We start from the raw sequence: 61372 nt of genomic DNA on the forward strand, positions 1-61372 counted from the left end.
AGCCTTGTGAGTGTCTATCCAGTGCATGCACACCCACCCACACCCATGGAGTTCTGGGCCCCTTCCAGAACTCTCCATATTGCTGCCATCCTCCCAAACCTGAGGGCTGGCCCAAGAAATTTTGCTGCCTTAGGCAAAGAATAAGATGATGTCTCTCCCACTCGATGTACAAAAGCTGATTGCCTGGCAAATGAATTTGTCTTTATCACTGGTCAGCATCTTCCACTGCACCTGAAGGAGACAGGCTAACTTAGCGGACACAGGGCAGGCCTCATGGCATACATATTTCTCCTTCATCACTTTGCTGATGCCTCCCAACATGTGCCACCTGACATGAATGCTTCATTTTGCCTAATGGCAGGGCTGGCCTGTCACAACCACACTGCTCCTTCCACCATAGGAAAATGCAGGCCTTGAGCTTGGATCCACCCCACCCATCCCCAGTCATGTGAATCCTGTCATTTGAAAACTAACAGTATAAATCCTTGTGCAGCAAGGCCTAAAAATATACAACCCTCTTATCAATATTTGCTCGTACGTGCCTCCTTGTCCTATCCAAACCACAGGATGAAAGTCACACACCATTTTCTCCTGTGATGGTTCTACCTCAACCATTTTAAATCTGTGAAATAATCATCTTAGAATGCAGTCCATAGAAGCTAAGATGCCTCCTGTTAGAAGCCAATCTGAATGTCCTCTGTTTTCCTGGCTGCTGTTAGCAGGGCAGGAGGAAGAGCAATAGCAGAGATTTCTGTCCCCCTGTCCTTCTTTTTTATTTTATCAGAGTCCCAAGATCATGGCAGTGTCTGTGGTAGTGGTGGTGGAACTCTGGAAAAACCCTATGGTCCCTGGGATGCTTTCCCAGGGACCATAGGATTGCTGTGTTAGGAATTCAATTTCCCAGAAAATGATGTTATTGCTGCTTTTGTCAGGACAGCAGTAACAACTAGTTCCATAGCATTCCTTAATAGCCCAACTAATTTCAGCTAGGTTTATCTTGCTGATAAAATTCTTCCTTCCACTATTTTATCACTGTTACCTTGCTTGGGGAAACTATGACCGACTCTAAAGAAAATTTCCTCCGTGACTGACTTCCCTCAAGCCTAGAGCAAAAATTGCTCAGTGGGGATATCACAGAGGGTTGCTATGTGTCCATGACCCTGTGTCATCAAGGGTAGGCAATGGTAGGCTTGGTCAGGCATCTGCTGAGGGGCCACACAAGAGCCCCCTGAAGTTGCTCCTTCAATTCCCTGCTTGTTCGCATGCCTCTTACTTTGGTTCATAAAATGTTAGTGGTGAGAAGGTGGAACAGTAGAGGTCATTGCCCGCTGCTTCCCTGTCAAGTAAACAAGTGCTAGCAACAGTGGGAAAGAGAAGGAGGAGCATAAGTGCTGGTGACAATGGGGAGATGCGAAGGTAGACTCACTGGGCATGTCTACACCATAAGGTGTAGACGGAAGGGAGGTGGGACGATCCTGAACTTGCATGCTTCCAGGATCATCACAGGGCGTCGAGACGCGGTGCACAACGTCCAGGAGGAAGAGGAACTTGCGCCCACCATTTTGCGTGTTTTTTTATCGGAAAAGAGTGCAGGAACACTCCACTGAAAAAGTAAGTTTTTTTTTTAAAAAAACCCAATTATTCCCACTCCCCCCCATTCCACCCTTGATGGTCCTGGCTCCTCACAGTTACTCGCAAGGAGTCAGGACAAAAACGGGATGCCCGGCCACACGTCCCGCAGTCTCAGGACCATCTCAGGACCACAGGAAAAGTCAGGATAGAAGGGTTGGGTGATATCCCGGGGCAAGAAAGGGATCAGCCCTACCTGCCCCCGGAACCCCCTGTGCGTCATGTGGACACAGGGATGATCCCGGGGCGATCCCTGGGATATCGCCCCATCTAGCCATGCCCACTGAGGGAAAGGACCTATTCAGTCTGTCTTTACCCAAGTGACCTCAAAACCATGGAGCTAGTGCTGACCACAACCATTTAATGAACCCTCTGCTATACCAAACCCAATTTGTACTTCAATGCACAAATGAAGCTCTTGCATGAATATTTTTTTGTGTATTCCATTTTATGCTGAGGGCTCTCTGAGGGCATGCTGTTGTAAATATGAAAATTTGTACACATTTTTCTGGGCATTTCTTCTAACACATGCATTTTCTATGCAATTTTCCTAATCCTTGTTTTGCTAGACATGTTCTAAATAATGCTGTATTTTGACATCATTTTCATGAATATACAGTTTCATGTCCACTTTCCCCTAATATACATATTTATGTTTTCTATTTATTTTTTATATTGGAGAACTCCATTTCAGGAGGCGGGAGTGCACATTTTGAAGGATAACTGAATTTGAGTTCTCATATTGGTTCAAAAGTACATGATTAGGTAAGTTCACATTAAAATGCAAACCAAATGAATCCCCCCATCCGTATTCTGTGCACTTAGATGTTTGCTTCGGGACTCTGTCTAGGGGCTCTAATGAATGCACATAGCTCATTCCATAGATTGACTGAGAACCACAACTACCAACTACCAGAACTGTACTGTGAGAATGAAGAGAATAAGGCCATGGCTAGACCAGGAGGTCAGAGGGTGACGATCACGCAATTTTATGATCGCAAGATCATCACCCTGGTTTACACATGGCATGCGACATTGCGGCTGCCATTTTTTTTATTATTTTATTTTATTTTGTTAAAGGAGAAGGAGTGCATGAGCGCTCATCAGAAAACAGGTGAGCTTTTTTTAAAACAACCTTCCCCTCCCTCCGCCCCACCCCCAATGGGCACAGAGCTCTGTGCCCATCAGAGGTGGGGTGAGGGTTTTTAAAAAAACAATACTGATTTTCTGACGAGTGCCCAGGTCCCAGCTCCTTGCAGTTACTCATGAGGAGCTGGGACAAACCGCGATGCCCGCCCACACTTTCTGCGGTCTCGGGATCATCAGAAAAAGCGAGATTAAAGGGTAGGGTGAAATCCTGGACCATCACTCCCTGCTCCCGGGATCCCCTGTGCGTTAGGTGGATGCACAGGGATGATCCTGGGGTGATCCTGGGATATAGGCCTGGTCTTGCCATGGCCTAAGTCCTCATTGGATTCTACTTTGCCATTGGCACCCTTTCTTCTTTTTAGAAGCATAGGAGTCCTATTGCTGCAAACAGTAAACCGCATGAATGACAATTAAAGTAATAAAATGCATTTGCTTGCTCTTCTTCCTTAAAACCCTCACACACACTTGCTGTGCGTGAACAGTGACATCCAGTGACTGGTGGAAGAAATGCCTCTGAGTGAAATGTAGCCAAAGCTTTCGGGAAATGCCATTCTATCCATGTAACTAATATGTAGAATAACAAAGCAAGTAAGAGACCACAACATAGAAACAAGTACTTTTTATTAGATCAATGTGTGCTTAAGCTTGTGTTTGTAAGTCTGTAGCATGTGGTTCACATGCATATTGCTTTATCATAAAAGTTGTGTGTAAACAGCCGTTTGAAATTCTCTACTCTCTTTCCCCAAATTTCTCCTGAGGGAGGAGAAATTCTCTAACAATTTCACACAGGGGAGGCTCACCATTGGCAGAGGCTGTAGCACAGCTATCTTTGTTTTCCTGAAGGGTTTTTGTTCATGTTACCGCTGCATGTGGAGGAAATTCTGCAAATAGGCCTTTTATTTCTAGTGTGGGGTAAGGAAATAACTTTTTTGGGGGGGGGGATTTTGAGATTTTGACACAGCACCAGTTTTTCTGCAAAAAAATCCTATTTAGTTATTGTTTATTGTTATGTATGTAGTGGTGCCATGAATTATTCTGTCACCTTGCAGAATATGGTAAAAGATAGGTTCCTGCCTACAAAGTGTACCAGGTCTGCCTGAATCAATTGATGACTCACATCTGAATGTATTGTATTACTGACTCCATTGAAAAGCCTCGTGCTGCTTGGGCCAACCAGGCTGAGGCAAACTGAATGTTGTCCCCACACATCCCAGAATAATGGCATGAGACAAAATTATTTATTTATTTATTTATTTATTTACAATATTTATATACCACTCCCCATTGAAAATTTCAGAGCGGTGTACAAGATAAAATGAAAATAAAAACAGAATAAAACACTTAAAACAGATCTTAAAAGAAGCAAATACAGTGACTCCTGGCTGGACATTAAGGAAAAGCTTCCTGGAATAATGATGTTTTCAGGAGGCGCCAAAAGTAGTACAAAGTTGGCGCCTGCCTGACCTCCAGAGGCAGGGAATTCCATAGGAGGGGAGCCACCAAGCTGAAGGCTCTTCCCCTGGTGGACTCCAATTGGAGGATGGATCTATGTGGGACCACCAGGAGCAGACCCTCAGATGACCTGAGTGACTGAGCAGGTTGGTAGGGGAGAAGGCGCTCTCTCAGGTATCTTGGTCCCAAGTTAAATAATTAGGGTCAACTATGGGTGCAAGTCTGGTTCACGCCCATCCGGAACAGTTTGGGCATGAGGCGGCTGTTGCCGGGGGGGGGGAGGAGGCGGCAGAAATAAATTAAGGGGACTACTCATATGCCGGGCACGCGTACAGTCCACATGAGGCGGGGGTGGAGCCGGCCTATAAAGGCTCACCCCCACGCGGCTACGGGCTCTTTCGATTTCGGCCCCCACCCTCCCTCCCTTTAACCAGTGTGGGACAAAAACAGTTGCTTCCTTTGCAGGAAGGGCTGAGTAGGAATTTCCCCTGGCATCTAGTGATGACCAGGTTTTTGCCTACTCCATACTGGACTCAATCTTTAGAAAGGGTGGTTAAATAGGTCAATCTAATGCTAGGGTTTGTGCGGGAATCAGGGGAAGGCAGAATTGGGATGGTGAGCACTATGGCACCTTTATGATGATTGGCAGATCAGAGGTCCTGCTCCTCGCGAGCTTTGCAGCTTGCGTGCCAGGATATGGTTTGCCTTTGGAGACCCTCCGGCACCATCTACTCGACTATGCAGTCAGAGTGGGGATGATGCAGAGAAGTCTCACCAAACACTCAGTGTAGTTGAAAGTGGGGCCGGGTTACCCGACTCCGGGGGGGGGGATCTACACTATTGCTTTAAAGTGCTTTAAAGCGCTTTGTAACAGTTTTGACAACTGTTGGGGCCCAGGACACACTGCATATACAGTTTTCAAAACGTTTTCAAAGTGCTTTAAAGCGCTTTAAAAGCAGTAGTGTAGATCCCCCCTGTTTTCAACTGAGTGCTTGCCCTGAGGGGCAGGCTAGAGCCTGTAGAAAAACTATTAGATTCCCGCACGTTCACACACAGGTCCATGGAGTGAGCATCTCCATGTGTAAATAAAGAGGCCCTAATTTTACCCCAATGCTATGGTGTCTGTGTCTTTATTTCTGGGAACTTCCTGCTACCCTCGCAACTTCATTTACTTAAAGGTCTGACCTGCAGCTCAAGGCCAACTTCACTTCCTGAAGGTCGGCATCCTTTCCACCTAGGTCAGAGCTAGGAAGCCATATTCCCAGCAGCTCATCTTGAGCAGGAAGCCCTCCAAGTGCCAGATTGATAATATGGTTGGTCTTTGCCTTCATGGTCTCCACAGGTTAATTGTGTGTGCTGAGGAGGCTTCTGAAGCATCATTGCCCTGATGCCTCAATGGGCTCCCATGGGCAGTGGAGTTGCCCAAGAATGGTGCAGCTCTTGGTTTTTAAAAGGTTAAAGGAAGAACACCCTACAGCCCCTTCGTAGAGTTATTAACATCTGTATTGACATGCACACCCATTCACCCATCTCCCCACAAATTCACCAGAATTCTCCTACCCCTTCCCAATTTTCAGGACTGTTTTCTGTTTTGCCCCTCCAACTCCATCAATGGCCAACAATAACATAGCCAAAAATATCAGCTGAGGACTAATTCGAGGAGTAAATGGCTGGGTCTGAATGTAATCAATCAAGAGAATGTAATCAATCAATCAAGTCCTCCCCAGGACTTGACAAAACAGAGTAGCCCAAAAACAAAAGGCTTCTGTTACTTAAGGCACTTGCTAGCTGAGATGATGAAAATTGTAGCCCAACACATCAGCAGGCATCTGGTTGGGGAAGGCTGCTTTAAGAGGTCTAAGGACACCCCCTCCCCCAATTCCCTCTGCACAAGCCGTAATTCTGTCTATGGCTTTAGATCTGTGATGCCTCATTCATGCATCCAAACTGCAACGATGTTGTGGTCATTAAGTGATGAACACCCTTCCTGAGAAGTTAGTCCCACAGGAATCAATGATCTTACTATTACTCCAACATGGTCATGGCTGAGGTATGCATACGTAGTTTTTTTTCTCTCTCTTCGGGAAAACTTTACCTTCAAGTTCATACTTGCAAGAGCTGCAAATATATTTCCATATCCAATAAACCTTTACCCAGGATGTTTACTATGTTTACTAATACAGAAACATTAAACATAAAGGTAAAACACCATGAATATTTGGCCTTTAAAGAGGACTCATCTGCTTAATTGCTTCCATTTTGGTGCCAGCTCTAGGAACATTCTTTGACGTAAATGGAGTGATTTTAAGCAGCCATTAAGAAAATGGGTCATTTTAAAAAAGCTATTCCATGGAATGAGGCAATTTAGATAAAGCGCTAGGGAGAGCCAAATTACATAAATAATTGTATACACTGTACTCCTTTTTAGTGTTGTAATGATGCTCTTAGATAGAAATACAGGATCCATTAAAATGCCTAGCTCCAGGGACTGGCAAGTTCAGGCATTTACCGGAGCTCCGAAACCAAAACTGGATCCCCAAAGAAATTCACCTTGAAAAGTATGCTTAAAAATTAATACCTAAAAAAAGCATACCGTCAAACGCATTAAATTATCACAACCCTCCTTTTATACATTGTAGAATTTGTATTTTTACTCTCATTAGGTATTGAGCTCCTAACAGCCCCTTTGAATGTAGGTATTCCATAAGTTTATCAGTTATAGCCTAGAATTTATAATTTGTGAATTCCTTTGTTTCTTTAGTGGTTTTGATTTATTATTATGAATGTTCTTTTTGCGTTCTTTATTTTTTAAGCTGATTTTGAAATAAAGTAGAATTTCATGATTAGAAAAAGAAAACCACACAAAGATAATAAATAATGGACTTCACAAAAGATAAATCACTGAAAATACAAATATTCCAAGAATACATGGAATATATAACTAGAAAAGTCAAGGTCTACAAGTTAATCTGGGTATAGTTTAGAATCCGGGTGTGGATTTCTGTAGCGTTTAAACATTGGGGAAATGCTCAGGGCATCAACAGCACCACCATTTTGGTTTTAAAGGGAGCGTGGAGGGAGCTCAGGGTGAGAGGATCCTCAAGTTCCATGCTTTACCTCTTCCAAGTTCAGGAGCCCCAATGAAGGAGTTCCTTGGAAGGTTCTTCAAAGTCCTGGTGTCGGTACTGTTGATTAATGATACTGAATGGGACCTGTAGGAATCTGTACGTGAAAGAGCCAACTAGGATTGGGACCACTGGGCACTGAGAGGGGAGGATTTAACCTCCCCCCCCCCACAACATTTCCCCTTGAATCCATATCCCACAATATGGTTAAAAAAAGTCACGAAAAGACTTTCCCCCCATTTTTCAACTGTCCTCCCTAATGGAGGGGGATTTGGGGAGGAAAATTATGTGGGGTGGCAAGTTTTATTCCTCTCTTCTCAGTGTATAGTGGTCCCAATCCAAATCAGGGCCTCAAGTGCTTACATTTAAGTAAATAGAATGGTAGCTTGCAGCTACACGATTAGCATAACGGGTAGTTTACTTCTAAGTGGATGAAACATGCTGTTCCTGGTTTTTTAATTATTCCTATGCAGGCTGTAACTGTGTTCTTTCTCTCTCAGATTATTCTTTCTGGCATCATGGAGGGGACCCAATTTGCCTGAGGTGAGCTAGGGCTGGGCAAAATACCCCTGTTACCTTGGTTAGACATTTCTTTCCCATGAAGGCGGAGGGTGGAAATTCAGGGCCCTTCTTGAAGGGAGGGGGAGATTTACCAGACTTTCAGTTATGGAGGGAGAAAAATTGCATTATGAAGTGATTTGCGGAACTTCTTTATTTCTTTCCTTTTTTCCTCTCCCTTAAAAACACTGCAATAGCATTCTTTGTCTTCATGCAATGCTGTAGAAATGATGCAACATCATCAGAGAGCATTTTCACCGGGGCGTCTGCAGTCCTTTTCCCAAAGCCTGAAAATCCATAGGCATTCTTCCTAATATAAGCATTGTGATTAAATGGCTGTCTACATGGATTTTCTACCTATTGGTGGAGGTTTTTTTACATTTTCTTGGCTGCTATTCTGATCTTGTGCTATCCTAAGTCAAGTCTGTCCTTTCTTTCTTCCCTTTCTCCCCCAACCTTTACAATTAATGGCACAAAAGTCTCCGAGCGGCTGGGGTGATGCCATTTTAAACTGTTCAAACCACATGGTTACGGATGTTATGGAGTATTACCTCATTCAATTACTCTGATTTAACACCCAATCTGATGGATTAAATTTTTTGGCAAGTGTACTAATTAAATTTATATGTGGTGTGCTGAGAAACCAGCTGCCTCTGGCTCTTTTTCCACTGTCAGATAGTAGCAGCCATTCCATCAACCTGCAGCAGAGGGTGAAATGAGAAGCAAAGCACTCTAACAGCTCTGCTGAGTGATTGGCTCCATTTGGCTTGTTCTCTCCCTAGATTGTTTCCGTTCATGCTGGTCATTATAAGAACTTCATAAGATTTAGTAGTGGTCCCTAACTTTTCTCATTTTCCTTTTCCCTCCTCCTCCCTTTTTCCTTTTATGTCCTGTCTTTTAGAGAGTATACCTGAAGGCTGTGTTTGTATTTATCTCCTGTTACCTGCTTGGGGAGCCCTTTCTGCTGAAAACAACAACAAAGGGTCTTGTGGCACTTTAAGGACTAACCAATTAATTATGGTATTTATTGTGGCATTCTGGCTTAAGCTTTTGTGGACTATGATCCTTTTTCACAAAACAGTTGATAGGCCCATTCTACATAGGGCAGCCAGACCTGTCTCTATGCAAAAGAATAAATGCAAAAGAATAAATGGACACAAATCTGTCATCAGAGTCTCCCAGGATACTCTGTCACTGATCTCAAGGTGGCCATTGTTGAAGAAAGGGACTTCCATGACAGATGGCAGTATGAAGAAGCTGAGCAAAAGGCTACTAGCTCTGACAGTTGTGTGCTACCTCCAGTATTTGAGGCAGTAAGCCTGTGTGCACCAGTTGTTGTGGAACATGGGTGGAAGGGTGCTGTTGCACCTTGTCCTGATTTGTTGGTCCCTGGCCAACAACTGGTTGACCTCTGTGTGAACAGATTGCTGGACTAGATGGACCCTTGGTCTGATCCACCATGGCTCTTCTTATGTTCAATAACTCATCATGTAGTTCAACTATGTCTCCTGTGGCTTGAACTGGGTCAAGGGCTTTTTATCAGACTACATCTGTTGATCAGCTCACCAATACAAGGATATCTGTGTTGTCACCTGTAAGTTACAGAATGACACTTCATCCATCAGATGAAAAGGGCTGTGCTCCATGAACGCTTATGCTATAGACACTTTGTTGATTTTTCTGCAATAGACCAACATGGCTGCCACTCTGGAAATGAAAAAAATGGGAGGGGGGAGCAAATAAATAAATAAAATCCATGAATTAAAAGTATGCACCATTATATATGGCACTAAATTAAAAAAAAGTACTAGAAATTATTCAGAATTATGGCAGTATGCTGTTGTTTGAAATTATGATGTAACTCACCGTTGTTAGGATTAAGTTTGCACATAGTAGAAAGTGACAAGGGGTAGAAATCTCGACTCTTGAAATTAATGAAAGAACTGTGATGTTAAAAGCTACCAGCAGAGGGACACAAAAGACAACAAATGTATTAAGACAGAGAAACTTACAGAGAGACCCAAGCTACCAGTGACACTAACTACATGTAGCCAAGGCTAGGGATGAATGAGAACTTCGTTTGCTTGCAAAACGTGTGAGCATAACCGATTTGGAGCTCAAAACATGAGCTGCCAAAAATTTCATAATTGGTCAAAGAAATGTTTGCATTCGTCTCATTCTCACATTCATCTCATTCCCAGTTCCATTTGTGCAAATTTTCTCCATAGACTGAATCAGCCCTGTTTACTCTATGGAGTAAATGTGCACACATTTGGGGGAAATTTACATATTTGGGGGGGGAGCTCTCTGAGAGCTCTCTGTCTGGAAGCGCCCTACGTTAGAAGCAAACTACAGCTTGTACTGCAAATTTATGTAACAAAGCCCCGATTGCAGAAGGGAAGGGGGAAGGTTTGCTTTTCAATATGAGCTTACCAAACTTGTACTTCATAAATCAATATCCTAATTGGAACAAAGCTACCCTTTAGAATTTGTCCATCTCAAAATTTGGCAATGCAGTTGTCCGAACTCTCCAAAAATGTATTAGAAGTTGGCATATTAGGGCATCATGCACAAAATGATGAATATATTAGCTTGGGAAATGTAATGCATGAAAAAGTATTATACTAAGGGAAACTGCTTGCAAAAGATGTGTATACTAGGCAAGCATACACACAAATATGCTTTTATTAGGAATAATGCATATGTATTTTCAGGCTGATTTCTCCCCCCCCCCCTTTTTTTTTTAAATGAAAGTCACAAGCTGATGGGGAAACAGGATGGATGAGAAAACGAGTCCCCAAAATTGATTTTTGAATCATGATTTTCCAAGGTTCTAAATTCTCAGGGAGACCCTCCAGAAATAGATGAGGCTTTCCTTTGTGAACAGTTACCCTCCGCGTATAGAGGATGACAGGAACAGCAAGGGAGGGGTGGAGATAGCAGGCTCATTCCCCCCTCCTCCTCCCCACATGTAGGACGTACACATGAGGGATTAAGATACTGCGCTGTTATTCAAGAAGTCCCTGCCGGAATCTTGCCTCTGCCATGAACAGGGTGGCCTTTGGCAAGCCAATTGAGCCTACAGTGGGCTCTCAACATAGTGCTGCCAATGGGCCCTCCATTTATGCACCACCTGAGCTGCCACTGCTACCGACCATCTTTCCTTCCCTCCTATTTTGGAAACCAAAAAGGAGGACAACATGGCTGCCCCAAGGGGGCGTGCCCACCAACATGCCTAGCTGCCCGGGATGGGGAGCAGAAATGCCCGAGGCAGGCAGCGAAAACTGAGCCACCTAGTTCAGCGCTGGGGGCGAGGGCTGAGAGACGTGTTCCTGGAAGTCCGGAACGCATCTTCCAGCTCCTCCCCCCAGTGCCAATGCAGGCCTTCTCCTGTGCGCTGGGGGGAGGAACTGGAAGACGCGTTCCAGACTTCAGGAATGTGTCTCTCCCAGCCTTTTCCCTGGTGAATTGGGGCCCAACCCCGTTGCCCCTGAGACCTCCATTTTTCATGGAGGTCTCCAGGGTTTCCAGGTGCATCTGGTCACCTCCTCCTCCTCCCTTAACAGTGGCAGCTCCACCTCCTGCTCCTGCTCCAACTGGCCTCACTGGCAAGGGGAAGTGCAGGAGCACCCAGCCTGTGCCGCCTGTGCCACCCCGTTCCAAAATTAAACTTTTTTTTTTTAAAAAAAACACCTTACATTTTGAGTAGCACTGATCTGAGCCCATCAGATGCTGCCTTTGGGGGTGGGTGGGCAGGCAGCCAATCAGGGCACAGGAAGGGGGAACAGGAAGTCTAGGTGCATATTTTTTCAAAAGTGTGCACTTCCCCCACACACACACCGACTACACTGGGAAAATGCACACACACACACACACACACACACATTTTTTAAAAAATCAAATGCAATTGCAAGTTTGGCAAAGTGCTAACATATTTGGGGGGGCAATGCACTCCCATTCACATTTGGGGTTGCGAATGGGGCAAGTGTGGGTGATTTGCAAACTGAAACAAAATTCTCATATGTGCCTACTGAGTAAATGGACCTGTGTATTAGTTGTGTGCCTGCCAACACACACATTCCTTCATCAGAAAGGGAAGGGTGGCTTTTTGACCTGCTTGTTATTAACACTGCAGTAACTATGCTGAGAAATGAAAAAGTAACCGCAACAAATATGGGTGCTTTCTCCCCTAATTAATCTTTAGATATCCCAACAGCAAGGCTTTGAACCATAATGAGAAACTTTCCACCTCCTACTGATATATGAAATGGTGCCTCAGCCTCTGCCCTTCATTTTGCACTTGATGTCCACAAATAGGAATTTGCACGCTGCCTTCCCCCCAACCTGAAGGTCAGTATATAGTCAAAATAAATATTTCCCTCACTGCTATGACCATGTGTGTGTGTGTGTGTGTTTGTAAAATTATGTGAGGCAGAAAATATTTCAAGATCACAGGGTTTCTGCTTATTACAGCAGGTTTTGTACATTTAACTATCTCATCGAGTTTTTCTGTTTCAGTCTTGGGCCTTATATACACAACTCATTCCCCTGCCCCCCATGAGGGAAAAGTGCCTCATAGAACCCCTATCAGGGGGAAATGTTCATGTGTGGACAAATAAACCAACCTTGTTGATTCTGGTGGAATCATGCTGTCATTTTGAACATTCCTTCTACCTCAGATAACTGGGAGTGAGGAGGGAATTATTACTTAAAATTTGACCTCATATTGTTCAGTTTTCAGTTCATCACGGTTCTAGCCAGGTTTAATGAGTAACTGCATTTATTCACATGCAATTCTGGCTTTCCTGTCCGCCATTTCTTCCTATTGTCTATTTTAGATAGTAAGCTGTTTGGGGTGGGTGGGGGTCTGCCACACAATGCTCTGTGTGTGTGTGTGTGTGTTAGGACACATGATGCAGCCATCCATTTGCCACAGTGCAAGGTTTCTAATGCGATAATGCACATATTTGCATTTCCAATTTACCACGACTTTTGATCAATGTCCGAATTTGCACCGCATCTCAGTTATGTGTCCTTGGGGATGTTAAATTGCATTTTGACATGTGGGCGTAATTTTGAGGGCAGGACAAAGTGATTGGCTGATTTCCCGCCTTCCCACTTATCGTGTCTTCTGGCTGCCTCGTTCCTTCCTGCTGTTTTCATGTTGAATTAAGTTGGAACTTTAAAAATGAAAACAAGGAGCGGGGAATGGGCAGCGAGAGAGAGGAGACCTGTCAGTCCCCCGCTCGCATCCTCCTCTGCTGCCTCATTCCTTTTCCCACTCGCTTTTCCTCTTCTATGAATGTGCGGAGCTCCGCAGATAGAAATTATAGCTTGCCTCATCTATAAACCATAGCCGCGTATGTGCGAATGTGCGTATGTGCGCATTAATAACTGCAGTATAAAAAAAATGAGATAAATTGCTGTTGCTGCTGCAGTGTGACGCTCTTTACCTAGATTTGAATCAATGAAAATTTGGGTTTATATTTAATGAGGAGCAATCCCGTTGTTGTATTGACAGGGGCCAAGATTTCCATGGGGAGGGAAGTTAAATCCTTTCCCTTGCACACTGTGGCTATGATCCTGATCTTTCCCCTCCCCTCTCTCTCTCTCTCTCTCTCACAGGTTAAATCTACATTCATGCCATAATGTCAAGAGGCATCCATATTAGAGATGGGTGATTCTGTCAATTTTGCTTTCTCCCACATTCAGACTTTTTAAATCTCAAGTTCTGTCTCTCCCAAACATGAAGAATTTGGTAAATTCTTCTCAAAAACGGACTGAAAAAAAATATCTCACCCACCTGCACCAGCCAGCAGGCACAGCTATTTCCAGCATGGAGAGGACTGTGACGTGCCTGTCTGCTCCTTAGCTGTTACAGATGAGGAGCCTGCCCAAAAGAAGGAAGTGGCAACTCTAATTAAGCACTATCATACACAGGGTTTGAAACCCAGACTTCTAAGAGCAAATCACTGCAAACTGGATAGACAAATCTGTCTATTTCGGTTTCTCCCACATTCAAATTTGTTTAATCTCAAGTTCTTTTTGCCGTGAGCATGGAAATTTGTGCAAATCTTGGCCAGGATTTATCAAATCCAAACTGAAATGAAATTCTCACTCTTTCCTCATTCACCCCCTGTGGATCAGGAGCAGAGGGCCAAAACCAGAAGAGTTCCAAGTGCTTGGTTGTCCAAGCTCTGCCTTAAAAAAATTTTTAAAAGACAACCGACCGTTCTTTCAAAGGGCAAAACAGGCACGGCATTTTGCCACGGACAGCTACATGAAAATACAGGCAGCTCCCTGATAAACAGGGAGAGCTGGAATTTACGGAATCCAGTACCATGCAACCCAAGTCTGAACATGCTCTAAATGTACCCTTTAGCCTGGGACTAGAGATATTTGGGAAACAAAACAAAAAAAACCAAAGAGTGGTATCTGTGAATGCAGCCTGAATTATGTATGGTCTTTGTTCATCCTGTTTCCCATACATTGAAGAGCATGTTTTACAGAGAGACAGAGAAGGAGGGGAGGGGGGAGTTTATTCCAGAGGCCGGGTCACTGTGTTCTGAACAGGAAGTTGTCATGTTTCCTTGTTGTAGCTGATCCTTTGGAATCCCAGCGCCTCTCCAGAACAAAAAGGGGCAACTTCAGAGCTGCGCAGCCACATCAGGCTCTTGCAGCTGTACTAACAGCTCAAGCAGGAAGATCAGATTACATTTCTCCCATTATCTTCTCCCTCTCCCCTTCCTTTCTCAGTTCTCCTCTCCCCCCGCCCCACCCCAAGGTCTTCTTTCTGAAGCTGAAAGAAGCAAGCACAACACTCCTCCTGGAATTCTCCTGTCCCCCTTGGAAAGTCTTGGGCACTGCAGATTGTATGGTGAGTAGCTGGTGATATATTTTTTTTCCATTTTGAACTGTTTATTTTAACAGATAAACATCTCTTTTTCCCCATGTGGATTGTCAGATATGTGGATGTAGGTGTCTTAATCTGCTTGCTGTGTATTAGGTGCAGCAATTAAAGATGTAATCATGTCTATTTACCTGGGAGTAAGTCCCACTGAGCACAGTGGGACATACTTATGAGTAAACAAAGCTAAGAGAGATTTGGCTAATAGGTGGTATAGACAAGTAATAAATAAAATGAACAAATATATTAAATAAATCAACAGCTTAGGATGCAAGACATGAGCAGTGCTAAAAGGCCAACTGAAATCTCTACTTCTTGGGGGAGAATGGACAACTACCTGCATATTTTGAAGGAATACTAAATAGAAAGGACTGAACTGGACTTCTAGGGAGAAAGCAGTCATTCATTATATATACTTATGGACAACAACTGCAACTATATAGATGAGAATTGCTTTATTTAGCTGGAGATAGGTTAGTAGGATTCCGTTTTTACCTCCGGGGTAAATCCCATTGAATTCAATGGAGCTAGGCACCTTTAAAAAATTATCTTTTAAAAAAGCAAATTGCCAGGATCTCTTTTATTTTTTGGCAGAATTCGATGAAATTTGCAGGCATAATTGCCCCTTTTGAGGCGAATGTGGCTTCAAAGATGCAAATGAATAAATGCAGGGATTTATTTATTTTCCAAGAATAGCATGTACAGATTGATGGTTACCAAAAGGTAATGCACTTACCCCCTATGTTCCTTGTGGGCAATTGTTATGAAAATGAAATACAGCATAGAGGTGGCCTTAGTTAAGAAACCTGCAAAATTTCAGGATAGGTGCAATGTTTCTTGTGGAAGGGAAGTCTTGACATTGGGGTGGGAGGGTAAGTCTTTCCCCCTTCCCCTACTCCATGCTGTTCCCCCACACACACATATCTATGAACATTGTTTATTTGAAAAAGGTGTCACTAGGAAAAAAATGAGCAGAATTTCAGAAGGTTAGATTCAGAAATTAGGGAGTTATGATTAAGAAACAGTGTTTGCTGCTCAGTTGACACAAAGTTAACAGAAAGTGCAATAGGACAGACGTGGATGATGGGTCTGGAGTATGCAGGAGCAGAAGGATGCCTTCCAAGGGCCCATAGAATTGTACCCTGACACTCATAGGGTGCAATCCTATGCATGTTTAGACAGAAAAAAGGCCTACAACTTCCAGCATGCCCCAGCCAGCTTTTTTCTATCTAAACACACATAGGATTGTGTCTTTACTTGTGGAAATAAGAAAAGTATGAAGACCATATTCTGTACTATCATTCAGCAAGAATTAATCCTGCCTTCCAATATCTTAGCCAATGAGCGCAATTTCACGGGAATAATTGACAAGTGCTATGCATTTGATTGAGAATGTTATACAATCATATTTAATTGCATTAACTATGAATGCAATATTTTTTATAGATATTGTTATTAGGCTACCTGTACATAGGCTCTGGCTGATGTGCCTTGATTCCCACCCCTGCCACCCATGTGTCATTAGCCAACCACACATCAACATTTCTGACTATGAGCTGCATTAACAGGGAAGTGTGTCAAAGTCTAAATGACTCATCGGCCTTGTCATGTACCGGAAATAATTCATAATAGGAGTAGACAACATTAACAACGTAAATGAATATGACACAGAAGAACACAGTTAATCCAAAAGGAAATAGGACATAAAAGGTTTAGCAATATGATTCAGTTCCCTGGAAATTGGTCATGAACTTCCACCTGGAAGATATGTCAAGATATAAACTCTATTCCCATATTTTACGGACTGAGGTGGATGGAGAAAAGTTCATATATGGGAAGGGGTTTGATCACTGCCAATAATATCTCAAATGATGATGTAATAGCACAGAGATCGGGTATTAAAAATGTCAATTTTAATGTGCTTGAACTATTGGCAGGAGCTCTTACAACTTTATAAAAGACTTTTATATATATATAATCACGAGCGCCAATCCAGAGAACAATGTTTTTTTGCTTAAATCCCAAGGAAAGAAATGAGACAAATTAGTGGACACTTGCTGTCACTAGCCAAACATAAAGCCATGGGATATTACATACTAGGAGAGGAAAAAGAGAAGGTAATGATTTCCAAATCCTGCCTGGGAAAGAACATAATTTCAGAGGGCAGGATCCAATGGTGTCATTCCTCAAACTCAAATAGTGCTACCAGATCTTCTCATTACACAAGCACTTGCACAACCGCTTGCACGTCAGTGGTTTTAGTTCAGATCTCCTCTTGCGCATAGTTCAAAATCTGGTTTTTGCTAGCACAACATCATTTCGATACTGCCCAGAGTACCATTTCTGTGACTGGTTATGTAGCTGGGCCTGGTTACGTAGCACTAGTATGGCCATCCTGTCGGTTCAATTCAAAGATTACTCTCTGTGCCTTCAGGATAGAATGCTTTGTTTTCTAGCAGTTGTCTTGCCTTAATAATGATTAGGGATGTATTAATTTTTGATCAGTGCTTCCCAGTGTGCAGCTCCTGGACTGAACACAATCTCCATTCCATGTCTATACATTTCCAAGCTTGCAATATAATTTGCAGACCTCCTCACCAAAAATGCATTCAACAGTGTGCTTTTGAAAACTGTGGACAAACACACTTGGGCTCATCTACACCAAGCAGGATATTCCACTATAAAAACAGTATGAAAGTGGTATATAAAAGGCAGGAGCCACACTACTGCTTTATAGCGGTATTGAAGTGCACTGACAACTGTTGGGGCCCATTGACACATATCATATATCACTTTCATACTGCTTTCAGAGTGCTATATCCTGCTTGGTGTAGATGTATCATGAGCCCCAACAGTTGTCAGTGCTCTTCAGTACTACTATAAAGCAGTAGTGTAGATCCTTCAGTGCACTTCAATACCAATATAAAGTGGTAGTGTGGCTCCTGTCTTTTATATACCGCTTTTATGGTGGAATATCCTGCTTGGTGTAGATGTACCCTTTAATCAATATTAGTTCCATGTACAAAGGACACACACAAACCGGTGTGGGTGTGGGGGAGGATGCTGCTAAAGCTTTTTAGGTCAATCTAAGTTCAGTCTAATATTTAACTAATGCTAAATGGTGACTAACCAAAAAACACAGCCTGTTTAAAAACAAAGACTTCCTTTTCTCCTTCTTTATTTTCCGGTGAATCTTTCCCATTGCAAGTTGAACTGTCTGCATGAATGGGCCACCACAGATGAATCCCACACATTAATAAAAGAAGTGCTATCTCTTCTCTACATCACTTCAAACACAATCTTTTTCAATAGATTCACTTCACACACACACACACACACACACACACACACACACACACATCCGTCCACACCATTCTGGAGGTGCACAGTACTCAAGGGTAGGGAAATCAAGGGATATAAATGCATGTGTGAACTGGTTTTATCCATTTCAGTTCAGGATTTAGCCAGTTCACACCTCCCGGACTGAGCATGGACTTGAACACAATCTGCAGTCCATATCTGTACATTTCTGAGCTTGCAGATCACCACCCGCACCCCAAAATGGATTCAACAGCGTACTTTTGAAAAATGTGGGCAAACACTCTTTAGCCCAAGGGAGAAAATGTGGAGAAGATGCACACGGCTGATGTTTACAATTGAGCAGAGCCTACATGTGCAAGCTGTCTACAGGGCATGAACAGGACCAACGGGCCTAGGTGGTATGCATTTCACTTCCGTTCTGAAGCTATGATGAATGTGCATGGAGAGATAGGGCCAGGAGGCATCATCCACACACCCCATTCCAAGTCTGAATTCTGGATGCTTCCAGGTGAGGCTCCCCCTTTTTGAGTGCTTCTCTTTAGTGGAGGCTGGAGGCTGTTATTTCAGTGTGGCAGTGAATCTGCTTTGGGTTTCAGTCAGAACTCTAAAGCAGCTATCCAAGGCGCTGAACCCATTTTGGGACCAGGGTTCAGCACCTTAGATAGCTCCTTTAAAGTTCTGACTGAAAATCAGGATGGATTCACAGCCCCACTGAAATAGAGGCCACCAGCCTCTAGTTCCTCACTCACAACGTTTTCCAGAGGGTCCAAATATCATTGTCTTCCATTTATAACCCTGCCATGTTTTCCCACTGATTTTTACTCACTTTTTTCTTATTGCAGAAATTACACGGGGGGGTGGGGCGGAGGAAGGAACTACTGTACAATTCGTACTGGCACTATGATTCCTCCATCTGGAAGGGCCCTCAGTCTACATGTATGTGATGTCTCAAAAGGGTTGCAGCTTGTTGTGATTAGGGACCTGAACCATGGAGTGAGCCTCAACAAAATGCATGGGGTTTTAGCAAGAACACAGCGGCACTGCTGGTTTAATGATAAAGAGTTTCCCCTTTTTTAAAGATGAGAGAAGTCGCAGTTGCTGTCTGCACAGACCTAATAAAAACTTTAAGTTTTCTTTGTTGTGACTTCAGACTTCGGTCATGAAATTCCATCTCTTATCTTTTTGTTTCTGTTTGTCCTTTTACCATATCCTTTCCTCTGCGCCTTGGCCACAAAAGTGACTCACTCGAAGTGACAGTACAGGAAATGGAAAAGTAAAAGATCAACACAACCCAGTATCATCGAATAACATTTGCTAAGGCTGTCTGTTGTTGGCACATGTTGTTCCCCGCCTCGATCCAAAGGGAGAGGCGGGTAAGAAATAAATAAATAAATAATAATAATAATAATAATAATAATAACAATAATTATCAATGTGGGATCCTTTCTTTTGCTTTCCATTCTATCCAACAGGAAATACACACACACACACACACACACAATGTCTATTAATGTCTACTTACCATGGAAATGAGATCTGAACAAAGCTGTCTAAAAGAAGAACATTTTAAAGGCTTGGCATCACAAGACACCAAAGAAACATTCTCAATGCATGCTGCTAAGGCATGCACCAAAATGTTCATGTATTTCCCTTAAGAAAACATCTGTAAACATTTTCTACAAATGGAGATGTGGAAGTCATACAGTAAGGCTTGGCTTGCGTTAGATTTCCACAGTGTTTCATCTGAAAGGAGACGGATAGCTGGGGATGCATTCGCCTTATGTTGGTGTTCAGCCTGCTCACAGAAGGGCCAAAAGTATAATGGGAGCAAGGGGTATTTATGCAACCCCACCACCAAGGCCCGTGCACACCGAATTCTTCTTTTGACCTCTGCATATTTAGACCCAAGGTCTGAAGGGGGGGTGTAGGCATGTTCAACGGAGTGCAGGTACAGTCTCCCTTCAGACTTTATTGCTAAAAGCATCACAGTCTAATGAAGAGCCATGTGTGCTTGGAGCCAAGGTGTGCTTAACCTGTCCACGCACCTTTAGCCCTCATATGAACAGGCTGGGTACCTGACCAGGGCTTTTAGCATCTGGGTGTCCAGGGATGAGCGAATATGCGATGTTTGAGCTTTGTGTAGTTCTTCAAATTCCTCTTCAGACCTTAGCTCACCTTGTTCATGTTCCCGCATGTGAGCATGTCAGGGAAAAATATCCATTTTTTATCAAGGAAAAGGCACTTTAAAAAAAAGTGTGTTTTTCACAGCTGAAAAAGAAATGCACACATTTTGAAATGCACTTTTTTTTCTGATGTACATTTCCCTGCATAGGCTGAAGTATGAAAATGTGGATTTGAGGGATAATGCAGCATTTGCACATGTGTGCAAGTGGTCGTTTTCACAAGTGCGCACTTCTGAACATGAATGCACAGTTTGGAAATTGCAAAATTTTCCTGAGAAATGTATTCCTGGGACTGTAAGCAGGACATGTTAGTATGATTTGCAAATAAGAATGAAATTCTTGTACAACCTTATGGCAGACCCAGAATTTACCTGGGTAATCAGTATACAGAGTGAAATACAGTATGTCATACTTGAGCATTACAGTCTGAATGGCTCCATTCTGGCTCTCACGATATTGTGATACAAATCCATGCAGTCTTAGACCTTATCTGCCATTGTTTTTATAGGAGAGATAAAAATATATATGCTAAAACTTCATTACTAAGAAACAGACATCCATCTGGAAGTCTACTGCTTGTATTCAGTAGGATGTGCTTCCAGGAAAAAAATGTTCCGGATTAAGGCCTAAGTCAACACAAATAAATATTCCCAAAGAGCGCCTGCAGAGACTTGTTTCATTGACACTTTTGAATACTGCCTCAAGATTTACAATTCAAGTTCTTTGCCTTATTTGGCTTATCATTTATTCAGAGTCCAACCTTTGACAATATTCATAGGAAACTAGGAAGCTGCCTTATACTGAATGAGACCGTTCATCCATCTTGCCCCGTATTGCCAACACTGACTGGCAATGGCTCTCCCGGATTTCAGGCAGGAGTTAAAACTATTTGAGAAAAGACAATATGATGAGTTTGCTTGGATGTAACATCAACTATGGTTTGGCATTATGTCCCTCCCTCCCTCTGCCATTGTGGCAAATTTTTCATGCAAACTTGACAAACTATGGTTTGACCAAAGTATAGTTTACCTGTGAATGCACACATCTTTGAAGTATACGGCTTTTCTCTCATTGTTTAAAGTGTTCTGTGTACTTTTTTAAGAAGTATGCATATTCCAAGTGCATTTTTTTCCAAATCTACGCATGCTGTTGAATGTAGTTGTTTTGATCCATGAATCCCATGGCAAGCACCGAAATATACAGACTTTGGCCACAGATTGCTTCTGAATCCATCTTCGATCTGGAAGGTGCAGACTGAGAAAATTCTGATCAAAAATAAACTGAAATGAATTTCTCATACATCCCTAATTATTACTAAGTTTTGCAGAACTCCTTCATCTCCTTAAGCAGGGGACATGTGTGTGCAGCAGTAGGCTTCCATTCTTAGCTAGATGTGGCACCCATGCACAATTTAGGGCTTCATGAGCAATTCCTTGCCTGATCTAGCGACAAGGGCTACCTGTACATAATCAGAAAATTACAGTGCTGCGCTCTCCTCCTGGACAAGCTAATCTGTGCTCTCACCAGAGCCATGGGCATCTGCAGCTCAGGGCCAGCCCTGCCATTAGACAGAGTGAGGTGGCCATCTGAGGCAGCAGAATCTGAGGCCACAGCTAGACCTAAGATTCATCCTGGGATCATCCAGGGTTCACCCCTGCCTGAGCACTGTATCCCCTGTGTGTCACCTAGATGAACAGGTTTGACCCCTGGACGATCTAGGGATAAACCTTAGGTCTAGCTGTGGCCTGGGTGTCATGAAAAAGCAGCAAATTCTTAGTCATTTAATTTAATGGGGTTGTATTTTTACTGCCAGAAAGAGGGAGAGGCTCTTTTGAGATTTTCCGCCTCCGGTCTCAAAATAAGTTGATTGGTTTAGCATACGATGCACCTTGACTTGCGAGAACGGGGTCAGCTCCATTTGCTGCTCTGTCTCAGGAAGCAAAATATCTTGGGCTGGCTGTGATTCAGCTGGACTGGGATGATTGAATATACAGGACAATGTCTGGATATATATTCAATATAGCGCTTCATGCGTCCCATCTTTGCTTCCCCTAACCCAGCAACCTGATTGTGCTGAAGTAGATAATTTTTAAACTCACACTTTGTCCAATTATGTAAATGCAGGTATTAGTTTCAACAGTGCCTTACAGTTTCTTACAGTGTCAACAATAAACAGTGACTAGAAGAAAGCCCACAGTGATTAATCTCTGGATTCTTCTTCACCTCCTTGATCTTTTTCTCTCCAAAGTGGTGCAGTAGTTCAGGACTCAGAGATGGGGGCGGGGAGAGAGAGTAAGAAAGATAAATGAAGTTTAGGTATCAACTTGTGCAGTGCTATCGGTACCAATTTCCAAGAATTTCTTCTCTCTCCCCACCCACATCCTCCTCTTCCCCCACTTCCCCAACAAAGAGCACAAATACTGCGCAACTTTTACAGGAACAAATGAGGAAATTCCTTCATGAAATCCAGCTACTTGTCATTGGCACTGGATCTATTCCATGAACGTTGTGCAAATTTATTTGTCTATTTAAAACCTTTTTGGCCACTTTCCAGAGCAGAAATTTATCCTGTTCCTGCTTGCAAATGTCTTTTTCATATGCTACGGTTGTTTTAAGCTGCTGTACTAAGAATGATCTCTGTAATCCTTCTGCTATGGACAATCCAAAATCTCCCAAGGAGTAGTTTACATTATGTCTTGTATCCACGGGGGTATTTGGATACCACTGGCAGATCAAATTTCCTTTCCCACTGCAAGCCCCCCTCCCCTGTGAACCTTCAAATCTGTTCCAAAGGATTGTGGAACCCTCCCGGAGCAGATCTGGTGGGCATCCGGGGCCTTCAAAGGGGAGGTGAGGAAGAGAAATTCCAAATGTACAAGTGTAAGTCCACTTGTGTAACATTAGCTTTAGTCCAATATTTTTAATATATAATTTAATATTAATCAGTCATTAACAATAATATGTTACCTTTGTAGCTGGGTCAAGCTAATTTTGCTTCTCAGTACATTTTTACGAATATTCCTTCCCAGATTATTTATTTTGAAATCACAGCTGCCTCAGTAACATCTTGAAACCACATCTTGGACTTCTATAGAATAGGAGATAATCTTAGCATTATAGTAGCTCAGTATGGTTGGTCTCATACTGTTCACCCTTATTAAGTCCAATGTTTTTTTTATACTCGGAATTACTGCTCTCTCCTGCTGTGTGCAGGAGAGGCAGCGCCATTAGAACAGTGGACTCAGTGGGCCTCGTGGTCGTTGTGTACTTCCTCTTCTTGAAAAGCGGAAGTAACTGAGGAATTAAAACATAGGCGGAGAAGTGAAGGTAGGGAGCGTGTTAACTCCTGGTGTGATGGAGCTTTAAGCTTCAGCTATGATCCAGCCTTTGCACTGAATGACAGGGCACTTTCCAAGCATTGCTTGGAACGTGCATCTAATTTTAGTTTTAATTCTGTATCTATGACACAGAAATGTCATTGAGCAGTGACTTCTATAGTCCAGTGGTCCTTGTCAATAGCAGTACTCACTGAGCATCTGGAGAAGCTGTGTACTTGACAACAATGCCTGGAAAGGAAGAGGAGAAGTAATGTTTGTAAAGTTTACCTACTTCCTCTTTAAAAAATAAAAAATCATCATGATGATCGGGAACTGCCATTCCAACAGCTTTGCCTTGGCATCATTCCCTTTCAGGGCTTGCTATTTATAAGTTTAAAGTATTGTTCCAGAAAAGATGCAGGCGGATACAAGGAACAGCCCTGAAGTACTTCTCAAAGTAATTTTAGAAACAAGACAATGGACTGGGGCAATAAACTTTGTCATAATAAGTGGATGCAGGACAGTGCTGGAAATTGCTAGGTGTGATCATCGCATGGCTTCCATGAATTCAATTAAACTGATCTATTTAAGGTAACTTTGTGGTGAAGTGACCTAGGTTAGCAAGCAAGAAAACAACCCACTTTGGCTCATTTTCAGTGTGGCTTATCATGACATGTAAATTGGTCCTCTGCATCAACGTCTGATTGGCACACGGACAAGCCAGCTTTTTTTGAAACAATCCTGCCAAAAGGGTTGTGTGAATCAGTTGTCAATACTGGGGCAGAATACATTATGTATGATCAATCCTTTGTTGAAATGTAAATCTCTCATTAAACAAGTGGAAACTGCAACAAAATGGTGCAACGTGGAATGGGCCTCCAGCTCTTCCATTCTTCCTCCCTTACAGCCACTCAGCCTTCTCACGCCGCTAAGCAACCACAATTCCATTTTCTTTCTAAAGATTATTTTTGGGCTCGCTCCAAGCCTTGCTGATGCCTCCTTCTTGTGCATTGCCATTTTGGCTACCTAAGCAACGGCCCTTAAACCCTGTACATTGGAATTAGTCAAAACATTGTGGTTAACCAAAAGATTAACAGCCAGGTTATGGTGCAGCTGGCATTGTTCAGAAAATGCAACCTAAGCGTCCACTGAATTTTCTTCAGAAGAATTCGATGACTAAGCTGTGCTATTACCTGATGCCGTGCACATATAAAATCAGTGAAAGAAAGTGGGTTCTTTCAATGACTTTGGAAAAATCAACAAGTGGATGTCCATAGCGTTGTTGCTCTTTCGTTACAACAACAGTTCTTTCGAATTCCAGATCTCATTTTTGGTAGAAATACATATCAACAAAATACTTCAGTATTGCCAGGTGCATAAAATATTCAACAAACCTAGTTGTACTAATAATTATTATTTTTACTTGAATCTTTAGTAACTGATGATTGTGCATTAATTATCTGACTGTATTTCTTTTATGTTAAAGAGTTTGTTACTGCTTTCATTTAAGCCCAATCGATGAGTGAGTTGCATAGTCTCAGTGTGACTTAAGGGTACTAAGAGAGCAATTCTATGGTCCCTGGGCAAGCATCTCAGGGACTATAGGGTGGCTCAGGAAGTCCCTTATGACATCAGAGATAGTGCTTCAATCTGGGAAGGGTGAGTTGGGTGGCCCTTTGCACCCAGCGTGGAGAGAACTGCACCAGCTGCCTCTCCAAGGTCAGAAAGTAGACCTTGGAGAGGGGGAAAAAGTGTGATGTTCTAGTGGGCAGGGAGGGGAGGGGAGGAGATCGGAAGGGCCAGGATATGATTTATCCTGACCCTCTTCCAGCCACCTTCCATCCCCTCCAACGTGTCCTATAGGAGATCGGAGGACAGTGAGGCAGATTGTTTCAGCCCAGAAGGGCATGGCAATCTCAGAAGCCTCCAGGTTCAGGAACTTCAAAGCAGAAAGGATGCAGTCTATCATACTGTGCCCTTAGTTCATAGGCATGCACAGCATATTTCATTAGGGTGTGCACCCAGGGATTTTTTTTAAAGGCAAACATTTATTGAATTGCCTGACTGCAGGAGGGCCATTGCAGGTGAGGGGAATAAGGCAACGCTCCTCAAGCCCCAGCACTATTGGGGCTTTGTGGTGACACTGGCCAGAGGAGGGGCTTATAAGGCAATGTTAGCCCTCAGGGGTCCTCTTCCTGGTCTCTTTGAAGCGTGACTCCTGGCAGAGAGGCTCCCAGCAGAGTGATTCCTTTTTGCTCCTGCTGCCAGGGGTGGTGATAGTGGAGCAGCCAGAGGGCAGCTGGAGGAACATCCCCACTGTGCCTGGATCTCCCTCTGGATCCCTGCTCAATGCCTCCCCTCAATTCGGTGCTTATTGCTTGAGACATTAGTGTGCCTGGGCACACCCAGCACACCCCTTGTGCACTCCTATGTCTTAGTTGCTTCATTGCCTTATGTCTTCATTCTCTCTTGGCAAACCAAAGAAGGGGAAAGCAGCAGATATAAACACATATATAAACAGACAGCACACACACACACACACACACACACACATCTAAGCAAGGTATTGAACACAGGTTATCAAACACTGTTTTTTTTTTTATGTGTGGATGGCATTGCAAGTTTGGAAATGTACAGATTCCTGGCCGCAAATTTTATTCAGGTCCATGTTGGGTTCCTGGAGGTGTGGATTGGGTAACCTTACATATAAATGTGAATTAATTTCTCATCCATCCCTACCCCGGATGTGGGGGCAACTTGTATGTTTGACCATGGAGGGAGATATGCAAGTGCTCTTTGAACACTATAAGATTTCAGAAAATTTGGCTCCTTCATTCCTGTCACTGGTTTCCTTTACTGTCCTCATGCCATCTCCCAGAGGACCTCTCAATCCTTTGGAGCAGTTTTTCATAAGTGCAACAGACTCAATTTCCCACCCAAGCTGAATGTTAAGTACCCCTGCCTGGACTTTGCTCCCCTCCAAATCTTTGGAAGGTTTTCATCTGCCTCCGGCTCCAAACGTGGAGAAATTTGACTGCATCAGCAGTTCCGGGCCATCTCTAAATATGAAGTTGCTTCAGTTGCATGTACTGAGCTCCAATAGTTCCTTAAGTATATAATTTGTCAGCATAAAATAATGAATAAGCTCATTCATTAACTAATGAAGAACACACACACACACTTAAATTAAATCATTTATAAGCTAGCATCAATGCATTGGGACATTCATAATGAGAAGAAAAAACACCTTTCGACAGTCATCAATCTAATATGACCCCCAAAAAAAGGAAAGGGGGGAAACAAAACAAAGCCCAGCAAGTTGACCTCTTGCTTACTTACTCAGGATTGGGGACACCTCTCTCCCATGGTGATGGGGTGGGGGGGGGAGAGCTATATAAAAAAATACCTCCTTTTATTCACTCCCTCCTTGCTTTCCAAGAGAGCAATGGTTTCTCTTGCCAAACCTGAATATATGATTCTAGGCTCATTGACGTACTTCATTTGGACTGAACAAACATTTTGAGGATGATGCTTCTGTAACGTTATTGTTTCAAGAATGATTCGAAGAGAAAGAAGATCCAGCTAGTCAACATAATCGTTACTACATAGTACTTTTCAGAGCATGAGTACATAGTACTTTTCAGAGCATTATTTATCTTCATTGCAGTCCTATGTGATAGTTAGGCTAAACTGAGGTTCAATTACTTTTCCATGGCCATTAAAACTAAGCCACAAATATGAAATTGGGTATTTCAAGCCAAATTTGAGTTTTTAAATGCATTGTATTTTTCCCCTCTGATCACTCAGGAAAGATGAGTAAAATGAGAATGGTTGTGCTCCTAGCTGCCACCTTACATCTTCTGTTCAGCTTTGTGACTTGCCAAGTGATTGCAGTTTCAGAGGATGGGGAAGAATATGAACTCGACGGAGGTAAGAGATTTGACTTCCTCATTATCATAATCTACTTTCCATTGAAATAAAATGGTATTGTTTAGTAGGCATAGTCTGTGCCAAAGAGAACATCACTTTGGGCCAATTCAGAAATTACCATTGCTTAGTTTTTTCTCGTTTTTTTTTTAGGGATGGATAAACTGTTTGTAGTCTGTGTCAATTTTGGAAATGCTTTCATTAATAAGTCCACTCTGTGGTGTTGTTGTTTTGCATTACTTTGTTTGTTTGTTTTTGATCTGCACACAAAAAAACATATTTAAATATGTCTTGAAATATGTATTTTTGTATTATTCTCTTAACAAAATATGCATTTTTAAAGACATTTGATTTCAAAATATGCATCTCTATATGCTATCCTAAAAAACAAAATTTTAAACAGATTTTGGGACATGAGTAGAACTCCTTTTCATACCTTGCCAGTTCAACGCAGCAAGGTCTGAACTATGGGGCAGAGCCAGCATGCCTGGGCCCATGGGGATCAGGGCCAACATGACTGGCTGTGTCCCATTACACACTTTAACCTCTCATGCCAGAACGGGGCTACAATGTTGTAACGTTCAGTTCTGCAGTAATAGTGCTTGATGCCAAAAATATGGCAAAAGAAAAGACAGAAAATTTGAACTGTAATGAGGATAAAGACATATGCTAAGTACTTTACTTGGGCCTAATCTACACCAAGCAGAATATTTCACTATGAAAGTGGTATGAAAGCAGTATATAAGAGGCAGGAGCCAAACTACTGATTTATAGCGGTATTGAAGTGCACTAACAACTGTTGGGGCCCATTGACACATACCATACACATACCATACACAGCTTTCATATCACCTTCATAGTGCAATATCCTGCTCAGTGTAGGTTAGGCCCTGGAATTAAAAAACAAAACAAAAACCCAATGAACACACATTATTTTATTCATTGCAAAGAGAATCCCAAAGTATACTAGGTATGTCCAAGCAACCTTTATTCTCCTAGCCACATTTTCCCAAGGGAATGAGTCAAAGCAGTCAAAAATGTTGCTTTCTTGTAAATGAAGTTTGAAGATTCGGCTTGTCTAACAGGAAAAGGGTTTAGCAGTGCGTGGGTGAGTGAGTGAGTGGGTGGGTGGCAGGTTGTCAAAGCAAGCTGATGGAGGGGGGAGACAAAGAAGAAACCCATTTTCCCTCAATATGACAAGCTGTTTTGCCTTGATAATGTTCACCAACAAAAGGTATTTGAAAAGAGCCTCGTAATTGTGGCAGAGCAGTATCTGTATAAGTAGGAATGAATATATGTTCCAAGTCAACAGAATGATAGGAGTGTTGAATTGTTCCTATTTCAATACAATTCATTACGGATGGAGGTGCATTTAATTTTAACTGCAGAATGAAACTGCTGGCCTATTATAGAAAAAAGGTTGGTTTGCCAGGTGGGGAAACCTGCAATGTAGCGATGGCATGATGTACGTGGTTTGCTTTAGTACACATTAGCATAGGAGAGAGAGGGAGGAGGCAAAATGGCTGCTTTTGGTCACACCACTCAGAAAATGTTGTTCCAGTCTTCTGTGATAAACTCTCATATCATGCTCCCATATTCTATGTTATTAGCTGTTTTGTGTACGTTGTGTATAGCCATGCTCAATGACTAGGGTGATCATATGAAAAGGAGGACAGGGCTCCTGTATCTGTAACAGCTGCATAGAACAGGGAATTTCAGCAGGTGTCATTTTCTATGCATGCAGCACCTGGTGAAATTCCCTCTTAAAGCTGCAGGAGCCCTGCCCTCTTTTGTATCTGGTCACTCTAGTATAGCTCCTGCAGCTTTAACTGTTGTGATGAAGAGGGAATTTCACCAGGTGCTGCATGTATACAAACGACACTGGGTGAAATTCCCTTTTCTATGCAACTGTTAACGATACAGGAGCCCTGTCCTCCTTTCTATATGGTCATCCTAGATCCAACTAAGGCTGCAGTCCTATATATTCATATCAGGTGTTAGATTCATTAAATTTAGTGGGGCTTATTGCCAAATAGACATGCATAGGATTGTGTTGAGAATTATATGAACTTAAGTCCCACTGAAATCAGTAAGACAACTTAGTCATCATGACACAGGTTTCATTTATTTCAATGGGAACAAACCTCAGCAAACACTCAGGATCCAACCCATTGTACACTATTAGTGGTAGTAGTAGTAGTATATTTCTTACCTGCCTCTCCGATTGGATCGAGGCAGGTAACAACAGCAAGCATAAAATGCATAAAATAATGATTAAAAACATAGTATACACTGTTAAAAACATCCTAAAAGCATACTAAAAGTATCCTAAAATCCTACTGGATAGGCCTGCCGGAAGAGATCAGTCTTGATAGCTTTCTTGAATGCTAAAAGGCTGTCAAGCTGATAATCTACCCCCAGTAACAATAAATATAGAAAACCTGTATAAATGTGTACAGATAATCATTTTTGCATCCATTCCCTCATTGTTCATAACTTTTTCTGCTTACATTAGTCAAGGAAAAGCACTCAGGGAATGTCGTTGCAAATGAGAACAAAAACAGCTGAACATTGGCTTAATTTAGGGCTGTTTAGAAGGAAGGAAGGAAGCATTTCACCCATTCTCACGACACTGCTTTTAAACCCCCCCCCCACACACACACACACTGCATAAAAGTGAAAAAGATTAACAGTCAGCACAGCCCTAATCTTTACAAAGTATAAGGTCTAGAAACCTGCTTTAAAAACTCTAATCTCAATTGCTTAGAATGATACGTTCTGTTTGTGCAAAGTATAAAAGTTCGTATAAAAACATGCACAACTCATCTAGTTTTGGGATCATGTTTCTCATGCAACAAACTCCTGCTAAATCGAAAACAGCCCTTCCATGAGCAGAAAAGGTGTTCCACTAGTGGAAGAGCACCTTTGGATCTAACCCAAAAAGGATATAAAAGAGGGTGAATGCCCGGGGATAAAAATGATGTAGAATCATTGACTGGTTCCCACGACATGGTTGGTTCCCATGACTCCAACCTACTGGTATCCATCCAGTTTTTCTCATGCAAGGAAATGGCCCAATTCTGTCAGCCCTCTGCAGTTCACCACAAGTGTAAATCACCCGAGCTGCTGTGTGAAAGAAATCCATGCAGCTAACTGTGGTAAACCACTCAGGGCTGATTCACAGGTTTGGGTCAGAAATGCAAAACATGAACAAGCATTCACAGGAACAAATTGCTAATTCGAATTTGGCTGTGCTTTCAAATACAGACATTGTATTTTTGTCATTTATTGTTCATTGAAAAGTTTTTGAGTTTTTTACAATCGAAAAAACACCCGTCCTCCATTTTTGTTGTGACAGCTAGTAACCTGGCTGGCTGGGGATGGTGGGAGTTGTAGTCCAATACAAGTAGAGGGCACAGAGTTGGGAAAGGCTCTATAGACACTATTTTAAAGAATAATTAGCATTTGTAAAGTGGGAAAGATCTCTTGCTCAAAAAATACAAATACAAAATGGCACTCATGCCAAAATGGCATGAGTGTTCTTTACAATTTTTCCATTCAAAAGCTACCCCCCAATTGCCCACTAGGGGATTCTCTAAACAAGCTATTTATAGCACACTCATGACTGGCCACTCATGGAAATTTCTGGGTCGATTACATGACACTGTTAACCCCCAGTGCCTTGTATTTTAGAAGGATTTATGCAGCTTAATTTGAAATGGGGGAAAAAAACTATTAACAAAAAGACCCCCTTTCCATTTCCGCCTGAAAAGAGGAAATCGCAATATAATAAGAGGCAGACTATAGCACCATCTTCTGGCTGTATAAATGAAACATATAGAACTCCTGGTTAAAGTGGAAAAAGAGGAAGGGGAAGGGAAGTGTGTGTAAAAAGAGCATGTTGTGATGGTGGAACAAAAACGGAAGCAGAAAGCTGTGGCAAAGTTGCGGGATTTCCCCTGGTGTAGAAATGCCCCAGATGAAAACAGTTTAAAGGGAAAACTCTGAGGAAAATGCCTCAGGCCAAAGCAGCAGTTCCCTTTAAACTGCTCATGCACCTAAGCCTCAAACTGCTTTTTTGAACTTGGGCCTGTATCGAAGGACAGTTTGACGTCTGGCAGATTTTAAGTAGAAAATTGCAAAAACAGTGGGTGTGACTCTTCAGTTCTGTAAGTTCCTGGTGAGTTTATTTTATTTATGCCTTCCTGATGTGTTATTTGCCAGGCTGATGCTGCCCTCCGGAGAACGTTTTATCAAAATTCAAGGCCGATGCATGCTCATTTGACTCTTTTCTAGCCCCTCACAAGAAATGCATGTATATATTTGGAGTATAAGGCACCCACTATCCATTGCCACTATCCAGTGGAATTTTAGGATGTTTTTAGTATGTTGTAATAATGTATACTATGCTTTTAATTCAGTTTTATGTATTTTATACTTATTGTTGTTCCCTGCCTCGATCCAAATGGAGAGGCGGGTAAGAAATAAATTATTATTATTATTAGTAGTAGTAGTAGTATCTGTGTAGTTTTCCTTGGGAAACGTGTCACACCAGCTTACACTATTGATGTAGTGCTAGAGGTTGTGTATGCAAGTGATACGTCAATAGACCTGCAGTGTGGGATACAGTCCTAAGATTATTAGTACTGTCCCAAGGCTATTCTTTTTTTTTAAGTATTGGATTTTTCTTGTTCTCTAGGAGTAACCTTTAGAAAGCAAGATGGGGTAGTTGGTCTGCTAGGCAGCATCTACACTCCTGCTTTAAAATGGTTTATAACAGTAGCGACAACTGTTGGGGCCTAGGACACATGCCAGACAGTTTTCAAACCGTTTTCAATGTCTCATATCATGCTTGGTGTAGATCTGGCACTAGTCAGGTATAGATAGTATAGTCTTTTCATACACCAAGACAAGTGGAGACTTTCTTCAGTAATGGATGGATGGATGGGGTATCTTCATCTTTCCAGGGCTGCTGAATGATTTGCTTGGTGAGCAAATAGAGGGTAGTCCTACTAGGGTGACCATCTGAAAAGGAGGACAGGGCTCCTGTATCTTTAACAGCTGCATAGAAAAGGGAATTTCAGCAGGTGTCATTTGTATATATGGAGAACCTGGTGAAATTCCCTCTTCATCACCACAGTTAAAGCTGCAGGAGCGATACTAGAGTGACCAGATTTAAAAGAGGGCAGGGCACCTGCAGCTTTAACTGGTGTGATGAAGAGGGAATTTCTCCAGGTGCTGCCTCCATACAAATGACACCTGCTGAAATTCCCTTTTCAATACAACTGTTCAAGATACAGGAGCCCTGTCCTCCTTTTCATATGGTCACCCTATTCTAGATGAAGCAGCAGGCCCATTGAGTAGGCCTACCATTGGATATGACCCAGAGCAGTATTTTTTTTTCTCTAACTGGGCATGAGCTCCCATTGTGCAGTTTCTGGAACCAAACTGATCCTAATAATCAAAAAGATGAAATATGAGCAAGTGAACCCAAAGAGTAAGTGCACCTCCAACAATTGGTATGCTAATCAGACATAGTGGTGCCCAATATGAGTGGAGTTTTTAGTTGAATTAAACATGGCCTTAGGTCATGTAAGTCATTCCAGATTTTCCAGTTCTACTAATTGGGAGCAAAATCAAATTCGCTGATTTTGCTAAAATGCAAAACAAAACAAAAAACAGCATGCAGATGACATACTTTCAGGACAGGGAACATCCTTGCAGTGATAATGCCATGTCATGCTTTCATTTACCATCTTCCAGGTTCTGTTTTACCCTCACTGAAACTTGGTCTGCCAATCTGTGCCTATAAAGCTGATGCTGGCTCATGCAGAGCAATACATATCCGGTATTTCTTCAACATTCTAACCCGTCAGTGTGAAATGTTTAACTTTGGTGGATGCAAAGGCAATGAAAACAACTTTCTAACTCAAGAAGAATGCCAGGAAGCATGTATAGTACCAGGTCAGTTACAATTTCTTCCTTTTTAAAAGTTTGTTTGTTGGATTGTTGGATTGATTGATTGATTGATTGATTGATTGATTGATTTGTATCCCACCTATCTACCAAGAAAAACAGCACCCAAGGTTAAATCTAGTACATCTTTCTATATGGGTATTAATTCCTGCATTGCTGCTTGATTCCCCCCCCCCCCCCCCGGCTGTGTTTTTATATTGTATTTTATATTATGCTTTTATACTGTTTGTTTTATATTTTGAATGGTTTCTGTGGTTTTAATTTTTGTAAACCGCCCAGAGAGCTTTGACTATTGGGCGGTATAAAAATGCAATAAATAAATAAATAAAATCTAGAATAAGAGCTAATACAGATAACAGCTTCCAAAATGGTATGCTTTCTTCCATGTGGCATCTAGATTGCATAATTTCAAATACGTAGATGCTGTTTGTTTGTTTTCCTGATAAATGTGTTTGTCTGTGGTAAAGACTGGAATCTTCACAGTAGGGTTTGCCTGTCAGTAGGAAATCTGCCCCCTTTTGGCCTGATGGATCTCCGTGATAGATCTGGATGAACTTGCATTAGTGAGCTGTACCAGACCACATGACAGCTCCCAAAACCTGGGAACTCTATCAGAGATTTTTTGTACACAATCACGAGCTGATTTGTGCAAATCTGTATCGTCATCAGTTTATTGTGCAAGCCGAAGGCCATGACAAACACATCCATAAAAAAGCATACAACTATAAAAGTACACAACAGTTTAAAATAACCAAGAGAACCATACAGACAACCTTAAATTTACTGTGACTAAAGCTCTCATTTCGCTCAGCACTCTGAGTCTCCGTGGCAGTTTATAGCAATTTTATCTAGTTCTCTCTTACTAATCTTTTTCCTGCCAGTGCAAACAGGGCCACTTTATGAGTGACATAACTGTTGGTATTGCTAAGGAGGAAGAGAACTGTTTCTGCTTGGGCATTCATGCCTCCATGTGTCAGCAGCGGTTTCAAGAGTCTCTCTCTTGGGTCCCTGTACAGAGGGCAAGTTAACATATAGTGTGCTATGTCTTCCACTTGTTGACCACAGATACATAATCTCGATTCAAATGGTACCTTGTGGTAGCGTCCATCCAGCACTGCAGTTGGCATCACTTGGAACCTCAATTCAATGAAAGCATTTCTCAGGGGCAGTGGCCTCAATTTGGACAGATAATATGCTCTATAGTGTTCTGTTTTTAGAAGAGGGAACCACCGAGAGAATTTAGAATTTTTAATAAGTTGCAGGTCCCTCCTGGAATCTATCCAAAAACACCAGTCCCTTAGTTGCTTCTTGACCATGCCTAGAGCAAACTTCAATTCAGGGAGATGATAACTATGCAGGAGCTTTTGGAATATTGCCGTCCAATGACAATTGTTATCCATTTCTAGAAAACACTTAGTAGGAAGACGCTCATTTTGCGAGATGGTGATTTGTTTAAAATATTTTAGCTGTGCACTCTCAATTCTTGCCCTAACTGAAGGACTACCAGCTTCTGTGCGCAAGAAAGCTGCAGGGGTACCAGATGGAAGAGAGAAAAGTTTTCGAAGGAAGTTGTTCTGCACAATCTCCAAGGCTTCGACCCCCAGATTTCAGACCCATAAAGCAGCTGTGTTATTACTTTGGTGTCAAAGATTTTTAGGGCAGGTTCGATCAACTGTCCCCCTTTATTATAATAAAACTTCATTAGAGCCCCTATAGTTGTTTGTGCTTTCAATTTCGCTGCCTCCCTGTGCCCTTTCCACGAGAGGGACTAACTAAAGAGAATGCCCAGATAAGCAAATCTGTAAATAGCACAATTTGTGCAAAATTGTGTCTGTAAGTGGTGTAATTTAACAGTAATAATGCTATTCATGGTCATGATTTTCCACAAACCTTGATTTGCATGTGTCTCCCCCCCCTTCAAAAAATCTGTGAGTTGGCCTGGCTTGTTGTGCCCCGAGTCTGGCCAACTTGGGGTGATGGAGCCAGAGTCTGGGGGATGAGCCAGCGAGCTCCACATAGGGATGGCCAAACTCAACTTTGTGGTTCTCAGGTGGTCTCCCCTCCAAACACTGACCAGACCAAGACCTACTTAGCTTCAGTAGGGTGGCTGCCTCATGTGCGATCACACCACGTCTTTGGACTGACCGTCTCACCAAGAATAACCATGATTATTAATAACCATGATAATGAGAATTGCAAGAATGCCAAAAAGAGAAAAAGAAAAATGCACATGATACTGGAAACCTGATAGGAGGACAAATTCGTGTTCTAGATAAGCTTTTGACAATCAGTCAGGAATTCATAGCATGCGGCTTTGGCTAGTGTTTGGGAGCATTGCAGCTAGGCGTTGGTTTCAGCTGAAATACTAAATCCCTTTATCCTCTCCCATTAGGGGTGGGTGAAATCGAGCGCTTGCCCCATGGGCGCTTGCCCCTCCACTGCTGACAACCACCCCCACAAGCTGAGTGATGCAAGCCTCTGCTGAGAGTTCGTGAGGCTCACAAACACTCAGCAACCATCCACCCTTTACACTTGCGTTAAGAGGGCCTTTAAGTTTGGCGCAGTGGGGGGAGTGAGATTTCTGGAGCCTCCAGAAAGTGCTCATCCTCCCCCCTGTATTAATGATGGTCGCCACCATTAATGCAGTGGGATGAAAGGGCACAACGCTGGAAGCCAGGGTGGGCTATTGCTGAGTGCTCACAGGGGGCTTGTGCATGCTTGGGTGTGAGTCCATGCCTTCATGGAGTGCATCCAACTGGGTCTGTGAGGGCCAGATGTGCGGGGGGGGTTCCACTGCCCTCACAGACTTGATCGGATGCTTGTGACATCGCTACCTCCCATTTACCCCTCTTCTTGCACTAGACTAAGCATGCCAACTTATACCACAGATTTCATATGAGCACTTAAGCTTTAAACCTGATCAGATATGAATTCTAGAAGAAATGATACCACAGTCACCCAAAAGGAAATTGGGGGAAATGACTAAACCCACTGTGAGATTCGGTGATTGAGGCCGCAAGGCTGCAATCCTATATGCATTGGAAACCATGAAACTTACATCTGAGGAGACATGTATAAGATTGCACTGTTAAAAGCTGATTCAAATCTCTAACTAGAAACATGAAAATTAAGGATGAGTGAGTAATTCCAAGCCTTTCAGCAACCTGATTCAGCATTGTGTTCTGGACTCTAGATTTTTGCAAACTTCCTGATACAACTCATTTTGGGGGAAATACACATGGAAAACATGCATAATGTGGAAACATGTGTAGAAAATACATATCCCTGAGAAAAGTGTGCTAAAACAGCAAAGCAATATAAAGTACTTAGGAAAATGCATAGATTTAAAAATGCACACAAAAAGGTAGAAATTTCTGGGCCTTATTTTACTGTCCCAAGTTTCTATCACTGAGATTATGAGATAATTGTGATTTAAAGTGTGTTCTAAATCAGTTCAGGGTTGTGTCATTTTGACTTTTTGTGTCAGGTACGAAAGTTTTCCCACTTTTTAATTGCAGTAAATTATAACAATATAAAAACAATTCATTATTTTGTACAATATGTAGACCAAACACTTCTTCCGCTTAAGAATAGACTTTAATGGAATAGAAGATTTTTTTAAAAAAAAATCCCATGAGGGACATCTATTGTACGATGTATGTATGTGTTCCTTGATGTCATGGGCATAAAGGAGGCCTGGAGTGCAGATGGCATGAAGAAAGTCTGTCAGAAATGTGAGGCAACACATTGGCCCAGTTCAGACAACATTTTGTGTTTTGTGGTTAACGTAACCATGGGCAGCTGTGGTAACACTAACCACATGCAAAACGGGTGCAGACGACAGCATTATCCCTTTTGTGGTTAAATTTTCGTTAACCACAAAGCAGTTAATGCAGCACCCAAGTCCTCCATCGGGCAGAAATCATAGAGCCCGAAGTACAGAGTGGCCGAAATTGCCGCGGCTGCTCTGTACTGCAGGCTCCATGCCCATCAAGAGTGTGCTGGGGGGAGGGCAAGTGGTTTTCTTTTTAAGTGCCCATCAGGGGTGGGTGGGCTGGGGGGAGGGGGAGGTTTTTTGTTTGTTTGTTTGTTTTAAAACCTACTCACATTTGTGCTTGAGGGCTCCTGCACTCTGTTTCATTAAAAAAAAAATTCAAAATGGCGGGCGTGACATGCTCTGCCCTCCAGGCACATCGCACACTGAGTGTAGAATGAGGGGGTGGGCACAGGATCCCCCTTGACCATTTCCCTCCCTTGTTGTGCAGATTGGCAGACCAATTTGGGTCCCCCCCCAAATTTTGGGGGAGGTTTGTGTGAACGGACATTTGCGCAAGTACGCAATTGCAAACAGGAATGAAATTCTCATACCAGAATCCAGTTCCTTCACTGAGCAGACAACAGAATGAAAGATGCCTGACAATCCTCAAAACACCAACGGAACACATTTAACAAAAGCTGTCCATCCCTAACATAAGATACACTTTTTCCCCTTGGGGACTGGTGGGGGTGGGGGGATGGAGTGGCTTTGTGTGAACAGAACCAGGCAGGAGAAGCTGCTCAAGGTTTCCTATGCTGCCCACCATGTTTGTGCTTGCAGAAATTGAACAGGATGGCTGAGTGAGAGGGAATGGCACCAATGGAAGTTGGAGAGAAAGGAGAGACGGGCTCTGGTGCTGTAGTTGATATGGAATGAAGGTTCCATTTTAAATTTGGAAACAATAAAACATTCATTCCATATCAACTACAGCACCAGAAATTGAACAGGGGCCTGCGTGAGATCCACAACATTTCTCATGCCACTTCTAATTTGGTTCAAATCTGGGACACTTGGGATAGATCTACACCAGTGTTTTTTTTATCAGTATTGAAGTGCACTGATAACTATTTATTTATTGCATTTTTATACTGCCCATTAGCTGAGAAGGGAGCTGCTAGGAGTAGCTGCAGTAGCAACGGCATCTGCTCCCTTCAGGGCATGATAGCATTTGTCCAAGTAGCTCTTCCATGAAGATTTTGTGTAGCAAGTTATACAAAACCAAAACCCGAGAAGAGACGTCCACGTTTTTGGTAAGAACTTTCAGCGCATTCTTGCCCCAACATGTCATTCCTTAAGTGCAGGTTTGAAACTAAAGGTCGTCATACCCCACAGTATGATTCTTACTTTCATATTTCCAGACCCACTCTAAAAAATATTTGGTTTCCATTGCAGATGTGCCTGAAAAGATAAAGAGGCATTCTTCTAAGACAGGTAACTTACCTACTGTTCTGTTTCATAATGTTTTATCACCTGTGTGTTAATTTCCAAAGAGGAGCTAACTTACAGTAAAGGGGTCATTCAAATGTGGACAGGGCAATGGCAGCGGTCGTAACATACTGTAACTGGCGTGATATTTTCCATTTCATTTCTTCAGTAAGAAGGGGAAATATTTAAATTTATTTCTCAGGAGATATTCTAAAAATGAAATAAGAGATGGAAATGTTGCAGCTAGCAAAATGTGGACTCTTTAAACAAACAAACAAAAGGGACCAGGTTTTAGATGAGAAATAGAAATAGAATAATGAATTATGTCAACATTTTGCAACTTGGACACTTGAAGAAAAATCCCTATGGTATACCAGTGGTATTCACAGTTCCACCTCCATTATCTGACTGCCACCCACCCGTGTCCACTCCCAGTTCTCCCAGTAACATATAATGGAAAAACAACAACGTAATATGACATCATTTTATTTACCTTTATCCTCCCAATTCTGTTTCATCGTCTGCCACTTGGAGGGAGAAAACTACACCTTGTCACGTCTATAGTTTTCAAATAAGTGTTACTACAAAGACCAGATCAGACTTTTATCCACATGGTCCTCATTCAGACAACATGCTAAACCATGCCGCTTAACCACAAAATGGTTAATGGAATGCATTTTGTGGTTAAGCAGCATGGTTTAGTGTGTTGTCTGAACAGGGCCATGGGCAAGGGAACCTCAGGAAGAGGCAGGTAGCCTCAGTAGTTGTTACCCTCTCCCTGGTCTATTTGGGAATCTCCCATTGTTGATAACCCAAACTCTTCTGCTAATGTAGAAATGTTTGGGTGGGGCTCCTTGCTTGGATCATGAAAATAAAGCAAGTTTCCCCCTTACCAGAGAGCCAAGATCATAGTCCGGTGGCAGGAAAAGAAGGAAGCTGGTAGGAGCCCATGCAGCAGCAGCGGCATCTGCTCCTTGCGGCCTGATAGTGCCAAGCCAATTGAAAGGCTGATTGGATTGGCAGAGGTGGGACCATGGGGATACAAGCTCAATGGGAGTAGCTTCTTCCAGATCCCTCTCTGATACACCTAACACTCAGAAGAGCGGGGCCTCGTGGGCCGGCTGGTGCTATCGTCATCGCTGACTTCCCCACCGACTCACCCTCCCCTAATAATAGTGGATCTGCCTCTCTTTTTACTGCCACCTTAGTTTCCCTCTCTCAATTAATTTGAATTTGAGCAGCTCTCCTCTTGGCTTCTGATTGAGAGTGTCTTGTTCATGAGCCCTCAAAAGCCTGAGGCCAGCACTGCTGGGTAATGACACCCACAGACCGTAGAATAAGAAACTTGATGGTGATATTAAAGAATTAGCTAGATATCATGAAAAGGACATCTAGGCCGTGATTCTTAAAGCATTTTGCGGTATATTTTGAGTGATTTCAGCTGGTAATTTTTTGAGAGCCGGGGAAATTGTGGTAGAATAATACGGACCATTCTGTTCATGTCAGTGGGACTACTACACAATGAGTAGCTTGAAAATTTGGGTAAGGGGCATACAGTTCATTTTATATTTTTACATACTTGCCTTTGTGTACCAAAACCACACACACCATATGGGCTGTGAAATTAAACATTAAAAGTTACAGCAACATCAAAGATTTACTATGGATTGTGGGCAATTGCACAAGTGTGGCTAAAGGTATCAGAACTAAACCTCCTGTGCAGTCTGTGACACACTAAAGCAAGTGCACAGTCCACTAGTCATAGATTATAGCCTTCCAGGATCTTGATCCACTCACACACTCCATTCTGCAAAGCCAAGCACAAGGTTTCTCAAATGCCAGTGGCGGTTAATAAGCTATTCCAGCTATATGAAGATCTTCCATATTAAAACTGGAGCATTACACAGATTTTGCAGTGCTCATTGAAATCAATGAGACCGAGAAATGCACAGCTGTAATTGGACAAGCCCCACTTTGGCTAAACAAAGTGATGTCATCAGGCAATGAATAATAATAGTAATAGTGGGGAAATGAACATAATTTTTCTTCCTGAATTGATCCTCATTCTCAGAAAAGCCTTCTTACTGCCTTCTGAAAAGCGAAGTTGGAACTTGCCGAGGATTGATTCGCAGGTATTTCTACAACAAAGAGACCGAGGAGTGTGAAAAGTTCTACTATGGTGGTTGCCTAGGCAATGAAAACAACTTTCGCTCGTTGAAAGAATGCCAGGATACCTGTCAGGATAGCAGTAAGTGGCCTTGTGTTGTGCTGCTACATATCTTGTATCTCTTGACACCGATGGTGTAAGGCAGGAGTGTGGAATTTGTGGTCTTGTAGATGCTGCTGGATGACAACACGCATCATTTCTGACTATTGACTGGGGCTGATGGAATGTGGAGTCCAACATGTGGAGGGTCACAGGTTCCCCTCCCTTGGTATACCATTCAGGGTGCAATCCTATCAATTACACCCCTGCTGCTTGGGAACCTCCAAACTCGGAGGCTTCCGAAATTCCTATGCCTTGCCAGACTGAAGCCAGTAGGATGGGAGGAGCAGTGGAAGTGATCTTTGTCTCCATGTCCTCCATCATTCCTGATTTTTGCTAGACAGGCTTTTCAGCCCATCTAGAGAACACTTAAGAGGGGGTGGGAAGGAGGCTGGAAGACACTCAGGATACTGTATATCCTGTCCTTTCCAGGCTCCTCCATTCCCCATCCACTAGAACGCCCTCTTTCCCCCCCTCTCCAAAGTCAATTTCCTGACCTCAGAGGGCAGGCAGTGTGGGACTTTCTGTGGTGGCTGCGCATAGGTGGGAGAGGGAGTTGGATCTTTGACTCCCCCCCTCCCGTCCAAGGTCGAAGTACTGTCTCTGATCTCAAAATAGTTCTTCCAAGCTTTGCTATGGTCCCTGGGATATTCTCACAGGGACTGTAGGGTTGCTCTCTCTGTGATGGTTGCAGAAAAATTCCAGGTGCATTTGAAACAGTGATGTAGGTCTGATTGTCTCTTTTTCCCTAGAGCACTGACCAGTTCCTATAATAACTCACACGTGAGACTGTGGCCAGATCTACACTAAGCAGGATATGACACTTTGAAAACGGTTTAAAAACTGTATATAGAGTGTGTCCTGGGCTCCAACAGTTGTCACTACTGTTATAAACTATTTTAAAGTAGTAGTGTAGATCCTGCCTGTTTCACTTCACATTCCAAATGAGGGGTTACACATTTGAACGCTTCTTCATATTATACAATTCCAAGCACATGGAAAAGCCAGCATGTCAGGGAGAAGGCTGGGCTGCAATTCCAACAAGCAAGCTCCCACATCCCTAATCTGGCATCATGACTTCCTCCCACCTTAAGTCTAAAGATTTTATATGCATATGCTGGAGCTTATGCGGTTTTCTTAGTCTGAGAGTAAAGCAAAGAGGAAGACATGCAATTAAATGTTCATCGAAGAAGCTGTGTGAACAACATTAGGGTGATCATATGAAGAGGAGAATGGGGCTCCTGTATCTTTAACAGTAGCATAGAAAAGGGAATTTCAGGAGGTGTCATTTGCATCCATGCAGCACCTGGTGAAATTCCCTTTTCATCACAACAGTTCAAGCTGCAGGAGCTATACTAGAATGACTGGATACAAATGACCCCTGCTGAAATTCCCTTTTCTATACCACTGTTAAAAATACAGGAGCCCTGTCCTCCTTTCCATATGGTCACCCTAAACAACATGGTAGCAAAGTAATATATTGCTGAACATAATCTGGGAATAAACTATTGCTTTTCTAAAGTGTAATTGAAATATAAATGAACCTAAAATAACATCCTATGGTTTAAAAATGATATAATAAGAAGAGTACCATTATTATATTAATCTATATGTCAATCACTGTGTTCTCTGCTTAATAGACACATTTTTAAAACCCCTTTTATTGTTGTTTCTTTCCATTCAGCCCCTTCAGCCAATTCATTACACACAGATGATGACAGCATCCTTGTTAGCATAATAAACAATAGCACCCCAGTTGCTAAGCAAGGTATGTATTAAAATAAAAATGCATTGTTAAGAAAGAATTAGGGATACCTCTAAAATTCTTCTTATCCGAATTTCTCTCTGGAGTTCTGATTCACAGGAGTTCTTATGAGGGACCATACCAATTTATATTCCAAATGAGGGGTGCCTGTCTGAATGCTGGGGTACAATTCTGCTCCCTGAAATGAAAATAAGCAACCCGCCAGTTTTAATCTGAAGTTTTGTAGCTACTATGGTTTTTTTTTTCCTAATCTGGGGAAAGCAAAGCAGAAGACAAATAATTACATCCTCATTGACGAAGCTGTGTGAACAATATGTTAGCAAAGCAATATATTTCTGAACATAAGGTGGGAATAAAATGTTTCTTCTGTAAAATGTAATTTAAATGTAAATGGTCCTAAAATAACATCTTGGGTAAAATGCAAAATTGTGCTAGAGGAGGTCTCCTAATGCAACAGGACTTTCTCCCTCTCTCCTCATCCCTGTATCCCTCCATGCTACCTGAAATTCTGTTCCCTTGGTTTTCCCAGCCCTCCGGAGCAGATTTTGTGGGTGCATGGTAGGCTGCAGGAAGAAGGGTAATTCCCTCCAATCCCAATTCTGTCAATGGCATGCCACAATTGGATGCAATCCCTTATTTATCACACAAATTTGCTTTCCATTAAAAGTATAAAATCAGTAAACATACTAATAATGTAGCAATAAAATGCAGTAAAATAATGAGTGCTCAGATGAGTTCAGATTTCTATGTATCAGATCTGTGGATTCCACAACAGACCAGCTTTTTCAGAGTCATGTGGATTCTCAAGGCTTGTGCACTTTATTTATGTATTTATTTTTTGGGGGGAGGGAGTTTCCCACCTGCATTAACCAAGTGTGGATTAGCCCAGGTGAGCATTTGCAATCTGGAACAAAATTCTCATATAGCCTTAAAAAGAAAAGAAAAAAACCAATTCCGTCAATGAGTGGATGAGAGAATAAAAGACGCCGACAATCTGTGTTTAAGCCATTGCTTGTCTTGATAGAGGCTGTTGTATACATGCGTTGTGATATTAGTCTGGAAGAAAAGCTAAGAGTTAGACTGCTTATGAAATCCTTACTTGAAGAAACTGTTGAACAATGTGGTAACAAACTAGTATATTGCTGGATGTAAGGTGGGAATATACAGTTGCTTTTGTAAAATGTAACTGAAATCTGAATAAACCTAAAATAACATTTTGTGATTAAATAACATAGTAAGAAGACGGTTTCAAATAATGTGCCACTATAATATTAATCAAATATTAACCACCATTTTCTCTGCTTATTAAACATAAATTTTGAAATCTTTTATCATTGTTTGTTTCCATTCAGTCTATTCAGCCAATTCATTGGAAACAGAGGATGTCAACATACTCTTTAGCAAAACAAACAATAGCAGTCCCGTAGCTAAGCCAGGTATGTATTAAAAGCTTATTGTAAAGTTAGAATTGGGGATCCTCTGAAATTCTTCTTTGAATTTCTCCCCGGAATTTCAATTGACCCAGTCTGCTTTGTGTTATAGAATCAATGCATTCCGTTTTTCATGCAAGCATTTTGTACTTAAAGTGTTGCGCATGCATGATCATCGTACAAGCTTTCAATTCTTTCATATTGTTCTCCCCTCTACATCTTGCATGGGCAGGCAATAATAAAATATTTTTCTCCACCTGAAATTGGGTTGGTGAAGTGAGGAATGCATCAGTAATCAAGAATGGACTTATGTGTGAAAAGCTTGTAAGCTACAATTCATTTCTGGTACTGAAAACAACCCCAGAATGTGCTCAGAGGCACCCTTTTCTTTTAAGTCTAAGCGTATGTCTTTTGCATTATTTGACGGATCTTGGGGTTCTGGTAAAAAAAAAAAAAGTAGATCTAACAATGGTGTTGTGAATATTGATTGTTATGTTCTTTTTGTTGGTGGTATTGTTTGTTGCTCCCCCTTGTTTTGGATAGAATTGCAAAAAAAAAAGTAGATCTTTTTAATATATATTTTATTTTTAGTAGTTTTGGTTACAGAGGTCAAATATTACATCATTTATATATACTCATATAACTATACATTCCATATCAGTTCAGATCCACTCCAAATGTCTATGTACAGTAACCGGGGTGTCCTCCCTTCTTCTTTATTCACCAAGTCAATGAATTTCTTCCAAGTCCCCACAAATGTATTTTTGCATAATTGTCCTCATACTTTCCTCAAAAAAAAAATAGATCTGAGAAATCTGGATTCTACCCACCACTGCTCTACATCACCAATATGCAAGTGTGCTTTAATTAAACATGCAAACGAACAAAACAACCTTGATGTGACTGTATTTATGGTTTTATCAAGTTTCTTTTGTGTTGTATGTTACCAATGTGCAGGAGCACTTCTTTACATCAGTAAAAAACAAACAAACAAAACCCAGCCATTTTGGAGGCAGGGATTTGATGGCCTTATAGGCCCCTTCCAACTCTACTATTCTATATATTCACATCAAAATTACTTTTTGCAGAGTAATTTTTCAAGCTGTGCTTTAAGTTCCAGATGGAACTTTTCCAGCATATTCACCAGGTGGGGGGGGGGGAGAAATGAAAAAGGGGGAAATGCCCACAAAACCCCCACATCTCAGAAGGTTCATTGGTCTCTGAAAATGGGGAGACATTGGTCCTATTGTCTTCATCACTGTGCCCATGCATATTGGTGATGTAGAGAGGAAGAAAGATGCAAGTAAACAGAAGAAACTGAAAAGCTGCAACAATTCTGGAATGTCTTCTTTATCTCTTGGCTGAAAAGCAGGACATAAATAAAAAAAATAAAGTAAATACAATTAAAATATATTCATGAATACATAGAGAAGATGAACCTTTTCCCCTTTTTTCTGGCTGTGTACTTTCCCGAAAATAAGGAAAACCCCGTAGGGGAGTAAAAAATAGCCAAAGGCAAGGGCGGAACCAAGTAGGCCTAGCAGCTTCTGCAGACAACTGCACTAATGTTATAAAGCCCTGAGGAAGAATGCAACCGCGTTCGAAACGCGTAGGCACCTGGCACTTTAATAAACCTTTTACTAATAATATTATTGTAGACGATTACTTGGCTCCGCCCTTGCCTTTGGCTATTTTTTACTCTTCTGTGTACTTTCCCAGTACTTCCCCATTATTCTTAGGTTCATTAATATTGAATTCTGCTTTGCTTATCATCCCACAAGGAATTTACTCTGACACAACATCCTGCCTAGAAGAGGGCAATGACATGAGCCTCTGGTAGAGAGGATGACTTGAATTGACCATTAGAAAGCTTCCCGGCAACACACCAGTTTGGTGTTGACTATTTAGGGGCCCTTCTGACTTTCCTCCATATTTTGAGAGCTACTGCTGCATGATGTGTCCTTCTCCTGTTAGTCTAGTGAAGTATGTGATATGCGGAAGGAGGTTGTTAGTGGAGCTTCTTCTAACATCTGCATCAGCCCAGTTTCTGAAAGAGGCAGTGCTGGGATGGGGAGGAGCCATGCCATTATGAGACTTCCTTCCATTGAGGTAGGCCATAGATCCATTGGTCCATCTAGGCCACTATATTATTTACTCCAGCTGGCAACAGCGGAGCACATCTACAGCCATGCAAACTCATAGCAGAAACCCCAGAGATTGAACCTAGACACTTCTGCATAGACAGCTCTTCCACTGAGCTTTGATTGCTCCTGGTTTCTCCCATGTGACCTCACATTTCCGATGTCCAGTGCCAAGCTGCACACTGCAGCTTAACTCATACACTACTTGTAGATGGATGATTGCCTCTGAATGTCTTGACCTTGTATCTTATTGGTTGCTTTCACACATAATGCTAGGCCATGGTTTATGTTAGCTAAGGTTCGTTGCTTTAGCCATAACTTGTCTTTCACACAAGCAAACAAATGGTGGGTTGTTTTTCTGATTTCCAGTTTGCTTCTCTCTGGCCCATTTTGCCAGCCTTCAGAGCAGTTGCATTTTCAGGCTGATCTTGCTGGGCACTAGTGTTTCAGGGTGGACAATGATGTGAACAAACCAGAAACATCATGGCTTCAGACATCACGACAAGCAATGGCTTAAACAAGTCAGATATTTTAAGCCAACAACAAACCATGGTTTCTATTTTTGGTTTGCTGCTGGTTAACAAATCATGGTTTGTCTGTGAGGATGGGTTCAGACACAACGACAAGCCAGATTTCAACAAACCACATCATGGCTTAATGTTAAGTGTGAACCAGGCCATAATCTTCTTCCTTGGTGATTTGATGGTACTGATGGTCTCCTACTGTCCTACATTAATGAAGTTATTGTGCAAACACATTTTAATAGGAATTACGTAAGTACTGAACCAAATTACTTTACATATTAGATCTTTACTAATTTCTAATCTGAACATTGTAATGGCAAATATTTCTGCATGGGTCTCCTTCACTATATTTGAGATTGAGGCTTGTCATTTTTGTGACCCACAGTTGTAAGGGAGGGAGAAAGCAACAGCTGGAAAAAGACTGATCACTTTCACCACGTTTTTCTGCTGGCAATCTGCACTTGCACCCACTTGTGGTTCTGGGGACTGGCAGATAGTCTGTGGATTGTGCATGCTGGCTAGAAAACACGGAATGTGTGTGGGAGCAACCCAACAAGATTTCCTCAATAAAGTTTGGGTATGCATATGGTTGGAAAGTTTTCTGTGATTTTCTGCATCGTGACTCCGTTCATGACAAAGTCTAGAGATCACTGATGCCACAATCCTACAAACCAGCAATGGAAAACAAAACATTATATGTTCTTGTAAATATCAATGGCAATGAAATAAAAATTATGTAAAGAACTGTGCAGCATTATGACAAATCAATTTTTTTCTTTTTTCTTTTTCTAGCTTTGGTGATGTGTGTGTGTGTGTGTGTGTTGTGCATGTGTATTTGATGCTTCCGCATTTTTTCTTGCAGTAGACATGTATCATAATCCTGATTTTGAAACACCAAATCAAGAGAGTGTCGAATGCAATAAGGTGTGCCCAGCTAGTATCCCATGTGAGAAAACATGATATATGCGAATACTTGTTCATATCCACAGTAAGGAAGAGATGGCATGTAAATGGTGTTGGAAAACTCTGGCAACTGCATTGCGCTACCTGATGCATGTGCATATCTTCATCTGAATGCCTTGCCAGCGCACAGAAACGTTCAGCGCCAACCGACAAGTTAGAAGATGGATATTTCGATCTACCCTTTTTGCTTGCGCACAGCAATTCCTTTCCTATTGCTGCATTGAGATAATCATAGATAAAATAGCTGGCTATAATTTGAATAAAGTTCAAAGGGTTGTTATTAAAAAGGTTATTAATTTACTAGGTCATGTTAAACACCCCTAGAAAGGCTCTAAAGGTTATATGATACAAGCTGCAAGGGAATGGGTGGTGGTGGTAAAATGGCAGATGGTTGAAACAAACCTATAAAATACAGGATAGATCATACCATTAATCATTTCTTGCTTTATCTTTATAAAAGTGAAGGTCACCATTATAATGACAATAGGTAACTGTAATTACTAGGGCTGTGCACAGTCACCCCAATTTGCCTCGGAGATCAATTTGGAGCTTCCAAATCGGCCCCAGTATGACTCGAGGCGCTTTGGATTCAAATCAGTTTTGAATCCAAAGCAGGTCGACTGTTGTGGTTTCCTGGGCATGAGGCCAACTGGGACTAATCTCCCATTGTGCCCCATCCTCTCCTGCTCACCCCCAAACCCAGCTAGCTGCTGCCCCATACCCCCCACATGCAAGACTTACCTGAAGCCTCTGCTTGTGCTGACAAGCCACCCATCCTTCAGGAAAGTCACTCTGATCTGCCGTAGGTCTACTGTTGTAAACTATGGTGGCCGAGAATGGTCTTTCCCAGCCACTGTAGTTTTCAACAGGAGATCTACAGCAGGGCAGAGAGGGTCTGGAGGATGGGTGGCTCACTGGTACAAGTGGAGGCTTCAGGTAAGTCTCTTGGGTGAGCGGAGAGTAACAGTTCGCCATCAGGCTGAATCGGCCTGAAGTGCTTTGGCTGCTTCAGGCTGAGGCAGCCCAATCTGGTCTTGAAACAGGTTCAGGGCAAAGTAGGCTGAATCGAATTCAGGGTTCAAGACCAAGGTGAAGCATATCCCTAGTACTTACAGCAACACAGGCCTTAGCTAGACATAAGGTTTATCCCGGGATTGTCCTGGGGTCATCCCTGCCTGCTCCTGGGATATCTTGTGTGTCATTTACATGAACAGGGATGACCCCGGGATGATCCCAGGATAAACCTTAGGTCTAGCTAAGGCCACAGTCTGCTGAAAGTGTCTTAACTCCCAATGATTTCAATATAGATCTTTCTGTAGATAGTCATCCTGGCCAACTGTATTCAGCCCAGGGTTTTTCGTCTTAATTTTGTGGAGATGGAAGTAGGGTGAAAATAAATATTAAGAAAAATTCATGTTGTCTTTAAATGCACAGTGACTGAGAGTCTCGGTCTCTGTCTTCTCTCTCTTTTAAAACAAAATAAAAACTTGCACTGCTTCAAACTATAACTTGGCTGCTCTCCGTTGCATTCCTGCAATTGAATGTCCCTGGGAATGATGCCTCATTATGACATAATGGCACTAGTTGTTGTTGGTGGTGGTGGTGGTGGGTGTGGGGGTGTGGTGAAAAGAGAGTTGCCTAATTTTGCCACAATGCATTCTGCACAGGAATTCTGACAAGTTCCCCGAAGTTCTCATATTTTCAACAACTGTTATCTAGAGGCATTTGTTTGCCTGGCTGTAGTTGTTCTCTGCAGTCCCAACGGTCTGCTGAGCTACTTTAGTTCCTGGATACAATCACTCCTGTTATTCTGTCTCACTGGAAGAAGCAAGCACCTATCATTCTTTCCCTTGAGTAGGTGAATAGCACAGATACTTAAGTGCTGGGTTAATAGTTCAATGACAGAACTCACCAGAAACAACATCAGGGGTCAATAGTACCCCACAGGTTACAAACCTGCATTTATAAAGTATTTTTGTTAGAGTTAGAACCTTCCTTGTTCTGTTTGTCTCCACCCCACCCCACCCTAATCAGTGTGGTGTAATGGCTAAAGTGTTGGACTGGGAGTTGGGAGATCCAGGCTCTAGTCCCCACTCAGACATGGAAACCCTCTGGGTGACTTTGGGCCAGTCACAGACTCTCAACCCAGCCTATCTCACAAGGTTGTTGTTCTGAGGATCATAGTAGCATAGAATAGTAGAACTGGAAGCGGCCTATAAGGCTATCGAGTCCAACCCCCTGCTCAGTGCAGGAATCCAGTGCAGGATAAAATGGAGAGGAGGAGGATTATGTACGCCACCTTGAGTTCCTTGGAGGAAAAAAGGTGGGATATAAATGCAGTAATAAATAAAAATAAATCATAGCTATCACAAGACTTACTAATATGGCTTTTGATGTCATGTTAGCCCCAACTCCAAGACTCCCCCATAGTGCTTTGTGCCATATACAAATATCATAATTGATGACACATTGGTGCTATTCTGTAGAAGGTGTCTTATAAGGCTGCGCTGCAATTCCCAAACACCAAACATTGCCAGGCACCCTGCCCTTCCTGATTTTTTTAAAAAGTTAGGGCATAATCATATGCATGTTCAGACAGAAAAAAAGTCCTACAACTCCCAGCATTCCCTAGCAGTGGCCTCATGTGGCAGGGAGCATCCTGGGGGGTAGACAGGCTAGGGAACAAAGGAGGTGGTTTGCTTGTGTTTAGATTGTAGCCCTCAGGGCAGGGGCTGTCCTGTTATTAATCTGTGTAAGCCCCTCCGGGAACCATTTTTGCCTGAAGACTGAGGTAAAAATGCTGTAAATAAATGAAGTGCCTGTATGTGTGGTCCGCTAGATTGTGTGGTTGCATTTTTATAGTGCAGTGGAGATTCTGAGAGTCATCAGATGGTGGGGGGGTTGCATTTCCCTACCGTCGCTTTTCTGTCCCACAATAGGGACATGCAGCTTCCTCTTCCTCCACACAGGGAAAAATGAGGAAGTAAACAACGACCACTTGTCCCATTCGGTGGCCGTTTTTATAGCGCTGCTTTTCCTGCACACAGCAGGAAATGGCGGCACATTTTGTTTCTATAAAAAAAACAGATTTACAGGGTCTAATTTTGTCATGGAAAATAGAGCAGGAGGAGTGGGAACCTCATGAGGGGGGGTGGACAGCATCATCCGAAGGACCCGTGAATATCCATAAGTGGCCAGTAACGAGTGTGCTATAAAACGCTCGTCTGATGATGCTGTCTAATGTGTCTTATTGCTTACAGATAAGGAATAGTTGGAAAATGGAGCATATCTTTTTTCTATGAGAGAGAGAGAGAGAGAGAGAGAGGACAGGTGAGGAAGTGTACATGGGGTAGAATTGTAAGAAAGAGGAAAGGAGGCTCTTCATACCCAGAAACTGGAAATAAAGTGTTGAGACACAAGTAGAAGAATTGAACTATGACTATTTTATTCTGTCTGGGTAGGAAATTGACTGTGTGGAACTGACTTCTTACTCTAATAGGCAACTATGCTTTCTGTCCCCAGAGTGAGCCCCTGCCTGTGGGAAAAGGCAGTGTTTACTCCCCCTTCCTATAAGCTGCTCCTCTATAGGTTGGGGAGGGTGAAACAGGAACCCCACAACTTCAGGTAAATGAGACAAGCTAGCTCCAAAAGTGATCCCTTTCATTCCTAGCGATCCTAAGCTCATCCCCCATCTGGGCCATTTACCCACGCATTGCTGCCAATGTGATCAAGTATCCTATTAAACTAGTTACCCATCCTCTAACACCCCAACCCACCCACCCCAAATCAGTATGGACAAGCAATGTATAATAATTTTGTTTCAGTTCATTATTATTTTTACAAGAATTCACCCAGTTCACATCTGGAACTGAATTCGCACCTGATTGCAATCTGCTGTCAAACTCCGTCTGAGCTTGCACTGTGATTTGCAGAACAAAGAAACAAAATTATTACATGTGAAAACAACGTGCATGAAAAAAAATGCATGCTTCTGAAAAATGCATACAAACATGCTTTAATCAATGGGCAAAACAATGTGTACGTTTTTTTTAAAAGTGATGTGTACATTTGAGAAAATGTGCCCAAAAATGCAGACACAAAATTTCACACGGGGAAGAAGAAGCAAAAACAAAGCTCACAACCGGATGCAGAGAAGTGTCAGAACAACCATCAAGGCGGAGTTGGGGGAAACTCGATGGGAGGGCAGGATGGGTGTCACCCAAGCAGAGAGGCCAGGGATGGAATACAAACGCCAAGGCCCTTTCCCCAGCCACTAGCCACTGTGGCTAGGGAAAGGGCTGCCTGCATGTCTTATTCCCTCCCCCAGCTGCAACACCATCCCTCTCTGCATCTTGTTTGGACTGGGTGGGTGAATGGGGGAAGGAAGGCAGCCCAGTCCTTTTGGTCTAGGAGTAAGGAAATAGAAATGGGAGAACGCCTCACAAAATGGAGAATGGCCCACAGGATCCATTCCAGCTAGTCTCATTTTTAACATCCTTAAAATAAACAGCTGGATCTGCTGATCTTGGCTCAAAACATTATCTGGAGGAATTGGCAAGAACTGTGTGGAACCTTGTATTGAAAAGTTTACTGCAGGAGTGGGGAATGTGTGACCCTCCAGATGTTGTTGGACTGCAACTCCCATCAGCCCTAGCCAATATAGCCAATAGTGAGGGCTGATGAGAAATTACAGTCCAACCACATCTGGAAGGCCACATGTTCCCAGCCCTGGTTTACCAGTTGGCTGTTACCCTGAAGCTACTGCAGCCTGCTGTGATCCAGATGTTTCATGAGAACAGACAGTCCAGCACTGAAGTAAACCCTTAATTCAAATAAAAGTCAAAATAGAAAATAGAACCTGAGGGTCAGCGAGATTTGAATTGACAACCATGGAGGGGTGGGCAACTTCTAGCTGTACAGATGTTTGTGCCCACAACTCCTATCAGTCCTAGCCAGGGTAGCCAATGGAGAGGCATGATGGGAGCTGTAGTCAAAACATCTGAAGGTCCACAGGTTGCCCACCCCTGATTCAGGGCTTGGCTTGCTTTGTGAACCAGAGTGAGCTGCTTTTCATAGATTTGTAGTCCTGTTTCTGCATTCCCTAATTATCATGTGAGCGGGCTTAGTTATTCACATAATGTATTCGTTCTTGCAACACAACTGAAGTGTACATTCCAACGCACATTTACCAGAGTGCAAGTATCATGGACATCGCTGGCTTATTTCTGAGTAAGAGACCATTACACTGATAATATGAATATAGACTGTGCAACTGGATAACTGAATTAGCTAAACATGTTGTTTGACAATTATGTATCATCTGTGCATTATATTCATAGTAAATAAGTACCTTTGATTTTTCATGTATAAGCAACTCTATAACAATTTATGGTCATACATATACTATAAGTGTTGTGACAATAAAGAATTAAATGTTTAGCTAATTCAGTTATCCGGTTGCACAGTCTATATTCATATTATCAGTGTAATGGTCTCTTGTTTTGTGCTTGTTAATTGTGCGGGCTCCTCTCTGTTGTGCTTATTTCTGGGTAAGCCACAGGGCTAGGATCAGGCTGCATTAAAAACAATTCCTCATGGGCAAATGCAGCAAAAGGAGTGGAGAGGCAAAGCATAGGACATACTGTCGCTTATGGCAAATATTTTTCTCTGGTCCCACCTGAGCTGTTTGGGTTTTCTTTGGGCTTTATCTGTGGCCCTAAGGGAAGTAGAAGCAGGCAGCTCTGTCACGTTCAGAGGTACTGTGTACTTAACTTTGATGGGCTGCTCTGCCTCAGGTAGCGAAATGTCTTGGGCTGGCTCCAGATTGTACATTATATAATGGGCAATTTTAAGAGCTATTGCTGAGTTCCTTAAAGTTTAAAATCCTTGTAACCATGCTGGAACAACAGATATCTGCATGATGATGTTGGAATTCAAATACTGAATTTAATTTTTTAACACTATTCAGTATGATATATTAGCAACCCCTGCCATCTTAGTTCAATTCTTTTTCATGATTTATTGTCTAATTCTTCCCACCACCACCCACCTGTGTCTTTGGGTAAAATCCAGTGTCGCACTAGAGGAAGTTCTGCAGTAGGGACGATGGGGAATTTAATCTGCGTTTGCCAAACATGCAGACATGTCCCTGTCACAATCAGGGCCGGGCAAAACTGGGAATAGGCCCAGGCCCAATGGGAAATGTAGGCCCCATTTCAAACTGCTCATTAAGTATTTTTAATCAGTTCTAAATACATATGAACTAGAATGATCTATTAAAAAAGGTAAAGGCAAGCACTTTTATTTAAGATGTATATCAGACATCACTTCTTCACATTCAGAAATGCTTTATGTGCTTTTCTTTGGGCAAATTCATCACCAGCAACAGAAAAATCAAGTAACTTGATTACTTGAGAGCTTCGGCTGTGGGGCGGTATATAAATGTAATTAAATAAATAAATAAATAAATAAATAACTTTGCCTTGTCAATGTTAATTTTCAAAACTGCTAATCCATTCAAACGTTCTTGCATCATTGCGGACCGAAAGTATGATTTGATTCGTTTTAGGACACTAAAGCTCCTCTCATTAGAGGCCACGGTTGCTGGCAAAGACAGAAAAATTGCTACTTTGTAACAAATCTTTACCAGAGGGCCCCCCTTTGCCTCTACCAAGGGGACTTGGAGTAGGCCCCCTCAAAATTGTATTATTTATTTATTAATTTATTACATTTCTATACCGCCCAATAGCTGAAGCTCTCTGGGTGGTTCACAGTGGGGCCAGTAGGCCCATGCCAACTGGCCCCACTGGCCCTCCCCCTCTGCCCAGCCCTGGTAACAACACCAAACACAAATGTGAGCAAGGAGAACCTTTTCTTTGAGAAATGATAGTAAATTCTCACATTTTTGATCACTTTTGCAAAATGCAAATTTTTAAAATATGCACACTTTGAAATACGCATTTTTCAAAAAAAAAATGCAACTCCACACTTTGGTCAATGGGGGAAAGTGTGGACTTTTCCCATTCGATTGAGCAGAAAAACAGGTCAAAAATGAAAATGGAAGCAAGATGAAATGAACTTTGGAGTGGTTTTCAGAGAATTTAAGCATGCTTAAAAATCATAGGTTTCCCTATCTCTACATGACAAGACTCTCTCCTTCACCCTTGCAAATGTGAAAATCTGTTTCGGAGGGTAGATTTTGAGGACATACAGAGGGCCGGGGAATATAGCTGGATACAACAGCTTGCATTTTTAATTTTAATTTTAAACAAATTAAAAATGCATTGCCAGATATATTAATATTTACTTGCCTTTTGACCATCTTGTGAATATGAGCCATATCAGGTGTGGGCAATTCTGCCATTTCCCCCCCTGTGTTTGTGTTACACATGCATGTTTTTACACATACGTCCATGCCATTTCTACATTAATCTGTGAACCTCTTTAAAAATCCTCTCAAAATACTGGTTTAAATGTCTATTGTTCTCTGAAAATTCAGATTTTTAATGCATATTTTGATGCATTTAAACTGCAGTATTGGGCAAAAGGTGGGATACAAATAAATATAATAATAATAATAATAACAACAACAACTGCTGAGAATTGTATTCCAATGTTTGGAGAAGTCCATGCTTTTAGCAGGACAAATCTACAACAGCAGCATTAAAGGCTGAGTGGTGCGTAACAATATTTCCTTAATATGTCTAGAGTCGCCCCTGCTCCCTTCCCTCTGTGTGATGCCTATGGACAAAGGTCTTTGCAGAGCCAGTGAGAAAAGATACTTCTACAATTACACCACCAGAAAGTGCCGTCCATTCAGCTACACTGGATGTGGTGGGAACGAAAATAACTTCACCAGTAGAAAGGCATGCCTGCGGATGTGTAAGAAAGGTACACACTGAGCTGCAAGGGTGAATGTTTTCGATTCAGCAGGGGAAAATGTTGCTATCTGATAATACATCAAACTAATTTAGTCCTGTTCTTGACCTTAAGTACTACCAAAGTGCTCACTTTGGCACTGCACTTTGGTGGCCACCCAAGGTAGCTATAAGGAAAGTAGAGTTCAGAAGAACACAGAGCTCCACCCAGGGCCCGGATGGGATTTTGGTTGTGGCAAACCAGCTCTTAGCCTGGCAAAGTATTATCTGCAAACTCACTGTTTGGATGGACTATATCTGATTGCATGTTAAGTGCTATAAATCACATTGGTTTCTCTGACATAGGTCATCTGAGGCAGATCAGCATCCGGCAACAGAGAACAAGCCCATTCCATCTTCTGCATGGCAGCCTTTCAGATTAGGGAACGATGGACTCATCTCTGTCTGGTTTCTACAGGTGCTCGGTGAGCACTTGCCCCTTCTTCATCCCCGCTCCAGACCTGGTCACAAGCCCCCAGCCCTTGCCCAGCCCGTCTGTGAGTGCCTGCCTGTCATACACCCTTGGCTGCAAGTCACCATTTTGCAACTCGCTGAAGTGTGGAAGGTTGCCGGGTGCTTGCAGAGGGGTCCGGTAAGGGCTGGGGCTAGTGCAGCTCAGCGAGCGGGGGCCAGGAGGCAAGCCGCTGGGGAATCCACCAGATGATGGCTCACACCATCACTGTTTCAGATATTTTAACACCACTATCATGTGACCCCTGAATCTTCTCTTCTCCTAGCTAAACATACCCAGCTCTTTCCACTGCTCCTCATATGACCTGGTTTCCAGACACCTCACCACCATGGATGTTTTTTGCTGGATGTGCTCCAACTTGTCACTGTCTTTCTTAAAATGGGACATCCATTACTGGACATAGTGCTCAATAAGAACATAAGAAGACCCATGCTGGATCACACAAAGGGTCCATCTAGTCCAGCACTCTGTTCACACAGTGGCTAACCAGCTGTTGACCAAGGACCCACATGCGGGACATGTTGCAACAGCACCCTCTCACCCATGTTCCCCTGCAACTAGTGTATAGTCTTACTGCCTCTGATATTGGCAGAGCTTAGGGCTCATTTACACCAAGCAGGATATTGCACTATGAAAACGGTATACAAGACAGGAGGCACACTACTGCTTTATAGCGGTATTGAAGTGCACTGACAACTGTTGGGGCCTATTGACACATACCATATACCGCTTTCATAGTACTATATCCTGCTTGGTGTAGATGTGTCATGGGCCCCAATACTTGTCAGTGCACTTCAGTACCACTATAAGGCAGTAGTGTGGCTCCTGCTTTTTATATACCGCTTTCATAGTGGAATATCCTGCTGGTGTAGATGAGCCCTTAGCCATCAGGACTAGTAGCCATTGATAGCCAAATGCAATTTGACTAATGAGGAGTATTACTTCCCATGATCTGGGCATGACCAAAGTCTCTGTCATATCATTTTCAACTAATAATAACTATTGACTGTCTGCAGCCTTAGGTTACAGATGGGTGTATATATATACACCAGCATCGATTTATTACCTTGTTTGTTGTTAATTTATACAGCGCACAATGAATAGGAGCACAAGTCCCCACGGCAAGGGCTTACAATCTAGAATTAGATAGAAGAGAAGCAACAGAGGAAGGTGAAGGAAATGGAGACAGGGCAAACAGGGAAGAATATTGTACATTGTTGAATATACATTATATCTTTTTTCTTGTTCCCTCCAGGTTTCATTAAAAAGCAAGGACAAAGAGGCATAATGAAAATCCGCCGGAAAAGAAAGAAACAGCCCGCGAAGCTGATCGATCAGGAAATTGTCATTGAAAGGATATAACTTCCACTCTTTCACTGAAAAGATCCGCACATATTTCATTTTGAAGCATAGACTCTCATGTGCATGACCTGCCTTATTTAACAGCATACACATTATTTGTACAGCTTTTATACAGTTGCTTTTGTTTCTTTCTCCTTCTCTTATACATTTTGTAGAAGAGGTATGAACTAAACATTTTACTGTAAAAGTAATATTGTGGCCCTGGCCAGGGCCAGGGCCAGAGCCAGACCATTTTGCGCCCTAGGCAAGGCGAGCTACTTGCACCACCCACCCAAAATTGCCAACTTCAATTCAGCTGTTCAAGAAGAGTTTCTGAACTATTATATTTTCCTCTTATTATGTTTTTATTATGTTTATAGGCCAGCCCTGATCCTATCCTGCCTTAGTTGCATAGAAGTCAGGGGAATATATTTTCATGTCAATGTCATTATGATTGCAAAAGGTAAGACTATGATCCTGAAGTTTGTCTCCTCAGAATTTCTTCTGGCTTGTCTGTCAAAATGCTATTGTGTGGACAAAGCGAGCAGTTATTTTGTATGAAGGGGATCAAAGAACATTTCTTAATTTCTCAACCGTTTGTATCGTAACTGGTTGTCTTTGAGGTCATTTTTCTTGTTCACAAAATGTTGTAACTATTATATCAAATTGTCTTTAGTACAGAAAACAAATACAACCTAAATAAGTATTGTAAAGGATGCAATCATTACAGAACACTGTTCGGATTGACTGTGAAACTTTTTAAAAACCATTTTATTAAAGAGGGTTTTGTACCACATACAAAGCATTTGTTTCACTCTTATAGATAGATAACAGATATGCAATACAGACAAAGACCTTAATTCATTGGCATTATTTCATGTCTTCTACTGGAACAGAGATGGAGGATCTCCACCTGATGGGCCAGATCTAGATGATGGAGGACTCCTCCACCAAGTCCCTGCCCAAGCCCACCCTTGAAGGCTGGCAGGGAGAAGAATTCCTACCGTTATCTTCCATCACTTATCAGAACTAACAGTGGGGATTCCCCTTAGCCACATCTTTGCTGTCCCAATTGGGATGGCAAGTAGTATGTGATGCCAGTAACTTGGGCCAAGTACTGGCATCATCTTTTTTTGTGTGTAGAGAGCGGTTCGGAGTTCTGTGCCTCTTTTTGCACGGATAACCAAGCTTCAGGAATGGGGCCCCAGCCCCTGACATCTTCCAGGGAAATCTGGCCCCTGGACTAAAAGACCCCAAAATATAAACAACATAGCTAGCCCCTAACTGAAACCACTTAATAAAAGATGTATAGGGGCTGCAGCCTATAAGAGTTCAAAAACAAAATCACTCCAAATATGAAACTTAATCGGCTCTGAACATGAGGCCTGAAATCTGATTCTCAGCCTTCTTTCCAGCACCTAACATTGAACCAAACAGATGGTTTTCACCTCCCATTTCTGTAGTCTGCCTCTCTGACTTTGGTTTTGTAGGAAATTTTAAGGCAATTGTCATGCCCCCGTCAGAAGATGCCTGCAAGGTGGAAGAGTTAAAGGCCCCATTGGAGGACGATGCCCAGGCCCTGCCAGGCCTCATGGCGTGACAGGGGCCTGAGCCTGCTGAGGCCCCAGCCCCTTGAGAAGAGCGGGGGTCTGCCTCAGAAGAGGAGACTGTGCACCCCCCAAGTCCCAGGGAGGCAGGCCCAACCCAGAACCTCAGCAAAGTGCAAGGCTGCAGTAGAGATCTACTCATGAGGAAAGGGGTTTCTCATGAGTAGAGGCCCACCTCATGACTCTTTGCAATTAAAGTAAATGACTGCAGCTGGGGGTCTGTCAGCTGGAGGTTAAAAAGACCAGTAGAAGTTTGCAGGAGCTGTTGGAAACAATGTTCATGTTTGACTCTAGTGCTTGCCTGCTATCCTGCCCCGGCTGGTCTCTGTAAGTGACTTTTGCCTGGATTTGACTACTTCTCTGTGTAATTCCTTATATCTATACTGCTTGGCTTACTATTTGTTACTCCAGATCTGACTTGAACTGTTTGTGGATTCTGGTTCTGCTTACTTTTCTGTTGTACGTTCAGTCACTGATTTGCCACCCTCAGCCCTGCCTGAGTACCTGGGGAAACAGGACAGCAGTGGTCATATCAGACATATCAAAGAGGTGTAGTTAAAATGGCCACCTGAATCAAAGTTTGCTTTTGACCTATTACTGGCAGGAAGTTTGACCTGGGAGAAAGCTTTCTCATTAAAGTTCATGCCCTCAGCAGCTCAAAATCACAGAGAAGAAGTTGGGAAATTTCTATAGAACAGTACCAGTAAAAATATAATGTTAAAGTATAAAACTATACAAGTGAAGTGAAGTGGGGTTGCTTCCAGCAGGGAGTGACCTCTTTTAGCAGAAATCTGTATTGGTAATGTGGTTTGTCTTGTTTTCATTTCCTGTTGAAAGGTTTGTCAACAAATACCAAAGTATCAATTACTTTCTATAATGGTCTTAATTACACTTGCATATTGTTAATAAATGTTAAATATAGTTATGAGCCTCTTTTTTTATATAACACAACTGTCGAGTGTAAAATGACTGAGTTCTTCTCAGTATCAGAAAAGTTTCATCTCTGTATGGACCCAGATATAGACAGAAAGTACGAGCCTCTCAAGACAACAGGAAGTCTACTTAATTAGGGTTATTATCCACAAATTATTTCTCCTACAGTTTATAGGGAAACCATGTGAGTCCAAGCAGCTAAGAGTCAAAACAGATATTACTTTTAAACCACTGCGTGAACCACAACTCATTCTTCAGAATCCACACTTCTCCAAATTTTGCACAGAAGCTATCTAGTTAAAAACATATGTGCGTATATTAGGGAAGCTAACATTCATAAATGCATTATCAAGAAAATTACTTGTGTATGTATATATTACACAAAATGCTTGCAAAAATGCATGCATTCCAAGAAATCTGCACAAAATACTTATGAAGTTTCATGCAGACTTTTAAAAAACCCAACCTTAAAAGTTTGTTTTGAGCAAAACGTAAGACTGGAGAAATTCTCAAAGTTCAAGATGAATCAAACCTAACATTGGAAAAAGGAGAAACTGAGAGAAAGCGAAACAGACCATTTTTCCATTCCTAAACCAATGAAGTTAACCACTTGACTGATGCCACAGTGTTTATGGTATCATCAACACTACTGAGTGTGCAGTTGCTGTCATACAGCCAAACATTTAAGCTGTAACTTAATGGGGATTTCTCCCAACTCTCAGATTTAAGTATCAGATCCATAACTGCATTAACTGCAGATTCAATAGGTACCGAAACAAGAATCCTTGCTAATTACAGTTTTCAAGATAATATGATGTCATGTCAAGTTTGCTCAGCCATAGTGGAGACTCTGATGTCACTGTTCAGTTCCTCCATCTATTGCTGATTAGTCTACCGCTATTTAGCAAGATTTTTACTCTCCTGACTCCCTTTTTTACTAGCTCCCGTATTACTTGGGATACCTCAAAGTCCTGTCAGGCCATGAAGGTGTGGAAGGTGAAGTCTTCCACATGGGAAGAAGATGGGAGCTTTGTTCCTCCAACCCCTGTTACAAAACTAGATTCTCCCTGTGTCTCTCCTGCCATTCTTGATCAATCTGCTATTATTTTGAAGGCATCTTGGGTGGTCCTACAGCAGGGGTGTAGAACCACCTTCAGCCTGAGGTCCATACTCCATTTTGGAGAAGCACTCGGAGGTCACATTTCAGAGGTAGGCAGAGCCAAAAGCA

At 42.2% G+C, this 61372-nt stretch overlaps 1 protein-coding gene across 3 annotated transcripts; it reads left to right on the forward strand.

The window, feature by feature from the left end:
* The first annotated feature begins 14533 nt into the window (after positions 1 to 14533).
* TFPI (tissue factor pathway inhibitor) lies at positions 14534 to 60133 on the forward strand. 3 transcript variants are annotated; one of them, XM_063116283.1, is made up of 9 exons: positions 14534 to 14790; positions 27449 to 27571; positions 33332 to 33532; positions 38754 to 38792; positions 40858 to 41034; positions 42737 to 42820; positions 44170 to 44253; positions 55583 to 55765; positions 57519 to 60133. In XM_063116283.1, exons 2-9 carry the CDS (start codon positions 27454 to 27456, stop codon positions 57623 to 57625), a joined length of 993 nt encoding a protein of 330 aa, XP_062972353.1. In that variant the 5' UTR covers positions 14534 to 14790; positions 27449 to 27453; the 3' UTR covers positions 57626 to 60133. The 3 variants fall into 3 exon arrangements, with proteins under 3 accessions (XP_062972353.1, XP_062972352.1, XP_062972354.1); XM_063116282.1 differs by having other exon boundaries at positions 27454 to 27571; XM_063116284.1 differs by lacking the exons at positions 55583 to 55765; positions 57519 to 60133 and adding an exon at positions 47298 to 47588 and having other exon boundaries at positions 27454 to 27571.
* Positions 60134 to 61372: the final 1239 nt, after the last annotated feature.

Source organism: Elgaria multicarinata, chromosome 2, assembly GCF_023053635.1.
Source record: "Elgaria multicarinata webbii isolate HBS135686 ecotype San Diego chromosome 2, rElgMul1.1.pri, whole genome shotgun sequence".
Taxonomy (NCBI): Eukaryota; Metazoa; Chordata; class Lepidosauria; order Squamata; family Anguidae; genus Elgaria; species Elgaria multicarinata.

Bases quoted from the DNA above. Each gene is read 5' to 3' on its own strand.
- TFPI (XM_063116282.1), top strand. The intron at 33,533-38,753 runs GTCAGTTACAAT...TTTCCATTGCAG, and splicing joins GGAAGCATGTATAGTACCAG to ATGTGCCTGAAAAGATAAAG. The intron at 41,035-42,736 runs GTAAGTGGCCTT...CTTTCCATTCAG, and splicing joins GGATACCTGTCAGGATAGCA to CCCCTTCAGCCAATTCATTA.